The sequence below is a fragment of the Chlorocebus sabaeus genome, chromosome 13, assembly GCF_047675955.1.
Source record: "Chlorocebus sabaeus isolate Y175 chromosome 13, mChlSab1.0.hap1, whole genome shotgun sequence".
NCBI classification, from domain to species: domain Eukaryota; kingdom Metazoa; phylum Chordata; class Mammalia; order Primates; family Cercopithecidae; genus Chlorocebus; species Chlorocebus sabaeus.
This window is the reverse complement of record NC_132916.1, coordinates 63,665,999-63,738,087: the sequence shown is the minus strand read 5'-3', so window position 1 is coordinate 63,738,087 and position 72,089 is coordinate 63,665,999. Positions and strand designations below refer to the sequence as shown.

Genomic DNA, 72,089 nt, shown 5'->3' with positions numbered 1-72,089 from the left:
GCTCTGCCTCCCAGGTTCACGCCATTCTCCTGCCTCAGCCTCCTGAGTAGCTGGGACTACAGGCGTCCACCACCATGCCTGGCTAATTTTTTGTGTTTTTTAGTAGAGATGGGGTTTCACCGTGTTAGCTAGGGTGGTCTCGATCTCCTGACCTCGTGATCCACCCACCTCGGCCTCCCAAAGTGCTGGGATTATAGGTATGAGCCACCGCCCGGCCTGCTACTACTATTTTCTAAACTCTCATGTTCCAAGCACTCTTAGTTGCTGGAAATTTTGTTTCAAATACGTTTTAATGTATCTCTAATCCATGGAAGACTTATTATATGGCTTAATTGGAGCATTTAAGATTACTGCAGCCTATATGGTAGATTCCTTTCCTTTTTTTCTTATCTCAGCCTTTCCTCCCCAAAGAAAATATTTGCTGCTGACAACTATTACGTCTTACCTGTGCATTTTCAATGTTAGTTTTGAGGTCTGGTGTCATTCATAGTAGAGTGGTTAGAGACCATCAGCAATTTCCTAGAAGAGTATTCTTTCTGTTGGATTCTTTAGGAGATCCCATCTGATAGATTTTTAGAGAACATGATGGAAAAATGTCCTCTTTAGTTCATCTCAGCAGACATATTTGGGGAAAACAGGAAAACAAGCAGAAGAACAAAAGGAAAATTGACCAGTTCCTCAATATAACCATTATTGAAGGAAATAACTCGGGTTAGCATACAAAGTAATCATTGGGCTTTTAATATCCAATATTTTCTCAACCATACAACTACAATTATGGCATCAGCTTGAAGTTTATCATTTGTGATCGCTTTGTTTACATTAGGTTGTCTTCAGTTTTGTGGTTTAACTTTTTAATGTGATAGAATTATTTTTCAATACAATTTTGTAAAGATGGACCTCATGTAAATCTGTCACGGTTTTTCTGGTTCTTTTGAAATTTTTCACAATATTTGGATGAAGGTATCTCTTGAATTTTATTCAAATGTACTGCACATATTCTGGATAATTCCATGTTAGACACGCTAGCTATGCACAGGCTTCTCAGACTTCACATCGATGTCACATATAGAAAATGAAAATATGTGGCACACTGGGGTAAATTTTGAGGAATTTTAGGGATATCTTACATGGGCCTAGGTGAAAATAATCATTGTGTTTTCTTTACATTATGTAACTATCATAAAACTACCAAGTGAAAGGAATGATAATAAATGTTGTTTCTATAAAACTTGCAAAATAAAATGTTTTAAATTTTTTACAAAGTAGACATGGGAGACAGAAAATGAGGTTAGAGTGATGCAGTGTGAGAAGGACTCAGTCCACCCTTGCTGGCATTCAAGATGGGGGAAGGGGCCATGAACCAAGAAACATAGATGACCTCCAGGCATTGGAAAGGGCAAGGAAACAAATTCTCCCTGAAGGCCCTTGAGAAAGGAATGAAGCCCAGCGAACGCTGTGATTTTAGCACAGCAAGACCTGGCCTGTGTCAGCCTTCTGACTACAGAACTGTAAGATAATAAGTTTGTGTTGTTTTAAGCCACTGTGTTTGTGGTAATTTGTTACAGCAGTGAGAGAAAACAAATACAAGTGGCAACATGCCTGGTATGTTAGAAGAATAGCAGGGAGACCTCACTGAGACAGAGCAAGCAAGGGAAAGAGTAGTAACACTTCCCTAAGAGTTTACAGAAGTAATTGGGGACTGGAACATGTAGATTCTTGTTGGCCATTTCAAGGATTTTGACTTTTACTCTGAAAGGAAAACATTATGCAGTTTTGCAGACAGGGCTGTTGTGATGGAAATACATTGAGAGGCCAAGGCAGAAGCAGTTGGATCAAATGAAAGTCTATTGCAATAAGATAAGCAAGAGACAATGACTCGTATCAAGCAGTAGTGCTGAGTTGTGTGAGGTAGTTGAATTCTAAACATATTTTGGTGATTGAATTGTCAGGATTTTCTAAAAGTTTAGGTATGGAATACAAAAAAAGAAGAATTTAGGATGATTCCAAAAGTTCTGGTCTAAGCAATTGGAGTTGTCAGTAATTGAAATGGGGGAGAATGTAGAAGGAGCAAGTTTGGAGAGAAAGATCAAGAACTCAATGTTGGACATGCTAAGTCTGAAATGTCTAATAAATATTCTGTGAGACTGTATTGTTATTCAAAATCATTCACTCCCTTTCCAGTTGGTGGAGTATACTCCTGTCTCATTGACTTTGGTCTTGGCCATGTGACATGCTTTGACCAATAGAATGTGAGAAGATGGGCTAGGCACAGTGGCTCACACCTGTAATCCCAGCATTTTGGCAGGCTGAGGCGGGTGGGTGATGAGGACAAGAGATAAAGACCATCCTGGCCAACATGGTGAAACCCCGTCTCTACTAAAAATATAAAAATTAGCCAGGCGTGGTGGTGGGCACCTATAATCCCAGCTACTCAGGAGGCTGAGGCAGGAGAATTGCTTGAACCCAGGAGGCGGAGGTTGCAGTGAGCCGAGATCACACCGCTGTACTCCAGCCTGGTGACAGAGCAAAACTCCATCTTAAAAAAAAAAAAAAAAAGTGAGAAGATGTGACATATGCCATGTTTAGAAGCATCAAAAACTTCCACCTGCCCTCTCGTTCCTACTCTCTGGTGCAACAGAATAGCACAGACCAGATACAGATAGTGCCTTTGGCCTGGGATCCCAGAACAAGAAGATCGGCAAAGAGATCCACTTACGAAACGGAGAACATGTAAACCCAATCCACAGCCTGGAGCTGAGACGCAGCTGAGCTGAAAACCCATGAGCAAGAAATAGATGTTTGTTTCAGCCACTGACATTTGGAGGTTGTTTTCAAACTAATACAGTCTAGAGTTTAAAGGAGAACTCTAGGCTTAATGTATCAATTTAGGAGTCTTCACTATACGGTTGTGATTTAAGCTGTGAGACAGACTGAAATCACCAAGACAATGACAAAAAAAAGGAGAGGGTCAAAGACCGAGCACTGGAGTATTCCACTGTTGAGACTGGGAGAGGAAGAAGGACCACTTAAGGAGGAATTGAGAAGGAGCTAGCCAGTAAGTTAGGAGGAGCAACACATGGAGTCCTAAAGGAGGAAGTTATTGTATTAAAAGCTTTTAAGAATTTAAGTATGATGAGGACTGAGAAATGACCACAGGTTTTAACACATGGAGGTCACCAGTCATCTTCACAGCAGGTTTTTGGTTTTGTTTTGTTTTGTTTTGTTTTTTTGACACGGAGTCTCCCTCTGTTGCCCAGGCTGGAGTGCAGTGGCGCAATCTCGGCTCACTGCAACCTCCGCCTACCAGGTTCAAGTGATTCGCTTGCCTCAGCCTCCCAAGTAGCTGGGAATACTGGCGCCCGCCACCATGCCCAGCTAATTTTTTGTATTTTTTTTTCAGTAGAGGCGGATTTTCACCGTGTTAGCCAGGATGGTCTTAATCTCCTGACCTCGTGATCCGCCTGCCTTGGCCTCCCAAAGTGCTGGGATTACAGGCGTGAGGCACTGTGCCCGACCCACAACAGTAGTTTTAATGGAGTGATCAAGTAAAAACAATCACTCTTTGTGATCGTATTCACTCAATTCATGCATTCAATGACTATTTCTTGAGCATCTCCTACGTGACAAGCACTCTTCTAGATACTTGGTATCTATCAGTGAAATAGACTCCCCCAAATCAAACAAATACTCATGTCCTTAACAGGCTTAGATTTCAGTGGGAAGAGACACACAATAAACAATAAGCATGCTAAATGTGACAGAAGGTTATACGTGTCATTGAAAAGGAGCCCAAAGGGTTGCAATTTAAATAGTGTGGTCAGGGTAGGCTTCATAAGAAGGCGACATTTAATTAATAGCTTTAAAGAGCTGGCTTCTTGATCCAAAACTGTATTCAAGGATTTTATTTTCCTTGATGCGCTCAGTTTACAGTCTTCAGCTGGCATTAAGCCATCAAGTATGTCTGCAAGACTTGTGACTCCAGAGGGTTCCCAAATTGTTAACTTGTTGAATAAATAAATCAGAAGTAAAAAACCAAGATTCAGCCTCCACTTATTTCACTGTTATACTTAGAATAATCCAATTAGTACTGTGATCTATGAGAACCACTCAACAAAGAAAAATCATCTTGGATTAAGTCCAATGAAGGTTCATAAGGGATTATCAACTCAAAAATAGCCATTAATATTAGGTTATTAAAAAATGAATTAACTGTATGCTTAACTGCTCACAGAAGAGGATAAATTGAGCAGGGATGTTAGGAACTCTAGCTTTGGGAAGTTACTTTCGCTTGACACAGACCTGAAATTAGCGTTGTGTTTCTTAGGAGGCCAGGTGTGCCCTTTTCCATTCTGTCTCACGTCCCTGTGGTTGCTTATTTAAGGCCATTGATGTCTGAATGAACTCAACACAACTCCCGGAGTCTCCCAGGTACACCACCCCACACCCGGGGTAACCAAAAATGAATAAGTAACAGAAATATTCCATACATTGTTTCTAATTTTCATTCATTTATTGAAATCTGTGAAACAGTGTTAAGGGCTAATCATTCGGAGCCCACTCATTAAGGTTTTCACAGCAGAGAGGAAAGATTTTGGCGAAAAAAATCTAGCCCAGCACTGCCCAATAGAACTTTCTCCAGTAACTGAAACGTTGTATAATGGCTGCTGTCCAATATGGTAGCCACTAGCCACATGTGACTATGGAGAACTTGAAATATCATTAGTGCAATTGATAAACTGGATTTTTAATTTAAAAAAATTAAACTTCATTTGAATGGCAGTATGTGGCTAGGCGGCTGTACTGAATGACACAGCTCTAGAGGTCTTGATTCTAAGCAGTTCTTGTATCTGTCCCCCTTTCTATACAGTACAGGGATTGGGAAACAGGATTTTTAAGGTGCCTTCTTTTTCTGCCATTTTCTAACTTTTTAATCTTAACTACTTAAATAATCCCACACAGGAGCACTGCTATGGTCTGAATGTTTGTGCCTCCTCCTCCAAATTCATATGTTGAAACTCTAAGCCCCAAGGTGATGGCTTTAAGAGGTGGGACCTTCAACACCTGTGAAAAGAAGAGAAAAGCAAGCAAAAAACAACAGAAAGGGTGGGGCCTTTTGGGAGGCCATTAGATTATCAGGATTCTGATCTAATCAGAATGAGTTTGGTGCCCTTAGAAGTCCAAGTATGCTTTGTTCACACCTTTGCCATGTGAGGACACAGCTAGAAGACATCATCTATAAGAAACAGGCCCTTGGCCAGGTGTGGTGGCTCACTCCTGTAATCCCAGCACTTTGGGAGGCCAAGGTTAGCAGATCACAAGGTCAGGAGTTCCAGACCAGCCTAGCCAATATGGCGAAACCCTGTCTCTACTAAAGATACCAAAAATTAGCCCGGTGTGGTGATGGGCACCTGTAATCCCAGCTACTTGGGAGGCTGAGGCAGAAGCATGGCTTGAACCCCAGGAGGCGGAGGTTGCAGTGAGCCGAGATTGCACCACTGCACTCCAGCCTGGGCAACAGAGCAAGATTCATCTCAAAAAAAAAAAAAAAAGAAAGAAAAAAGAAACAGGCCCTCACCAGATACAAAATCTGTTGGTACCTTGATCTTAGACTCCCCAACCTCTATAACTGTAAATAAAACATTTCTGTTGTTTATAAGTTACCCAGTCTAAGGTATTGTTATAGCAGCCTGAACAGACTAAGAATCACTTTTATTCTAAATGTGTAAGATATGAAGTCAGTTCTTATGATCCAGGTATTTTCTTTACGGTTAATATTTTGACATTTGGTTTTCTGAAAGGAATCCCCAGGGTAGTAGCCACCAAAAACACAAAACTAGGAAAGAAAATTATCTGAATTCCCCACAGCTGCCAGCACATTTGTTTGACAGACAGCTAATGGGCACAGCCCTATAGTAAGCATTATGGATAGAAGTTGTCAAAGACATAGTCCCTGCCCTAGAGGAGGGCCTACTTGGAGTGATATTTACCTGGAATCCCATCACGTGATTTCCACAGTACAACAGCTAGCAATATCTCTGTATGCCCCATCTGAGTGACTTCATGCTAGCAATATCTCTGTATGCCCCATCTGAGTGACTTCATGCTCGACAAGATCAACCTTGCTAAATGCTGACATAGATCCTATAAAACTCTGTTTTCATCTGGCTCTGACCTCTCTCTCCACAAACCCCCACAGCTGCAAAGACAATATTGTCTTTGAAGAGGTGAAAGCTTACTTCCTTGACCCAAACTGGAAATCTGACCTGGAAGTTTATATTTTCAAAAAGAGCACATCTCTACAAGTTGAGAACTCCATTTATTTCATACCTTTCTTACATCCTTTCTTTTGGGTTTAATAATAAATTCTGAAATCCTCAGACTCATAATTAATATCTTGTTAATTAAAATTATATGTAAACCAAGAAAACTAAGTGCCAAATTACTTGCTCTAACCTCAATATAGAGGCAGTTCTAATAATAAAAAACATCAATTTGACTATTTTAAATGTTCTTCTTAGATAAAATCATCACTTTTGAATTTTAATGCTTAGCAGTTTTGAATAAAGCTTTCTCATGTAGCTTAATTAGCTAGATGTTTTCTTAAAATTTTCAATTAATGCAAATTCAAACATGCAACATGAAAAACATCAAAAGAGAAATCATAAACTTTCTGGCAACAGAATATGCCTGTCACCTCCTTTACAATGCTTTTACCCTAAAAGCTATAATAAAACATTAGTGCTTCTTACACTATACATCATATGATTGCTTACTGTTAAAACCCCAATTCTAAAGAACCACAGGTTATATCCCACCTACATAGAATACCAGGCTAAAGAAATCTGGACCGGGAGTGGTGGCTCACGCCTGTAATCCCAGCACTTTGGGAGGCTGAGGTGGGTGGGTCACTTGAGGTCAGGAGCTCCAGGCCAGCCTGGTCAACATGGTGAAACCCTGTCGCTACTAAAAATACAAAAAATTAGCCAGGCGTGGTGGCACACGCCTGTAATCCCAGCTACTCAGGAGGCCGAGACAGAAGAATCACTTGAACCCTAGAGGCGGAAGTTGCCGTGAGTCGAGATCGTGCCATTGCATTCTAGCCTGGCCAACAGAGCAAGACTTCGTCTCAAAAAAAAAAAAAAAAAAAAAATGAAATCTGGAAAACAATTGAGATTCCAACACAATTTTTCAAAAAACTCTTGCTTCCCTGCATACATACAAAGTGCTACATATGCATTAATAAATCTAACAAAAATGTAAATGAGGGACGTTAGGAGTGAAATTTCTCTTTCAGAAATTTTTCAGTTTCAATAAAATTCTTAATATAAAAATGCAAACCTTATAAGTCAAATGCTTTGTCAGAATTTCAATTAGATTTTTTAAAAATAATCTACATTTAAAATTTCATATTAGGGTAGATCACAGATGAACCAGCAATTCTCAGCAAGAACTATTTTAGGTGTCTATACCACCAGGAGTCTTGTCATCTCTCCTGGAACACCACCACCACTTCAAAATTAAAATCTGGGGCCCCGTGCGGTGGCTCACACCTGTAATCCCAGCACTTTGAGAAGCCAAGATGGGCAGATCACCTGAGGCCAGGAGTTAGAGACCAGCCTGGCCAACATGGTAAAACCTTTTCTCTACTAAAAATACAAAAACTAGCTGAGTGTGGTGGCACACGCCTGTAATCCCAGCTACTCAGGAGCCTGAGGCAGGGAGAATTGCTTGAAACCAGGAGGCAGAGCTTGCAGTGAGCTGAGATTGTGCCACTGCACTCCAGCCTGGGTGACAGAACTAGACTCCGTCTCAAAAAAAAAAAAAAAAAAAAAAAAATTGGCTCACGTTTTTTAAAGAGGTTCATAGGTATCGAAAATGATCAGATTTCTGAACAAATGATATGGTACCTTTTAGCCTCTGGACATAACATGTGTTCATGTGCTCAATAAATGCTGAATTGAATAGCATTTAGCATGTCACATGAAAAGACTAAATTTGGTAGGACAGCTTTTGTTGTTGTTGTTGTTGTTGAAATAGAGTCTTGCTCTGTTGCCCAGGCTGGAGTGCAGTGGCATGATCTTGGCTCACTGCAACCTCTACCTCCCAGGCTCAAGCGATTCTCCTACCTCAGCCTCCCGAGTAGCTGGGATTACAGGAGTATGCCACCACGCCCAGCTAATTTTTGTATTTTTAGTAGAGACAGGATTTCGCCATGGTGGCCAGGCTGGTCTTGAACTCCTGACCTTAGGTGGTCCGCCCACCTTGGCCTCCCAAAGTGCTGAGATTACAGGCGTGAGCCACCACATCCGGCCTGAGACAACTCTTTATCACTAAAGATCAAAGGTGTCTTAATCATTCCTCATGCCTATTTCTTAGTGAAAAGTTTATAAATTATTTTAGATGAATAATTCATTAGATTTCCCTATGAATATCAGAAATAAGGTATTTGCATTTTCATGCTGTAATAGAAAACATGATCCAAAGGCTAAGTGATTTGCTTGAGTATGTGAATCACAATTCAAACCCAGACTTCCTGTCTGAGTCCAGCACTGTTGCCATGCATCGCACTGGCCCTGGTTGGCTGAATGAGTTCAGATGCCTGTCAGGGTTTAGCAACCCTGCAGCATTTCAGCAGGTGTGTCTTGCAACTGAGAGCCCTTGTCTCAGTCCATTCAGACTGCTACAATAGGATACTTTTGAATGGATAACTTAAACACAGTAGAAATTTGTTGATCACAGTTCTGGAACCTGGGAAGTCCACGCTCAAGGTGCTGGCAGATTCGAGGTCTGCTGAGGTGCACCTTCCTCATAGGTGCACCTTCTAGCTGTGTCCTCACATGGTGGAAGGTGCAAACAAGCTCCTTTGGGTCTTTTTCAGAAGGGCATTAATTCCATTCATAAGGGTTTGGCCCTCATGATCTAATCACCTCCAAAAGGTCCCACCTCCTAACGTGACCACCTTTTGGGTATTTCAACATAAGAATTTGGGGGAGACAGAAACATCGAGACTCTAACACTGCCCAAGACACATAAGACCAGGATAATGCTAGAAGGCATTGATAATGCTAGAAGGCATGATCCTGGCCAGCACAGAATGACCATAATCTGCTTCCATCGCATTCCGTGCATTATTGTTGGTGACATTCACTGCACTAACTCAGGAGTTTGGATGCCATAGTTTACAGGCATACTTCAGATGAAAAAAACAAACAAACCAGTATAACTGATGGGCAGCTTAAATGGATCATTTTTCCAACCAAAGAAGAAATAGGTTTTTGAGCTCAGGTCTCAGTTTGAAGTTGACCCAAGTAGGGAAAAACAAATATGGCTTTCACAAAATTTCTATTCCTTATTAAGACAGATTTTATCTGCCTACCAGTTGCACAACCTTCTCAACCCTCTTCTCATCTCACTGCCTCACTGAGGCCTAGTTTTATCTCCCTTTTTGTCAACACACCCATCGATTTGAGAGACATAAAGCAAAGTAGCTCTCAGAACTGCTGTATCCGTGACACAGGGTCTGCAATTCCTCCACTGCTATTGGAGAACTCTTCAGGAGCCTCTTAGTAAGAAGGCCCCTGGGAAGCTTTCTTAGGGGTTACCAACTGGTTGGTGATGGAAAAGGCCATCTAACATTGAGCCATTTTCCTCATCCGTAAAATAAAAGTGTTGAGTCAGACAATCTTACCCTAACGTAAGTATGCTTCCAGAAATAACATAAATGATCCTAATATGGAACATCTTTGGCACTTCCTCCATGCCAGTGACTGCACTAAACACTTTATTTATATTATTTCATTTAACATCCCCAGGTAGGGACTCTCAATATTTACCGGTGAGGGAAGTAAGGATTTAAATGAGCTTGAGCAGTAGAATCTTCTCTCAATCAACCTTTCCTTAACCAATCCAGCAATTAACTGCCTCTAAATTGCTTTGTAAAGCCACATGGTGATGAATGACCTTGGCCAGATGAATGCTGGGAGCCGGGAGCCGGGATCCTCCTCGCTATCAGGCACCATCTCATATGGTTTCCCCCAGCAGAGTTGTGTACTTACCAAAAGTTACTCAGGTTTATTCCCAAACTTGCTTATGCCACAGTTATGTCTGCCATTGCAATGATGTAATTTAATAAAACAGAGCATAAACCAATGAAATATAATTATAAAAAGAAAATACTGTTTCAATAACTCAGTAGGATGCTTTGAGCAGATGAGGCAAATCATATACACAAAATACCGAATTAAACATGGGGGAAAAAAACAGCAAAAGATTATAAAAATGGAAATCCTACAAGTCAAGAGAGGTTCTGCATTTATAGTATTTCTCATGTATCATTAAGTTCTACTTCCACTTTAAAGAACCAAATGGGAAGCATTCTTAGAGTGCATCATAAACGAAGGTTTTGCAGGAAAGTGTAGTCCTACAACTAGAGGGTCTAGTTAAAGAACCAAATCTGTCAAATGAAAGTGTATTACTGATTTACATATAAATAAAATGTTTATGATATACAAGTTATCCTGGGTAGGGAGGTGCAGGGGGGAGAAGAGGGTATTTTTTTCTAGCTGCTGGAGGTATAATTGACAAAGAACAAACATATTTAAAATATACAATTTAATAAGTTTGACAGATGTCTACATCTGGGAAACCATCACTACAGTCAAGATAATGAAAACATCAGTCACCCCCAAATTCTCTCATGCCCTTTGCAATCGTTTTCTTTCCCTTCTCATTAATATTCCTCCACTCATCTCCAGGCAACCACCAATCTGTCACCAGATTCATTTGCATTTGCTAGAGCTTTACATAAATGGAATCATATAGGGTGTAGTCTTTTTCTCTGGCTTCTTTCACTTCAATGTAATTATTTTGAGGTCCATCCATGGTGATGCATGTATGAAGAATCTGTTCCTTTTTATTGCTGGGTAGTACTCTACAATTGCATATTGTACTTTTGTTCATTCTTCTGTTGATGGCTATTTGGATTGTTTCTGTTTGGGGCTATTATGAATAAAGCTGCTATAAACATTCATGAATGAGTCCTTGGGTAGACATATACTTTCATTTCTTGAATAAATGCACAGGAGTGGAATGGATGGAACATAGGATGGGCACACGTTTAACTTTTTAAGAAAACTGTGGAACTATCCCACCAGCAGTGTAAGAGTCCCAGTTACTTCATATCTTTGCCAGTACTTGATATTCTTTTTAATTTCAGTGATTAAAATGGGTGTGAAGTGGCACCTCATTGTGGTTTTAATTTGCATTTCCGTAATGACTAACAATACTGAGTACCTTATGTGTTCATCATTCCTTTTTCCGTTAACGTGTTTGTTCAAATGTTTTTTGGGGCAACTTTTTATGTATTCTGGATACAAGTCCTTTTCTTCCAGTCTGTGGCTTGTCTTTTTATTCTCCTAACAATATCTTTTGAGAAATTCTTAATTTTAATAACATCTAATCTACCCATTTTTGGATTTTACATTTATATCTGATCCATTTTGAGTTAGTTTTAAAAATATGGTGTAAATATGGATCCAGATTGTGTTATTTATATATCTTTGCATATGCATATCAAATTGTTCCAACTCCATTTGTTACATTATCCTTTATTCAATTATCTCTGCACCTTTGCCGAAAATCAACTGACTATAGGGTCAACTTGTTGATCTTCTTGCTGATTGTAGGTAATTATTTTCTCAACTAACTTCTTTTTTGATTTGCTGACTAACAAATGTCTGGGTTTGTCAAGGAGCTTTTACTATATCCTAATGGTTAAGAAACTTGTTGCAACAGGAAGGACATGAGAAAGGACAAAGCAGGAAACAGAGCGAGACAGGTAAGGATAAAATAAGATAGGCAAAACTATCACAACAGGTAGAAGAAAAAGGACTAGGAAAAAAGTGGAGGACATTTGTTTAAATGGCATTTTCCCATCACCAAAGACTACCCTTAACCCAATATGACTCTATCCTATGTTTTTGTGTGTCTTTTTGTTTGTTTGAGACGGAGTCTCGCTCTGTTGCCCAGGCTGGAATGCACTGGGGCGATCTCAGCTCACTGCAAGCTCCACCCCCGGGGTTCACGCCATTCTCCAGCCTCAGCCTCCCAAGTAGCTGGGGCTACAGGCGCCCGCCACCACGCCTGGCTAATTTTTCATATTTTTAGTAGAGATGGGTTTTCACCGTGTTAGCCAGGATGGTCTCCATCTCCTGACCTCGTGATCCGCCCACCTCGGCCTCCCAAAGTGCTGGGATTACAGGCTGAGTCACCATGCCTGGCTGCAACTCTATCCTATGTTTTGAAAACTTATGTCTTTAAAGTAAACTGCATTTATTAGGTAATTCATTTGCTTTCATATATTATTCATCAAAGGCATATGCTACTGCCAGTGTTTCTGAGCAGCTTGATAACCAAGATTGCTGTAACTCCTGCCAAAAGTAAACTGACCTTTTAGGTGTCCTGTGCAGTCTTGTGGTGGGTAACTTTGTGATCTCCATTAAGTTTTCTGAAATATTCACAGTAGCCCCAGGACTCCCACTATCCCACTCCTTTCCCAAATCATTCTCTTTTTAGAACCATGGGGTTCTGGAACCTCAGAGGAACACAAGCCTATATCCTTCACCCGGCTTTACTTCCCTCATCAATCACCTGCAGTGTCATCAGAGCTTCAGAAAAATATGCAGTTTGTTAATGTGATGAAAATAACAAAAAGACATAAAGCACTCATTCAACCAATGGTTTGGCAGTAACTCAGAACACTGCTAATTAGCAAGGGACAGCCCCTAAACCATAAAAAATGGTCATTCCTTAGGAGAAACATGTAACCAGCACTTTTTCCAAGACCTTATGGAATTGCAATAAACCCTAATCAAGTTAAGCAACCCTAAAAAGTCTGGGATACCAGGGCTTCTAACAAGATTGTGAGAAATTGAAAATTAAACACACCTAGAGGAACTGTTAGAAAAGTTAGTCAAAAAGGAAAAGCCTGCCCAAACTGGATAGATCAATGCTATCAAATCCGACAGCTTGACATGTTTGAATCCAAAAATAACTCAAAGCTAGATCCCCAAGTGAATAAAATGAATTCCTGGTGTAGATTGTGAAAATGTCACCTTAAGCAGTCATCTACCTTAACAAAAGAGAACAGATGTCAACAAATTAATGCATTAAAAGATGAGGTTAAAAGACACAACTATTGATTTCAAAATTTTTCCCTTTAGAAAGTACATCCCCCCTTTCTAAAACGGGATGCTTCCAATGTGCTCATCACCCCTATGCAGAGGGCCCAGCTAGGCCTCACAGAATTACTTCTATGTTGGCACCTGTGTTGCTGAAGCATGGGCTATAGCTTTTAAGTCTACTGCCTTGTCACAAGCCCAAATTATTTTTCAACTGAAAACAAGGTGCCCATCCAGATACAGATATTGACTATATCTGTAACTTCCACAGCCACAAGGCTCCTCTCACTTATTTCTGGGGACTCACTGCTCTGTACAATGTCCAGACACTTCTCCTTCCATGTTTGTGTATTACACCCAACCTCCTAGGAGACAAAAGTAGCAAACATAAGTAGCCATGTCTGCTCATTTCTGCTTGCTAACATAATTTCACAAAGCTGCTGACTCCACGACGATGTGCAGCTCTCCGAAAGGATACTTTGAGGACAATGCAGTACTAGTAGACGGTCCTCCATGTCTCTTGCCTGGTCACTATATTCTTCAAAAGATAAATGACCCTAGTCCTTGCCTTTTCTGACATACAATGTCTGACAGGCTTCGTGATTATACTTCTGTAATCTATAACCAGGTGTACTCTTACACCCAAACGTTGATGTGATTTTGCATGTACCGAACCTCCAGCATCTGTATATAAGCAGTGGGTTGAAGTATCTGTGCTGGAGCAGCCTGGCAGAACCTCTCTCAAAGGCTGCTCCTGGGCTACAGGCCTCAGCCTAGTCTTCAGTAAGACTTCTGAATAAAACTAACTTTAATTCTTTAAAAGGTTGATATTTTTTCTTTAGTCAACATCAGGTTAGATATCTTATTTACATATCTGGTAAAAGTGTACATGGCTGTAACTGACATTTTCTTTCCTTTATAGCAAGTCTAAGTGCCATTCATATAGGCCCCCCGATTTCTTACCCTTAGCATCAGAAAATGATATCAGTAAACACGAAATGAAAGCAACAACAAAAAAATTAACTTCAGGATCTAAAGTTCACATTTAAAACAGCTTCAAAAGTAACATGGACAACTGGCAACGATCTCTTCAGGCTACTAATGTCTAGATCTGACAATTAATATGCTAAAGGTGGCCAGTATGCAAATGGTAACAGAAAACAGAAGGGAAAACTGAAGAAAGCTCATGGATTCTCTACTTCTGAGCAAGAGTTAGCTACCTGAATATGTTACCGAATCTCACTTTGAGGACTAGGAGTGGGAATCCAGGTTGAATTCCTACTTAGTCATTAACTATGTGAATTTATTTAGATGTAACTTGTTTGGGCTTCAGTTCACCTCTAAAATGAGTAAAATTGTCAATGAAATTTAACAAACATTTACCGTGTGGGTAAAACAAAAAGCATAGCCCTTGCTCCAAATTCTGACACATCTAAATTCTATGACTGTTATGGCTATGACTTTCTCACTCTTAGAATAACTGGGTTTATTAGGAATTACAATTAGACAGTTCTATGCTTGATTTAGATATCTAAATTTTTAATCAAGTGTAACAGAACCGCTTAAGATGGTGCTTATCACCAAGAAATGGTGCTATGGTAGCCAATTCCATTTGAACACTGATGAATGTAACCAGTGTTTTACTGAACTTCATGAGACAAACTGCTTTATTTTTACTTTTGCTGTTTCTGAGGCTTAGCAATGCCAGGTAGAGCTAGTATAACTACCACAATGCTAAAAGTTTCCACTAAAGAAAAATATGCCTTAAAAATAATTACTATTTCAACTATTACATCTGTACAGCACTTTATTGTCCTCAAAGGTAGTTCACATTCAGCAGGTAAGGTTTACCTCACTGTAGACTTGAGAGAGCAGAAAAAAGAAGAAAAGCTCAAGAATTTTTCCCCCTTTGAAAATTTAACCCTTTAACAGCCTACATAATTAGCAATCTAATTGCTGCTGGATTTGCCAAATTTAACTCAAAACAATATAAGCGAGATCTAAAGTAACACAAAGCACCAAGAAGAAGAAAGAATTTTCTTCCATTAAACTTAATGCTTACCAACCACCATTTAACTTCATTTTTTTCTGCAACTTTTTTCCTTCTGCAGTAAGAACTATACTTTCCTTAAAATTTCAAAGGAATTTTGCTGACCATAAATTACATCAGTAGAAATCATATCCCAAGTCTTTTATAAGGCTTTAAATAAAATAAAATTTATGCCTCAGACATTTGCATTAGTAAGTAGCAACACAGGCTTTGAATCCACTGGCAGACTCAAGACTTTCTTTACCCAGTTTCCCCAACTTATCTTGTGTTCTAATGTTTGTGGATTTCAATCCGTTGGTCAAGAATGACATTTGAATTGAAGAGGACAAGGAGATTTAAGGATAAACTATTCTTGATCACAGTATATGAAGTCAGCAAGACGTCTGTTCAATGACTGTTTTCTCTTTGCTTACAATGAAGAAGCATACGATGAAGTCTTTTCATTATGAAAATCGTTACAGGCCTAGGAAACAAAAACATCTGTAGAATAATCTATTGTCAAAAATAAAATCAGATCAAATTTTAAAATTGTATGTTTATTGTGCATACAAAAGAACAGTTGGCAAACTTGGAGACCTCAAACCAAAATGGTTAGAAGTCTGCGCACGGCAGTTACAGCACCATTTATAAAACATAAGGGAGAAAGTATCTTCACCCTCTTTTATAACTGGCTATTACATGTTAACATTCTTTATAAGAAAAGCAGACCAGTTGTCGATTTGTCTACACAGTAGGCACACCCTTATCCTTAGGGGATCCTTTCTAAGACCTTTCCTATACATTCATACCTATGATAAAGTTCATAAATTAAGCACAGTAAAAGATTAACAACAATGACCAGTGATAACACAGAATAAGTGTATGAGTACACCAGCATTACTCTTGCGCTTTGGGGTCATTTTTAGGTAAAATAAAGGTGACCTGAATACAAGCACTGCAATACCAGGACTCATCTAGCAGCCTCTGAAGTGACTAATAGGCATGGGACATCTACAGCATGGATCCACTGGACAAAGGGATGATTCGCCTGATGGACAGGGTGGCACAGGACTTGAGATTTCATGATGCTACTCAGAATGGTGCACAATTTAAACCATGTGAATTGCTTCTGGAATTTTCCATTTAGGTTGACCATGGGTTACTGAAACTGCAGAAAGAAAATGGCAGATAAGGGGGGACTACTGTAGCTAGTAAGTTTGATTTCACCAAATCATGCCGACAAGGCCTTGCATTTTGTTTTGTTTGATTAGAACTAGCATTTCAGGGAAATCAGGATGACTTAAGTTTTGGTTATGTGGCTATGGGTGGTTGATCTTGGGGTATATCTCATCTTTAACACTATACCATCTATCCAATAGAATTCCCTAAAACCAGAACAACAATTTTGGACTATTCATATAGAATCAACTTTGTTATACAGAAAGCTTTTATTGCAAAGTGAGTTTACATGTGATACATGACTTGTAAGCAACATAAAAAGTTGGTAGTTTTTATTAGCTGCAGGAGTGACTTTGAAATGGTTATCTGAATAGCGATCAAAACCTCAGAAAGCTTTCTCTTCATCTTATTCTGACCAGACAATCCCACTGCTCAAAAATCCCAATGAAAAATAAAGTGACAAACTAAAGACAGAGTACAATGTTAAGTTTCTGGAATTTTATTATTTTTAATACATACATTTCACAAACAGAAACCCTCTAAAACCACACACAATTCCACAACCAAATGTTTCAATTTTATCCACATTCTTTAACTATTTACACTATCTTTCCTCAACAAAAGTGCAATCCAAGACATCTTGACAAGAAATCTTTACTGACAAGAATTTATTTTTGAGCTGGTTTTAATGGAGCCCATCCATTTTATTTTCTTTCAATTACCTGGAATATTTAGTGAACAGGACATAAAGATGAACTGGGTTAGGCAGCATCCTATTATAGGAAATAAAACACTAAACAAGAACACTTTCTCCTCACTTCCTTCCCAATCTTCAATGAAAGTCACTCAACAGCTGCTATCAGGATACAAAACAGAAAAGCAAACTGTAGTTCTTGACCTAGACACAGGAGAACAGACTGTGTATTAAGCATCAGTCTTGCAGGACTAAACAAAAGATTTTAGCAAATTAGTTTTGGTGCTCTAATAAGGTACATATAAGTCTTATCTGTTAGTTTCAGAGTTCAAATACCTAATAAGATTCTTTTTTGATGAGTTAATTTTCCCCCAACATATATGAAAATAACTTTTACTCAGAAAATGAACTTCTTGCACAAAACCTAGAAGTTAAAGGGCATTTGAGGAAAGCTCCTCTGTAACTAGAAGAGGAAAATCCACCCAACTCCCCAACTTCATGGCACTATATCTCTTTTAAAGTATAAACCCATTATATCAACTGCTTCAAATGTAACAAGAGAATGAAGAGGTGAGATGGCCTGAAGAGAAAACAATCAATCAGAAATTGTACTCTCACTAAACTAAAGCAGATCACTGTATTTGTTCAAGGTATAAAACTCTTAAAAATAAATAATTAAAAAATATTAAGAGTAGACGAAAAAACACTTTGAAATTATTAGTCACTCTTATGTGAAATGACTGCTTCATTTTACTGAACACTGTTCATCAGAAAAACAGAAATTGGATCTCTTGGGTAACTAATATTGTTTTAGTATCCTAACTACAACAAAAATAATAACCTTTTTTGATATATTCCAATTCCAATCAAAGTATTCAGGGCAAGCTTGGGGTATTAAGGTCAGTAGATTTCCAAAATAAGATTTATCTTCATGGTGTTGAATACTCAATTATACTTTATTCCCAAATCAACCAAATTTTCCCTCTAGACAAGAATGAATCGCCTTAAAGGCGAAAGATATTCTCAGATATGCTTCATGCTCTCATTATTTTCTCTTTAAGTAACTGAAGACATCCATAGTATCCTTAATTTAGCATTGAAATAATGTCCAAGAGTAAACTTTATCCAATTACAGTAAAACCTCATCCTATTTATTGTTCAGGGGCTAGAAAACCATCTAAAAAGGCAACATGGAACACAGCATACACTACACCGACAGTAGTTCTAAATTCAGGAGCTTGCTGAATGCAATGTATAGGTCAATTGTAAGCTTCAGAACAACAATATAAAGCAGGTTTCACTATAAAATTTTAGGTGCGTTAAAGATCAGCATCATCAATATTTTACTATTTAAATTCAGAAATAAAATCCAAATGGTATTACGAGGACAAGAGAAACTTAGCACTTTTTGCATCTGGGTACATGAGAGAATCAATAAGGAAATAGTTAATTCACCACTACAGCTTTGTGCATTAAAGACAAGTTTGCAGAAAGCTATGTCTTACAATCCTCCTCCTTTAGTTGCATCAAACACTGTCAGTTCAATGACTTTCTACCTCTTATAGGCATTTTATGCATTTCTTCCCACTGAAAAGTTTTTTCAGATGATCAAACACTAACCTAGATGCAGCAAACCAAATCATCCAAACTGAAAGATAAAAACTATTAGTCAATAACATTGGTTCTTTAATGCTGCGTTGTTTCAAACACAACATCAAATACTTCATATAGAACTGAAACTCGGCTGGGCGCGGTGGCTCACACCTGTAATCCCAGCACTTTGGGAGGCCGAGGCGGGTGGACCACAAGGTCAGGAGATCTAGACCATCCTAGCTAACATGGTGAAACCCTGTCTCTACTAAAAATACAAAAAATTAGCCGAGGGTGGTGGCATGTGCCTGTAGTCCCAGCTACTTGGGAGGCTGAGGCAGGAGAACTGCTTGAACCCGGAAGGCAGAGGTTGCAGTGAGCCAAGATCGCACTACCACACTCCAGCCTGGGTGACAGACCGAGACTCCATCTCAAAAAAAGAAAAAAGAAAAAAAGAACTGAAACTCACTTGCAGTATTGCCTAAATACTTCTGAAAAGAAAAAAACACACAGGGAAAAAAAAAAAAGGTATAAACCAAATGAATAATATAAAATGTTCACATCAACCCCAAATTTGGCTATTCATAAAATGATTTTCAGCATTTTTAGCATATATGCACATCATACATGAAATTATGAAATTAACTTTTGAGAAATCATATTCCAATTCTGTAAGGGTATGGGATGTCAGTCTATTTAAAGCATTAAAATCTACTGAACCAAAGGCTGTATTTTGGAATGCCCAATGCTCTGACTAATCAAGTTCTAGATATATGATCATCTTTTTTCATCAACAGTAAGGTATCATGGGCTTTTTAGAATGGTCTATTTTTCAAATGTACTGCTATGCATTACAATCATTGATTTTCCAAAACATACTTAAAAAAGAAATAGTAAAATTATTTTCTTCATCATCCTTTCATACTTTTTTTTCCCTTCCCTCTTAAGGTCAAATCTTTGATTTTGGAAACTCAGAATTAAATGGGTTAAACATGGCCATCAGTAATTTTGAGGACAATAAGTGTGGCACTTATTGGTTCTGAAGCTCACCAGTTAGATTCTGTGGCTGATTTACCTGTGAGAAGAATATGACACCAAATGACACTTCAACAGTGCAACCTGTAATAAATCATCACTGCCCAAATCATGTTATTCATGGGTTCTCCTTAAGAGCTATTTTACCAACTTCAAAGACACAATTCAAATGATTGAGTTCTGCCTTCTTGCATTATTTCCAAATTCATTTCACATATTCTGTTATAGGTCAGTTTACCTAAACATAATTTGCAACACTAGTATCATTCATATGTCTTACAATTTGGATATTATTTTCAGCATGAAAAATGAATTGGCAAATTACAATAGCCATAGAAACAGCACTTGTGCCACTTTCAGATCACCTGTCAGTGTGAGTAAACTGCCTGCCCATGTGTGCTGCAGAACACTAGGCTGGGATAGACTAATGCACTATTAGCTCTCCAGGCACAGACTTACATTCACTTGTCACATGTTTTTCCAAAGGCCCAAGGAAGATCTAAAAGAAGGTTTTTAGAAAGTTAACATTTTAGTAAGCGTTTCCTTCCAACTCCTATCAAGCTCTTAGTTTATAACCACAAATTCCTTTCCTAAATTCACCCCATCCTCCCCACCATCTTAAAGCTGCATCAAAGACTCTTGGTAAGAGTGAACCCCGACCCAAATGCACAGGATTACCCATCTGGGTTCTGGTCAAAACCACAGACTAACACTCGGGAATCAAGACAGGGCAAGGGCAGCCCCTATTTCAGTGGCACACATACAACAAAGTAACTCTCCTTTAAATTAGAAAAGAAATTAATGTCACAGAATGTTTCCCTATAAAAGATATGTAATAAAGTAATAATATCAATAAAATAGCTATTACTAAAACAAAGCTTTCATCAATAAGCTTCAAGAACTTTGAAGGAGGAAAATGGCTTCACGAAGTGGTAGTCCAGGTTCCCACAGTGTGGACACTGCTGGACGTTGCTATATTCTGAGAAGTACTGCATTCCGATCCTCACGTCGATCACTGGCTTCCCACAGTGCTTACAGTTCAGGCGGGCCTGGGGGAAACAGACACCATCAGCCACAACACCCCTCCGCTACCCAATACTTGTCAAAGCCACCCAAACCAAAATGCTGGGAAACTGATCAAGGGCTTCGTAAAGGATCCCGTTTATTACCAGAAACAGGGAAACAGGGTATGCCTGAAAGACTCCCAACTTCTCTCCTGATATGCAGCACTGCTAGTTGTTTCACCTACTTATGAGAAGAAAATTCTAAACTAGTACTGCCTAACTGAAGTTCCCTAACAATCAGAAACCCCTTCCCCTGGATTTTAAGAGAGTGGCTGAAGCTGACTTCCCTCACCCAAACCTCCACGAAACTTCTTCGAAATTTCATTTTTCATTCTACTCTATATAAAACTTGCATTTTCTTTGATGTAAAAATAAAATTTCCCAAGATACTCAAGTAAAATTAGCAATCCAGGAAGTGTGGTGCTGGTCTGAGGCTTCTGGAGTTCTCAGCACCCTGCATCTTCACTCATGCCTAGCCTCTCCTTAACAGCACAGTCCTGGAATCTTACAGCAATGGGTCCAGGACTTAAGTGAATAACCAGAAATTATAAATAAAACAGACTAAATTTAGACTCATTTAAAAAATGTACTTAAAAAGTATAATCTCAACTTGCTCTCAAAATACTCCTGGGAGGTAGGTAGTATTAGCTGACTTTTAGATAATGCAACTGAGGCACATGTGATAAAGCACCATGCCCAAGACCACGCTTAGAAAGCAGCAAGGCTGGAGTGAACCAAAGCAGCCTGCTGATCCTCAACCACTGCAGGAACTACTTTTCTGTAACCTGCGATAAACACTCTTTTAACTATGTAATATCTCTGATTAAAAGTGTGATTCTGAGCAAACCTGTCTTCACCCTGTAATGCCTTTCTAAGAATCAATTATTGCTTATTTTTGGCTACATCTTATTGATGACTTCTCTTGATTCATTAGTAGCGTCTAACACTTGTATCCTCACAGATTTTTTTTAAATTAATAGTAATCGAACATATTTTCCATTTCAGTAGGGTGCCAGAAAAGAAAGGTCTGGGCTTCAATTGTTTTAAGGAAGAAATACAGTGCATGGTGAATACCAAGAGGCTGGGTGTGGCAGGATGCTGTTCTGTTTTTCTTCCTAAAGACATGGAAATAATCTCATTGCCTTTCAATGGTGTATCAGAAAGAACATCAGAACAGGAGTCACACGGTGCGGTCATGGCTGTGACACAATGTACGTCGACCTGGGTAAAACATCCCAAGTTTGTAGGCCTCCATTGTATGAGGAAATAAGGAGGTTGGTCTAGATCCCAGGTCCTTTCCAGTGCTAATCTTCTGAGTTAACAGGCTCAAACGTTCTTTCACTTCCTTATTTCTTTAATTTAAAAGATAATCCTCCACGCTGTGTGTGCAGAGGGGAGCTACTTCCTCTGGTTTCTCTCATGAGCTGGCATTAAGGCATAATAACTATCATAAAATGCTACAGTGAATAACTACTGATAATAGTAAAGATATTCTCTTTAGAAAAATCAAGCCATAATGCTAAAGACATAAAACTGTACAGTAACTAATAAAGTATGTATCAGCTATTTGCACTACAAAACCAGGTTGGAACACTTTAGAGCAAAGAAAAATTTCTCTCCTGCCTATGACAGTATCAAGGAATTATGTAACAAGCTATTTTCTTTCCCAAGCACTTGGAAATAAAGCAAGATATTTCCAAGGATTTTGTCTCCTGTGATTCTATAGGTTATTTGTGTTTTCATATGTGAATACCTCCCTCTTTTTCTGTTAACAGCTAAATTTCAGATGTTCTCACAGCATGAGACAATGCCTCCTTTTAGTAGTGCTTTAAGGATTACAACCTCAAACACCTTACAAGACAGGCAATTCCTAGATAACTGTACTATCCCACAGAAAGAAAACAACAAGAAAATCCTATCTATTTAAGAAAGTGACTTTCTTCCTTTTGAGTAACTTTTTTTCTATTATAAATTTAGTATAAGCTAATCATACAGAATCTTAGAAAATATACTCAAGGAAAAAGAGAACTAAAGGCATCTTTCAGCCTCCCACCTCTGAGACCATCTGGTAACAGGTTAGCAATTCCCTTTTCATGCTCACTTACTTACAAATGCAAGCATATTATTATGCCATTTTATAACGTATTATTTTGACCTAATATACTGGAAATGCTTCCCACATAATTATATGTTATTCTACACTATCCCTTTTAATGACTGCATAGTATTCCACTAAATGACTACATTACAAGTAGTAACTCAGCCATCATTGCTAGACTGAATTTATTCTTTATTGCCAGAAGCATCTTCCCTACATTCACTTGGGGACAGAAGCCCAGTATCACCCACTGCTCCCTCAGTGTGTTCAATACCTACCTGACAACATGGAGAGGCAGCCAGGATGTCGTAGGTATACATAGTGCCCAGCTGGTGCCAGCTGCCATCCCACCGTGACTTACACTTGATGCAGATGATCTTGTGAACCCCTTCCAGGCAGTCCACGCACACCGCATACAGGTGCATGAGTCTCCCTGTGCACAGAAGACACAAGGCTCTGAGTGGCCATCATGGAAATCATGTTTCATCTCCAAGGGGATAAAAAATGTTTCATCTACCAATTATAAGCAAAGATTTTATCTTTTGGATAAATATAAAAAGAAAAAATCAATATTTAGTACATAAGCTGTCCTTTCAGGATAATGATGAACTACTAGTTATTGTCAATAAAACATGTATTTTAAGTTCAAGCATATTAAAAACTTGGCTTCAATTTGCTTTTCCAAAAAGTGCTGCTGGACTTACATAATGGGTCCATCCAAATTCAAGTAACAAAAGCCACATATACTCAAAACCAGCCTGTACTGTATTTACGCAGGACTTCCTGCTCAAAACTTTATGTTTAGCATATAGACTTAACCAATAGCATTGGTCTTGTCACAAGCTCTCACCCCCTGACAAGTCCCATCATAAAAATCAAGTCTGTCTTGGGGACTGATAACCCAAAATTACACCACAACCAAAATTACTATGTTAACTATCCTTGTTCTCAAAATGTTCAGCCATCACCACATCTAATTTAGGAACCAGAATTGTATCTTACTTGTAATTTTTTAAAAGAAGTTCAACATTTTATTCACTGAGCTCTTAAAAAGTTACAACATGATCCCCCTCCATTATTTGATAACATCTTAATGTTTATAAAGGAGAGATGTCATCCTAGTGTATATGGAAGCATCACAGTTTAAATAATTAGGGAAGAGTCAGAATGCCCAGAATCTGCCCAGGCAACATATAACAGCAACATTTCTGCTCTCTGTGTAGGACCCAGGGCGCTTCCCCATGTAAAAAACTACCATCAGGAGAACACATAATCCTAAGTGGCCTCATATTCAGAATGTGCTGCTCACTGCCATCAGTCAGACTATGGATCTTCAGCACTCAGTAGTAAGGACCAACCTGCTCCCTACCCGATGGAAAGGTATATATATTCCATCTACAGTACTTAGGGGGAGCCCTTCGTTCGCATTTGCTTGCATGACCCCATTCCTCCTTCAGTGCAAGAACCATGTCTTATTCATCCTTGTAGACTCAGTGACTATCACGATGTCTAGGATGTGGAAAGCACTTTGTAAGCGTATGTTGGGTAAATGGATGGGGCATGTTAACAGCCAAAGACAGCATAACCTTGGGGGCCTTTATGCCAAAAAGGGGAAGGATGACAAGAACTTCTTGAAATGCCGCCCACTTCTGCTCTATGGCATTGAAAATAAAAGGATCTCACTTGCCACATCTACTCTAGCCTTGGGGCATGTTAGGAAGTCCATTCAAGGATCCAGGAGCCACTGGAAACAACTTGATTTGCACTCTTCATCCTGCTTACTCAATGCAATTCCCAAACATTCACAGGTACAGAGGTCACAGCTAAGAAGGGTAAGGGCAGCCTTAGACACAGAAGTCAGGTGTTGCTAACAATGACCATAATGATGAAGACAGAGTAACTTTTACTAAGAGTTAACCGAGGGTATGGCACTATGCTACCAGCTCCATGTGAATCATTTCATTTAACCCTAACAGCAACATTACAAAATAGGCATTACTGTTGCTCCCACTTCTGAGAGTAGGAAGTGAGGCTTAGAAGCTGAGCAGCTTGCCCAAGTTCATGAGATAATTAAGTAGCAAGTCCAGACTGATTCATGTCTCTTGGATCCATAACCTACAGGTAAACTCACAGGAACACGTGGTCTGGACTCAGTCTAGATTTGTTTCAGTTCTACTAAACATTGTCCTGACCACAGAGAATTTTGAATTTCTAAACCCTTTGTGAATTTAAACAAAAAGCCGATTCTCTGGAGAACAATCACATGTGGTTCAAAGTGGTAAAGAAGCCCAATAAGAACTTCTTAATTAGATCAATCTTAATAAATTATTAAAGCTAAACAAAACCTATTTTCAGAGGAAAAGAGAGCAAACAAAGTCCAGAGACAGAGTCCGGGGAGGGCAGTGAGGGGTAAAGGGCAGGGCGAGGGAGTAATAATCCAGAGAGGGCCACTGGACACAGCAAGTACTGCAGCATTGTGTCAGCCCTGCACGCTATGCAATCCTGTGGCCTGCAGTGTAGTGTGGCCCTTCTACTGGAGTTGAAAATGCTTTTAAAAACACGTGGTCGGGCTAGGCACAGTGGCTCATGCCTGTAATCCCAGCACTTTGGGAGGCTGAAATGGGATGATCGTTTGAGGCCAGGAGTTCAAGACCAGCCTGGGCAATAATACAGTGAGACCCCATCTCTTAAAAAAGTTTAAGGCTGGGCACACTGGCTCACACCTGTAATCCCAGCACTTTGGGAGGCCAAGGCGGGTGGGTCACCAGAGGTCAGGAGTTTAGATCAGCCTGGCCAACATGGTGAAACCCCGTCTCTACTAAAAATACAAAAAAATTAGCTGGGCGCTGTGGCAGGCACCTGTAGTCTCAGCTACTCATGAGGCTGAGGCAGGAGAATCACTTGAACCCAGAGGCAGAGGTTGCAGTGAGCCGAGATCGCAGGATTGCACTCCAGCCTGGGCAACACAAGCGAAACTCCGTCACAAAACAAAACAACAACAACAACAACAAAGTTTTAAAACATTAAATAAGCCAAGTGTGGTGGCTTGAGCCTATAGTCCGAGCTACTGGAGAAGCTGGGCAGGAGCACTGCTTGAGCTGAGCAGTCCAAGGCTGCAGCAGCCATGATCACTCTGCTGCTTTCAAGCCAGGGTGACAGAGTGAGATAGAAAAGAAAAAAAAGAAAAGAAAAGAGAGGAGGGCAGGGGAGGGAAGGGCAGGGGAGGGGAGGGGAGGGGAGGGGAGGAGAGGAAAGGAAAGGAAAATGGAAGAATGCGTGGTCAGTAATTGGTGATTAAAGACATGATTTACATTTTCTTACTACAAATAAGATGGCATGGATTTCTCAAAGATGTGGCAATAAAAATGCCGACATGTGGTCAAGGACTCACTTGTGGCGATGATGACTTCTCTGGTAATAATTAAACACCCTGATCTTCAGGTTTTATATCAAACGTTCAACTTCTCAGTATCTTTGTGATGCACATCTAATGTGCGCATTATCTATTTATGTATGTCTATGTTTTGATGTGTATATATACACACACAAGTACTCAGGCCTAATTTTTACCTTTCTTCATCTGCTCCTTGCAAAGTACCCTCAAGATTTGGTCGTGGGTTTATCATATCCTCCTTCCTTTTCTTTCTCTTTTCTTCCTATGCAAGAGCTCTTCCACCCTTAGGATTTTAACCACCAGTGTTACAAACTCCCCAGTGTTCAACTCAAATGCTTATTTTTAACTGTGTCTGCTAGACATCTCCACACAAAAGTCCTAACATCCCTTCAAACCCAAGGCTCACAAACCTCATCTTCTGCCCCCAAAACTAGGCCCTTTCTCCACCTTTACCTACCCATCTCCTTTCTCTACTCTTCCACTATTTATCTGGTCTAGAAACAAAGTGAATTTTGTTTCTGAATTCACAAGCTATAATTTTTCTTTAAAATAACCTCTTGACAATATCCCCTCCCTTCCATTCTGTCCACACCTTAGCATTCTTTTATATCGTTGCATCTAGACTACAAAGTCTCAACTCTGTAGATCCCACCCCTTTCAAATCTCTTTCCTGTCCCTTTCCTCCACGTGACTGCCTGCTTTAAAAAAACATTGAAAATCTGTCCATTCACATTCATAAAGAACATATAGCAAAGCTCTTTATTATGGCTTGAAAGTACTTCTGCAATCTATTCTCTCCCTATCTTACTCCTTTCCCACTCTAGAACACCCTTGGCTCCAACCAGTTCTCTCCCTATCTCCTGATCACAACCTGCCCTTCTTCTTTTTAACCACCCTTCTTTTGCTTGCAGGCACTCCCTCCTCATCAACAAACACCTGACCTGGGTGGACCCTCTGCTTACCAAGATCCAGCCCACCTTTTGACATCAGCATTCATGCTGCCTCTTTTTATGAACCAAGCCAAAGTGGTCCCTTCCTCTGGAAATTAAAGGATACTTAATGTACATCATATCCAGGTGTGATACTAGAACTTGAAGCCTGGTAAGTTACATTTTATAAAAGCATCTTATCCTAAGATTATAAATTGATGACGAGCAAGAACTGATAGTACCCAGAATGTGTGAAATCCGTAAGTTTGATCAACAGATGAATGGATTACATGAAAATAATTTGTCCATTACAGATAGAAAAAGAACACTACTATTCTCATATATGCTGTACCCATATTCATCTTCATAAAAAATATTTCAAGTTTTATGATGGAGAAATAAAGGTGTTTCCATCCACTTCCCTCTAAAATTACCCCCAAACAGGATAAAAAAACAAAAACACAAACTCCATCATGAAACAATGAAGTTATTTCAACCCTGAATCAAACTATATGAAGTCAGAAAGTGGACTGAGGGATAGTAAATGGTTAAGCTCTGAAACTGGACAAGCACTGGGGAGTTTGTAGGGAGATCGTAGGGAGCAATAAATTACAACCAACCATAAATTCTATGCAGCACTTTCCATCAAAAAACAGAGTATTTCAGCATCATCTGAACCTGGGCTAGACTTAGGACTTATGCTGATGAACAAAATGTGACAGGAGTGATGTTACTCAGTTCTAAGCTTAAGCCTCTAGAGACAGACTCTGCAGCTTCCACTCATATCTCTTGAATGCTATCCTGAGAGCACCATGTGAAAAAGTCCAAGCTAGCCTATTGGAAGATGAAACTACATGGAACATAAGACAAGCCATTCCGGCTGAGACCCCCTAAGCCAACCTAACTGTCCTAATCAATCCACCCACAGAATTGTAAGAAGTCATTAAATTATCCTTTTAAACCACTAAGTTTTGGAATGTTCTGCTTTATAACAAATGCTAAAAGATATAGGGTAAAGTTAGTTACAATTCTCAAAATGAACGAGACTACTCTCTCTGCAATTTCAGCTCCCTTTCCTTGCTCAGAAAGGTAGCACAGGAAATTACATACATGAAACAAGAAGAGCATGCTATTAAAAGGAGCTCTTGGAAATTAAAAATGTAAGAACAGAAAATTTCAAACTCCGTAAAAACACCAGAATAAAAAGTCAAGGAAATTTTCCATAAAGCAGAAAAAAGAGATGAACAGGGCCATGTATATATTTATTATATATCCTTTATTATATATAAAATAAAGGAGTTCTCCACTCCAACAAAAGATAATCTAAGGGGTCTAATGTCTGATTAATACAGAGTTTCACAGAAATTTTTAAAAGTGAAAATATGGTAGAGGAAATTATCAAAGAAATAATACAAAAACAAATTTCTCCAAATGGAAGATGGTAAGGTTATAGAGCCAAAGGGCCAAGAGAGTGCAGAAAGCACAACAAACAGAGAAAACTGTGTAAAAGACCAGCATATGGTGAAATTTCAGAACATTAGGGATATATGAAGAAAATCTTAAAACCTTCATGGAGGGGTGGAGATGGAGGCAAAGACAGGAATAAGAGTAACATCAGACCTCTCAAAATAGCGACATTGTAAGATGGGAGACAGTCAAGAAATGTCTTCAAAATTCTGAGGGCAAAATATGTATAACTTAGAAGACCACAGCCAGCTAAATAGCAATGAAGAGTGAAGATAAAATCAAGATATTCTCAGATGTTCAAAGTCTCAAATCATCTATTCCCTTTCTCAAAAAGCTCCTGGGGGATGTTTCCTAAAAGCTGAGAGAACAAACTGAGAAAAAATAAAATACTGAGATCTAGGAAACAAGATTTTAAAAAATAGGACAGAAATGAAGGCATTCCTAGAAGGACAGCTATGTGGTACACCAGGTCCTGAGTGCACCAGGACAGGTAGAAGCAGGAGGGTAAGAGTCTCCATGAGGGGCATTTTCAGGGGCAAAATTTTTTTTTCCAAAAAAATCTGACAGGTATGTGGAAATGTTTTTGAAAGATGGTTTGTAAAGCTGCTGGAGAGTGAGAACTAGCCAAGGTTATTAAAAAAAAAAAACAAAAAACCTATGCAAATGAAAATAATCAATTAACCCTAATAAAAACAAAAGGAGTCCTAGAATATACAGTACTATATAATAAGAAAAAAACCCATACTTCTTGGATCAATATTAAATATATATTCACGTTAGTAAACATTAAGGATTTAACCAAGAATTGTGGTATCTCATCCTGAGAGGGAGGAGGAGGGGGATGCATAGTCATCCACCTTCAAAGCCAGTCAATAAACAGATAATATGTAAAACTGGAGAATGAAGACAGCAGTATTTACAATCATGATGTTAAAAACTGGAAGCATAAGCTAAGATTTGAAAATGTTTGTCTGGGTACTGACACAGCAGGGTTGGCGGGAAGGAGACACGTAGGGATATATCATTTTTACAACAAGCTTTTTAGCACACATTTAAAGTATAAACATATTATATGTGATGTGTCTCACCTTTATGGAAGTTCAGTAGTTGTGTATGAACTGACAGATTTCTTATACTAACCAACCTCATCTTATTCAATTTATGGCTGAAACATACTAAGTCCCTACATGTCATCCATAGGAATAATAAGCTTCTCCATCGCCCCTCCCTCCATCCACCACCACCACCAGGCTAATGCCTGGGCTTTCAATAATCCTGTTTACCTTTTGCTGCTATCAGGACAGTCTCATCTTTCATAAACTTCAAAATTAATTCAACTAATCTAAAAACACCTTGGCCATTTTCTGACCACTGCTTTTCCTCACTGTTATAAGGATCAAAGAGGATGCACGGCTAGTTGGACCCATTAAACAGGTTTACAGTAAGTGACAAATATGCAACAACTCCACTAACTTCTTTCCCCATTATGCAAAACCACATGCCAGCAATCCTCTCTTCAAATTACAGAACACACACACAAAATTATCCACTAGGACAACTGTACTTGGTACTGCGACATCAGAGTAAAAAATCACTGCGTCACTGGGCGAAGCTGAAATATTCAAATGTTACCTAGCACCTGACTAGAACAAAGAAACAACACTGGTGAAAACTAAGCCAAAATAGAGCAATCCGTCTTGTTTGCTGTTTGCTTTTTAACAAACAGAAAGCAGGCAAGGTGAATTAACACCTATACCTTGAAGGTGACAAGGAACATCATATTCGATCTCATCATGTCTGGACGGGCTTAGGAACAGAGTTCCATCCACCAGTGGGAATTGTTCGAACACCGGGAGTGCCCGGTGGCACAGGGCACAGTTTACTACGTTTCTGTGGCTGGCACTGAGCGCGGCCAGAATGAACTTCCGCAAGTCCTCCCCCTGGCCCACTTGGGCATCGTCTTCCATGCGCACGTGGAAAGTGTTCAGCTTATGCCTGGGGATGTGAGTGAGGAGCTCGGAGAGGTCCAGCCGCCGAAGGAACTGCACGGGGGTGTCGAAGTGTCCCCCCCTGTGAACTGACAACCCCGCAGGGCTGTAATCAAAGTGGGCATTTCTGAACACATGGCCCCCAGTCATGGCCTTCTTGTGAGGCTCCAGATGGATGGCGTTCTTTAAGAACTCCCCGAGGTATCTGGAGGAGCGGGGGCCGCTGAAGTGGGCGGGAGAGAGGATGGAGTAGCCCGTGGGTGGGGACTGGCCCGGGGAGCCGCCAGGGGAGCGGGCACCGTAGGCCGCGGCACCCACTGCCTTCTCCTGGGAGTTCTGCCGGTCCATGGAATGCCGGCGGGGGAGGTCGTGGCTCGGGCCTTTCTGGGGCTTATTTGGCGGCCTGCACTTTTTTGCCTCCTCCGCCGCCTCACCAGGGGGCCTCCCTGTGTTCTTCTCGGAGCCAGACTTCTTCTTTTTCTCGTCCTGCATCCGCTTCACCTGGTACCAGTCTGTGTCCTTCTTCAGGTGGCCCTGGCCACAGCGGCAGGAGCAGAAGCGGAAGGCCAGGTCGTAGCCCTTCTTTGTCCACATGTTCTGGCGGCACTGCTTCTCGTTCCAGCTGCGCGCACGGCCGATGCAGTTGAACTGGACGAGGATGCTGCTCTCCCACTCGTAGAAGCACTGCAGGTGCATCCAGGTGCTGCAGGGGCAGTGCTCGTTGTTGCACACCACCTTCTGGTAGTCGTCCTTCTCCAGGTCCACTGGCCTCCCGAAGCTGCAGATCAAGGGAGTGGCACATGGGGCTTCTGGGGGAGGAATAGAGAGAGAACAGATTTCAGGTTCTTGGATTAGGGATACTCAACCTGTACTTGCAACAGTATGGTGTAAGGTTTTTCTAATACATGAATATAATGAAAGGCAGTTCCAGGGTTCCTTTAAAGACGAATCACTCCAGTGAACCAGAGAATAATATGATGAAGCTACTTAACCAACCAGTCAGGTGGAATCTCTAAAAAGGGCCTTCAAAGCCCTTCATCCCGACCTTTAGGCTGTCCTGAATACCAGAAAGATGCTGAAACATAGACGAACTCATGCCCATTTCTCGTCTAAGGTGGTCTGACACCTAATGTCAGGGATAATGGATCAAACTAATTTGTTGGTCTACACAAAATTACAAAGACAGGCTGTGAAGGAAAAAACCAGAATTCTTCCAAAGCTATCAGGACAGGAAGTGGGAATAACATAGTTGTACTCTATCTTAAGTACATGTCCCACCCATGGTGCAAATAGCCAAGCCGGTTCCCAGAAAGGACAGAAAACGTGGTGACAGAAAGTAGAATCCACTAACCCAATTCTTAAGAAATAAACATGATTCATGGATATGGGAACTCCACTGATTCCTTATAGATATTCAATGATAACTGAACATCTGATCTTAGAATTTATTTGTAAAATGTCAAAAAGACATGATAGAGTCATGGGAAAAAAAAAAAAAAAAGTGGTTGCCACGGGGGGTGGGGGATGAGCAAGTGAAACGCAGAGGATTTTTAGGGCAGTGAATCTATTCCTATGATACTATAATGGCAGATACATGTCATTATACATTTGTCAAAATCCATAGGATGTACAACACCAAAAGGGAACCCTAATGTCAATTATGAAATTAAGTGACAATGATGTGTCAATGTAGGTTCATCGATTATAACATATGTACTATTCTGTGTTCATAGTGGGGGAGGCTGGAGGAGGGCAGGAGGTATATGGCAACACTCTATACTTCCAGTTTTTCTGTGAACTTAAATCTGCTCTAAAAAATAAAATCTGTTTTTTAAAATGAGAAATAAAAGGACATGCATGTGTAAGTCCCAGTTCCATGGGATACTAGCTATGTAAAAGTGAACTGGTTATTTCATCTGTTTAATCTTCAATTTCCTCAACCCTAAATGGGCATAATTACAGTAGCTACCTTATAGAGATTTTCTGAAGATTAAATAAGAAATGCTTATAGAGTTTAGCACAGTACCTGGCACATAAAGGATTATTAATGTAGTTGCTGCTGTTCTTGTCGTTGACTGTGACACAGCTTGGGATATTTTTATTTATAAAAGAAGCTGTGTAATGGGTGGCCAGAGGTGGAAAGGGGCTAAGGCAGAGACAGCAAAACTGACCAAATGTGGTGCCAAACAGGGAGACTGAGAGTCTCATAGTGCAGGACCAAGGAAGCATACTTGTTGCCACAGGCCCAAAAGAGTGGCTGCCGGTTGTATGAGCGGGGGCTGGTGCGGCTTACAGGCTGGGATGAGAAGGGTGCTTCAGGGAGTCACACAACTAACAGACTTCCCCACTTGTGTCTTGGCATTTCTACAATTTTCAATACAATTCATCACTCCCTTACACTCTTGCTTGCATTTCCATAGTGTTTTATATCATGCAGTTCTTTTGCCTCCTGATCCCCAAAGTAAGTACTCTCCAGGACCAGTGCTCAGCATTTCTCTCCTAATCCTCTAGGCAGAAGCTAAAAACTACATCACCACTTCTTAATGAGGGCACTATTATTAAGTGCCCTCTTCCTGTAATCTGGACAATTCTCTTCCTGTAATGCACTGGACTGCCCAGTCCAGCACACTGCAAGAAGCATCACTGGGCCTAAGCACTCAGTATCTGTAGCCCACCTACCCCACCTTCCCCATCATGATACCCCCAACGTTCGTAACACTTTCTTTCGAAGGGCCCCTTTGGGGGGCAATACTACTCTCCCAATTGGGAACCACTGGGCTTGGTCATGAAGCAGTTTAGATTATGTGTATAGATGACAGAAGCTAAAGTCAGACTCCCAGCCTCAGAGTTCTGCTCTAGAAAGCTTCCCCGGTGGCAGAGTGGGGCACAGGACTGCAAGTAGGGAGGCCAGAGGGAGGGTGCTGCAGGTTGAGAAATGATGAGTGCCTGTGCTTCAAGAGCAGCATGAGAAGGCACAGAGAGAGAGAGAGAATGCTGATGGACAGCAATGTGGGAGCAGGGCAGGGAGGATGAAGAAGCCTTAGGGCTGCCCTATTTAAGACCCACCGACTTGGAAGTGCCTGTGCACCACAGAGGTGGAGAAGACATGAATTTGACTGGAGTTCAAGACAGCTAGAGCTGTGAATACAGATGTGGAGTCACTCACCCACAGATGAAGGTCAAATCCCTAGGACTAATGAGATGCCCAAGAAAAATGTGAGGAGTGGGCAGAGACCAGAGGCTGGGAAAAGAATCCTGGGATGCAAGGACTGGAACCAAGGCTGGAGGAGAAGATTCTCCTGCAGAGATTGGTAAGAAATGAACTAAGAATTTACTGAAAAACAAGTCAGGAGAGATTTACGTCCAGGCAGTCAGGGCACAGCGCAGTGGCTCACACCTGTAATCCCAGCACTTTGGGAAGCCGAGGCGGGTGGATCACCTGAAGTCAGGAGCTCAATACCAACCTGGCCAACATGGTGAAACTCCACCTCTACTAAAAATACAAAAATTAGCTGGGTGTAGTGGCGCACACCTGCAATCCCAGCTACTTAGGAGGCTGCGGTGGGAGAATCGCTTGAATCGGGAGACGAAGGTTGTAGTGAGTAGAGACTGCGCCACTGCACTCCAGCCTGAGTGGCACAGTGAGACTCCCTTTCAAAAAAATAAAGAATGAAGAACTGCAAAATGTCCCAGAGCACCAGGTAACATCAGTGCTTCTCCACCTCTGCACTACAGACATTTGGGCTGGATCATTCTCTGTTGTGGGAGCCATCCTGTAAGATGCCTAGCAGCAACCTCACTGTCCATCTCACAAAAGCCAGCCCCACTCAGTGTCTCCAGGCACTGGCAGGTATCCCCTAGGGGGCAAAATCACCCCTGGTTGAGAACTCACAGAATGCAATAAGCCTGAAAAGTCCCAACCAAAATGAGCAGTGAGCCAGGGCACTGTCTCCTCAGGGATGATAGAGGGCAGGCAGAGGTGGACAGTGAGGTGAAAAGGCAGAAACAGGGAGACTCCAGGAAACTCTTTCCAAATGGTAACTGTAGGGCAGGGAAAGAGCATGGGCAGGGACAGAAGACAGCAGAGGCTTAACCATGTTCATGAGCTCAGGGAATGCAGGCCAAAACCTCAGGGCAGCTTAAAGACATACGAGAGGGAACAAACCATGTGACTCCTCTACTCAACAACCTTCCCAACCTTATCCCTGCACACTGAACCACAGACACAACATTCCACCAAATCAATCAGCAGAGGGTGGTGGCAATGTGGACCCATAAAGCCTGTACAAATATTAGTTCTGTCATATGTTACAATTATCCCCTTCAGGTGTGGGATTCCAGGGCCTTGGCAAAATGGCCCTAAACCAATTTGTCTACCTCTATGTATTAATATTTGATCACCGTGGCTTCCCCTTAATCTTCATTTGTCCAAATCCCATTCAGCCACTGACAGCAATTCACAGTTCAGACTCCGCAACCAGACTGCCTGAGTTGGAATCCAGGCAGGACCATTTATGAGCTGCATGCTCTTGGACAAGTTACTTCTCTTTGTGTCAGTTTCCTCTGTATAAAATATAGAAAACAACAGAATGTACCTTTAATGGTTCAGAAGAATGAAATGAAAAAAACTATACACATGAAGTACTGAGAAAGCACCTGGCATCTAGTAAACTTCCTCTCCACTCCTACTGCTTCAAGGCCCACCTCTCTACACACCAATTTTACCAGGATTGCCCCCTATCCTGAGTCCAACCCTTCCCCTCCCCTCCCCGATGGTCTGGCCCCAATCTTACTTGAGTCCCTCATCGTGGGGACCCTCTTCATAATCCTCACCAGCTGATGACTCAGGAAAGGAAGGCTTTTACTCATCTTAGTGTTCCTGGCACCACTGGGCCCAGGCTTTGTACAACTCCAGTGTTGAATGAAGTCACATTAAAGACACTGGCTCACCAAATCCGCACATGACAAGAGGAGCAGAAGGGAAAAAGAGAGCTGTAATCCTAGACAGACAGACCTGGATGTACTCAAGCACACCAAAAAGAAGTAGAAGAGTGGTAGAAACTGAGTAAATTCACCAGTCACCTGGGCTGTGACTTTTAGAGGCCTTTAAAATGTTAATTGGTCAATTATTAAGTGTAGTTTTTTTAATCTTGATCCTTCAGATGAAGAGCCTTGAAGTGAATGTCACTGAAATGTAACCACAATAACCAAATATTACTAACCCAAGACCAATAAAATCAAATTAGGTCAAAGGAAGATCTAACTAACATTTGCATTCACAATATTCCAAGTGTAAATGCTGAGACTGACTTGATATTTCTTTGAAAAGTATTTTCACATTAAAGAAAGGTGTATTAAGAGAGGAAAAATTCTGTATCTTTTCAAAAAGCAGCAAATATATCATTTAACCAATACTGAGCACTTCCTACATGCCAGGTCTTGAGCTAAGAGCCCTAATAGTCTAACAGAAGTGCACGCATGGAACACAGACGAGGTACCACAGCTGTGCCCGTCCCTGTCCCTTTAACAGTATTTGTCATGTTCACAGCCATGCTCCACTATTTCCTAACCAGCAAGCCTCTTCCTTGTATAAAGAGCTCCCACTCCAACTTGTCAGCCCTGCTTGTTTACAGTCAGCCACTTTGATGTGGCCTTGCGGGTAGGCTTCAAAAACAAATACAAGGCCAAGAGCATGTTAAATATGCCCAGTAATATGCACAACAGACACCTCACCCTATTACACACCAGCAGGGCGAGGCTCCTGGGGAGACAGGCAAAATGGGGTAACAGGGTGGGCCTCGGGAATAGTCAGAGGACATCTGACAATGCTTTTGCTGAGGTGTGTTGGCCTCTAAACTCGGACAGTATTTCCTTCAAGGCTCGGTTCAAACACACTTTCCTCCCTCATTAGCACCACCCCCCCCAACACACACAACACATACAACACACACACACACACACACACACACACTGTCCAAACTGGAAAAGCAGCAGGAAATAATAGAAGAGAGGTGTTTGGTGCCAGGTCTGCTCCTGATTAGTTGTTTGACATTGAGCAGTTTTGTTTCCTCATCTGTAAAGTGGGGATAAAATGCTTGCCCTATTCAGCTCATGTACATGGAAACACTATAAAGTTCCATAAAAATATTTACTTACATGCTACTTCTACCATAATTTTACACTGGTGTATTTCACTCCCCAGATAAATGCAAACTGCTCCAATGTTTTCTACTTTTTCTAATGTTTTAAACATGCCATACAGTAGGTGTTTAGAAAATAAGTAAGTATGGCCAGGCACAGTGGCTCATGCCTATAATTCCAGCACTTGGGAGGCTGAGGCCAGAGAAATCTCTTGAGGCCAGGAGTTACAGAACAACCTGGACAACATAGTGAGACCCCATTTCCACAAAAATTTTTAAAAATTAGTTGGGCTCAATGGCATGTGCCTATAGTCCCAGCTACTCAGGAGGCTGAGGCAGAAGGATCAAGCGAGTCCAGGAAATTGAGGCTGCAGTGAGCCTGGGCAAGAGCGCGAAACCTTGTCTCCAAAGAAAAAAGAGAATAGCAGTCCCACAAAGGCATAAATGGAATATAGATTGATCTGATACAACTAAATCTTCAACAGGAGAGATGGGAGAAGGATATCATACACTTGTGCTACCAACTTCCCTTGGGGCATTAATCTAAACTGTGATAACCTAACAAGCAAAACAGAAAAATGCTCCTTTACACAGAGCTGGCATTGTTTTTAAAAAGTATATGAACCTTCTAAGGCCTGTATTTTAGGTTCATCATCAAGTGTTCAGTACCCAGCTTCTGTTTCTCCTGCTCAAGTTAAAATAAACAGGGTTCATGTGATTCTGGGCAAAAATCTCAAGAGTTCAAGTCTGGACAACAGAGTAGCTAGGCTGAAGTCACCTGGGCCAAGCCTATCTTGTCTCTCCAGCTTTCTTATCCTGCATCCTGCCCTCAGCACTTCAGAACTCTGTGCTCCCCACCTATTGAAAGAGGAGGATCACACTGATTGCCCAATGAGCCCAAATCCCCTGACAACCTCATTCACTGAGGAGCCCCATAAACAGGACATTGCTATTTTCAGCTTTTTATAATATTTTTATCCTCCTTAAAATAGTTGCATCATAAGCAGGTGGGGAGTTGGGTGGAACGAAGGTAAGGAGGGTATTCTTAAGTCACACGAGGCTTTCTAGGCAAAATCTAAAGTAGGGACAACTTAGTCACATTCATCTATGTAAACCCACTACTGTGTAAATAAGTGTTTAATAAATCTTCTGACGAAGGAAAGAATGACCCAACCAGACTTAGTCCTCTGGTTGTGACCATAGTGCTAGAGAGAGGGTGAACCCATGGGGAGAACCAACCCAGCTGCTGGGGAGGCAGCTACAGAGCTCCAGCCAGGTCTCCCAGACTCAGTCCAGGCCTTCTCTGTCAGGACAGAGCTTGGCCCTCACCCTCACTTCCTCAAACTAACATCACCCAGGTACCTTTTTAAAAAAAAAAAACGAGAAAAAAAAGGACATGTATGTGTAAGTCCCGGTTCCTTGGGATACTAGCTGTGTAAAAGTGAACTGGTTATTACAAATGTAAGGTTTCAAAACTGTTTTATTAGATCACTAATTATTCCTCTTATGTGGGAACAAATCCCCTTGTTTGCAGAGAGCATGGTCCTCTTAGGGTATGAATTTCTGACCAGTGTCCTCCATCTCCAGCTTCCCGACTCCCGACTATGCGACATGACATACAGCCAGCCTGCCTGGATGTGACTCAGCTCTGCAACTTCTTAAAGACCTTTGGCAAATCACCTAACTTCCCTGTGCCTCTGTTTCCTTACCTGTAAAATCCTGTAAAATGGCAGAAATAATTTTTTTTTTCAATTTTTTTTTTTTCTGAGATGGATTTTCGCTCTTGTTGCCCAGGCTGGAATGCAATGGTGCTATCTCGGCTCACGGCAACCTCCGCCACCCAGGTTCAAGCAATTCTCCTGCCTCAGCCTCCTAAGTAGCTGGGATTACAGGTATGTGCCACCATGCCTGGCTAATTTTCTATGTTTAGTAGAGACAGGGCTTCTCTATGTTGGTCAGGTTGGTCTTGAACTCCCGACCTACCCACCTTGGCCTCCCAAAGTGCTGGGATTATAGTAGGCGTGGGCCACCGTGCCTGGTCCAGAAATAATATTATTAATACCCTAATAACTAACCCTAAAGGGTTGCCATGAGGAATAAAAAAGAACAGTGCTTGGCACGTACGCACAAATTTTTTTTTTTTTTGAGACAGGGTCTTGCTCTGTTGCTCACACTGAGTGCAGTGGCATGGTCATGGCTTACTGCAGCTTCAACCTGCCAGGCTTAAGCCATCCTCCCACCTCAGCATGGGACTACAGGTGCACACCACCACTCCCAGCTGATTTTTTTTTTTTTTTTTTGAGATGGAGTCTCGCTCTGTCGCCCAGGCTGCAGTGCAGTGACGTGATCTCCGCTCACTGCAAGCTCCACCTCCCGAGTTCACACCATTCTCTTGCCTCAGCCTCCCAAGTAGCTGGGACTACAGGCACCCACCACCACGCCCAGCTAATTCTTTGTATTTTTTAGTATAGACGGGATTTCACTGTGTTTGCCAAGATGGTCTCGATCTCCTGACCTCGTGATCCGCCTGCCTCAGCCTCCCAAAATGCTGGGATTACAGGCGTGAGCCACCGTGCCCAGCCCCAGCCAATTTTTTGTAAAAAAAATTTTGTAGAGATGGGGGTCTCACTCTGTTACCCAGGCTGGTCTTGAACTCCTGGGCTTAAGTGATCTTCCTGCCTTAGCCTCCCAAAGTGCTGGGATCACAGGTGTGAGCCACTGCACCTGGCCAAGCACTGTTTAACTATAAGCAATTGTTAATAAACACCATATCACTTTATATTACTTGTCATAAAAATCAAGGGATTTTGAACAAGTTCAGAGCAAAGTCACAACCAGGAAGTGGCCATCCATCCTCCTTTCTCCACGTTAAGTGCAAGGCTGGCTAAGTCCACCAGGAGTTGAGCACTTCAGTATATTCACCCCTTCTCATTTGCCCCCTTTTGCTACATGCAGGCACACACCTTCCTCCACCTGTGCCTCACCTCAATCCTGTCCCAATCCCAAATCCCTTCCACATCCTCCCAAGCCCAGGGAGGTGCCAGCCTCTCTTAGCTGGGAAAGTACCATCCCGCTCTCTGCTGCCCTCTATATTACTCTTGGGCCAAATGTTGCCACTTGCATGCTCTCCCAACTTACACTTTTGTCAATCATGACTTTCTATGTGTGCTTTAGGCTTATGAGAGGCAAGAAGTAGAGTGCTTCTTCACAACAAAGCAGTACAGCATGCATAAAGTAATTCACTCAATATTTACTAACTAGTTTCAAAGAAATAGAAGGAAAAGGAGACCTTCAAAATTATCTTCTTCTAACCCCGTGAAGATGTTCTTCCCAGTGTCAGACAAATAAGTACTCTGTTATATTGTCAAGAGACGTGTGAACCAGAGCAACTCTACCTTAAAAACGAGCTGGGTAAAGTAAGGCTGAAACCTACTGGGCTGCATTCCCAGATGGTTAAGGCATTCTAAGTCACATGATGAGACAGGAGGTCAGCACAAAATACATATCATAAAGACCTTGCTGACAGAAACAGATTGCAGTAAAGGAGCCGGTCAAAACCCACCAAACCCAAAATGGCGACGAGAGTGACCTCTGGTCATTCTCATTGCTATACTCTCACCAGCGCCATGACAGTTTACAAATGCCATGGCAACACAAGGAAGTTACCCTATATGGCCTAAAAAGGGGAGGCATGAATAATCCACTGCTTGTTCAGTATATCATCAAGAAATAACCATAAAGTGGGCAACCAGCAGCCCTTGGGGCTGCTCTGTCTATGGAGTAGCTATTCTTTTATTCCTTTACTTTCTTAACAAACTTGCTTTCACTTTGCACTGCGGACTCACCCTGAATTCTTTCTTGTGTGAGATCCAAGAACCCTCTCTTGGGGTCTGGATCAGGACCCCTGTCCTGTAACAATATGTTAAACCTAAGCCATCTTTCCTTAGCATGGGTAACAGCGATTCATGAAGCATGACTGCATTTTATTCATGGGACATGGTTCTGAAGAACTTACATAATTCAGAACAGATTATTCCATAGTCTAGAGTATGGGGAACGCACACTCAGAACACAGACACGTGTAGTTATTGTGCTGTATTTCTGCTTTACTCATACTTTTTAATTCTATCAGCATTGACTCTCATACTTCTGAGTTTATTTCATAAATTAACAGCGTGTCATGTCCTGGTATCTTTTATCACATCTAATTTCTGTTCCAAAGTTACTGATTTCCAGGATGTTTTTCAGCACCAGTATTAGCACACTTAGGTGATATTTTGAAAGCTACAGGCTGGACGCAATGGCTCACGCCTGTAATTCCAACATTTTAAGAGGCCAAGGCAGGAAGGTCACTTCAGCCCACGAGTTCAAAACCAGCCTGGGCAACATGGTGGGATCTCATTTCTATCAAAAAAAGAAAATACAAAAATTAGCCTGGTGTGGTGGCGCATGCCTGTAGTCCCAGCTACTCAGGAGGCTGAGGTGGAAGCACTGCTTGAGCCTGGGAGGCAGAAGGTGCAGTGAGCCAAGATCATGCTACTACACACCAGCCTGTACGACAGAGCCAGACCCTGTCAAAGAAAAAAAAGAAAAAGCTATAATAAAGATTATAAATTATAATGGTGAATGTAAAAAAAAAATAATAATATAAACGTCACCAAAATCCTTACAGAAGTTCTAGCAACGAGAAGAGTTCACATAATACTGCTACAAGTTACTATTTCTGTTTATAAGAAAATAAAAACATATAAACTATAAACATATTTATAAAATATAAACATATAAAATATAAAAACTATAAATGATGCCACTGGGTAAGAAAGCATTTTTATAATTCAGTTGACCTGACAGCTTTGAAAATATGAAATGGCTTCACACATAATTTGGGAAAACATGCTTATTGAAATTTTGCACACAATGTGAAACTTTTATTAATATTATTTGTATGTGATTAGTTGAAATTTGCATAATTCAATTTGTATATAATGGGATCACATTGTACTGGAAAACAAATTAGCAGGCTGCCTTTTCTCTTGTTTGGAGATTTAGATCTTGAGGGTACTAAATCATTGAAAACTACGCACCATCCTAGCATGAACATGCACTGCATAATGTGCTCTGAAGGAAATGTAGATTCAGGAGCTCTTGGAACCAAATCACACTATCATAAAATGGGAAGAAGACTCCAGACTAAGCATATGTGTTAAATGTATGTATGTATATGTGCATGTGCATATACAGTCATGTGCCATATAATAACGTTTGATTCAACAATGAACTCCATACACAACAGTGGTCACATAACAGTGTAACTAAACTGACAAATTCCTATTGCCTAGTGACGTCCTAGTATACCTACCTCATTTTTCCCTACATTTAGGGTAGCCTAAGTGTACAGTGTTTATCAAAGTCTACAGTAATGTAATGTCCTAGGCCTTCAGATTCACTTACTGACTCACCCAGAGTAACTTCCAGTCCTGCAAGCTCCTTTCATGTGTAAGTGCCCTACATGTGTGTACCACTGTTTATCTTTTGTACTGTATTTTACTGTGCATTTTCTGTTTCTGTATGTTTAGATGCATAAATACCATTGTGTTCCAATTGTCTACAGTATTCAACAAACCTGATGTACAGGTTTGTAGCATGGGAGCAACAGGGTATACCATCTGGCCTAGGTATGTAGTAGGCTATACTTTGTACAAGTACACTCTACGATGTATGCCTTTTGATGAAATCACCAAATGACACACTTGTTAGAATGTATCCCTGTCACTAAGCAATGCATGACTGTATATGTACAACTGTGGAGAAACTGTCCAACCAGTTGTTAAACAATCCTATTTTTAAAGACTTCTTGTCAGTCTTTAGTGCCGTATTCCAATATTATCCTTGCTTAGGAAAATAATCTTGATTTTTGATTATCCATATTAATGTCCTCCTTTGTCAGCACAAATATTCAAAATGTGGCAATACTCAATAATCTTGATTTTGATTATCCATATTAATGTCCTCCTTTGTTAGCACAAATATTCAAAATGTGGCAATACTCAAACCTCTTTATTCATAGTTTATCTATGTGATTTTCATTTACCATGTAAATTACAATGTAGTGTCCCAAATGTTGGACTTGCTTCTTCTCCCTTGATGAGCTCCAAAATGGTGCTTGGAGGCCAAAGGCCATGGCTGATTTGGCCCCTTCCCCTTACCTCTGAAATCCCAATTACTTCTGCTGAAAAGACTAATGACTTTATCCCTTCCCTAGTCTGCCCAACAGGTAAAGCATATGACTGCATGATTAAATGGCAACATGGGTCATCTGTAGACTGGTTAGGAAATACAACTCACAACTCCCTGCTGTTCAAAATCTTCTAAAAGCTCAACTGATAATAGGTGATATGATGTCTACATATCCCCTAGATCAGAGTTCCAATGGGCCAGTTTGGCCTGCATTGTGTCTTATTAAACCAGTCCAGAGTTTTTGTTATGGAATGTGAATCAGAATGCTGTTTTGGTACAGCACACATTCTCCAGGTAGCTAGGACTCCCGCTCTACCCCATTCAGATGCAGTCTGTCCTCCATATCTGTGGGTTACACATCCATGGATCTGACCAACTGTCAATGGAAAAAAAAAAAGGATGGTTGTGTCTGTACTGAATATACACAGGTTTATTTTTCTTGTCATTATTCCCTAAATTTACAGTATAACAACTATTTACATAGCATTTACATTGCTTTGATACCACAGAGCTAGGAAAAGCGGGTGGGACTAACACAAGTTAAAATGCCACAGCTCACTGGTTTTATTATGATTCAGTCCTTTCTCTTGAAAGAACGCTCTTAGAATTACTGTAAGCCTTTGGTTAATTTCCAGAGTTCTGAAAAAGTTAATTTTGGTAACTCTTGCCAGTGTTCTTATTGCTGTCATGGAGGAGCAAATTTCTGGAGGCCCTTACTCTGCCATCTCAGAAGTCCATCTTAATAAAAATTTAAGTTTATATATTTTGTTATAGGAAAATATGATAGGATGATCAATAAAATACTTTTAAGCAGGACAACACCCTGTCTTAGGATCAAATTCTGAGTATAAACTGAATGGAAATAAAGAAAAGAATGCAAAATTTCTATTTTTTTTTTAGGCCGGGTGCAGTGGCTCATGCCTGTAATCCCAGCACTTTGGGAGGCTGAGGCAGGAGGATCCACCTGAGGTCAGGAATGTCCAGCCTGACCAACATGGCGAAACCCCGTCTCTACTAAAATTACAAAAATTAGCTGGGCATGGTGGTACATGCCTGTAATCCCAGTTACTCGTGAGGTTGAGGCAGAAGAATCACTTGAACCTGGGAGGCGGAGACTGCAGTGAGCCAAGATCGTGTCACTGCACTCCAACCTGGGCAACAACAGAGCAAAACTCCATCTCAAAAAAAAAAAAAAAATATATATATATATATATATCATTTTTTAAATGGATGATAATGGTTACCAAGTTACTATGATAATTAGGATTCTGTTTGCATAAAAGTAAATGACAATGTTTATAATGAACTGGAAACTTTTCATTGATCCTCAGCATCTATTTAAGCCTTTAAAACACTGGGTGTGACAACTTAAAAATGTACAAGAACCCTGGGTTTTTTCTAATTCTCTTAGGAGATACACAGCAAAAAAAAAAAAGTTTGATTGATTAATACCTTCAGATCGGCATTCTGAAACCTTGACTATGATCATGTCATACACACATTCAGAAACCTCAGAAACTCGGACTAATGCTCCAAGTGCTTGGGTCATGTTCAAGGAGCTCCTGTAATTAGGCCCCAGCCTTGCTTTTCCATGTGATCACCAGCTATGGTAAAGTCTCTGCTTCAGCCTTGGCCCATCCCTGTGGCTGTAACATGGAAATTAGATGAGAAGAGATGGGAGTGGACAAAAAAGTTAACTGCAGCCCACTGATGCTCCACACTGTACCTCAAATTCATAGGGTGTTTAAGAATCATTTCCTATATACTACTAGGTACTCACAAAAATTAAAAATAAAAAAATTTTTAAAGAATCATTTCCTGATTAACTGGCAAGTATTATTTAAATGAAAACTCAAAAGGTTTTAATATAAATTTCCTCAAATATTTTTAAGATCTTTTTTTCTACTAAAAATAAAGACACTAAGCACTGCACATAAAGGAAGGCTAGTACTTACAAAAATATTTTGTCAACTTGTTTTAATTAGTATAGGAGCTACAATGAAATCACTTAAGCTTATCTGTCTTAACCTTTGATGTAATTTAACCTCCCCTTATGTTATTTCAGTGTGTGAACCTGCTCCAAAGTGAGTAGCAAATTGAACACAAGGCAATTACATTCAGTTAAACATGTTTTTCTTTGCTTAGAGTAGGATTTAAACACAAAGCTTTTACTCAGACAAACCACTCTGTCAAAATAAACACGGAAGCTACACATACACATACACACACACAAAACCAACTCTTCAATACAGTTAACAACTTGGGTTTTTAACATTCTCTTAATATATTTAGTCTGTTCTCCTAGACCCACCATTTTCTTACCTTGAAATTAAAACCCACAAGTCTACCCAGCCTCAAATTCAAACTAAATAAAAAACTACAGGCTTCTATTTTACCTGTTATTTCCATTCTGGCTCTGACACTCTGATCTCAGTAAGAAATCACATCAATAATGACTATAAAGTAGAAGATTCATATTTTCCTTTCTAATAGAAGCCACGTCTAGACCCAAAAGAATATGGACCCAGAATATGCCTGGTTTAGGCTGAACATTAGGATGAAGATAATAGTATCATAGTTTATCCTAAACGTGTCTTAAAAGTATCAAAGTTTCACAGAATAGATATAGGACAATCGCTTTGGTCCAGATTCCACAAACTTTTTCTGAGCACAGGAAGGCTCACCTTTGGTGATGTGCCCAAGGCCATTCCACTAGTAAGTGGCCTTCTCTCTTGTATTTCTACTCATACTGCACACAGGACAATCGAGAGCACAGAGCCAGCTTATATGGAGAGGCAGTGACCCCATAGCTTTGTGTAACCAGATAGTAGTATGTAGTTCTACAATTAAGAATAGGGTCTTATTCAAAATGTTCAATCCTCATATTAATCCTTAGAGTACTTAAAAAGTAGGTAAAAAAAGTAATGGCAAAAATCACAAATTACTTTTGCACCAACCTAAGTAGACCACGTTAAAAAAGTACTTAAACTCAATTACAGTATAAAGATTTCCTGACCCCAATCTTTGCACTCCTTAAAAATAACGACAGGCCAGGCGCGGTGGCTCAAGCCTGTAATCCCAGCACTTTGGGAGGCCGAGGCAGGCGGATCACGAGGTCAGGAGATCGAGACCATCCTGGCTAATACGGTGAAACCCCCGTCTCTACTAAAAAAAATACAAAAAACTAGCCGGGCGAGGTGGCGGGCACCTGTAATCCCAGCTACTCAGGAGGCTGAGGCATGAGAATGGCATGAACCCGGGAGGTGGAGCTTGCAGTGAGCTGAGATCCAGTCACTGCACTCCAGCCTGGGTGACAGAGCAAGACTCCATCTCAAAAAAATAAAAAATAAAAAATAAAATAACGACAATCTGCTCTAGTTAATAGAATTGCTAAACTCAAAAGAGGAGGATTTTCCTTCGAAAGAATGTAAAAAAACATCATTCTCTCAGTATGGAGAATATCAAATTAAGTAGCAGAAAAAGCACTGCCGGGAGAAACAGAAGTTCAGCCTGCCTTGCCTGCATTCTGTTTGGATCAATGGATTGAGTTAACACACCAACTCCCAAGATGATTTTAAGACTACTGTATTTAAATCAATAAAATCTCAGCACAATGTAGCTAAATTCATTTCTTTACCCTACGCATACCCTAAAATAAATGAAATCCTTACACTCCTTTGTTTTCTACAGGCCTTTTCTGCCCTGCTGAACTTCCTGAATACACTCTTTCTGCTCCCTGCATCCCTTCAAAATAACCTGGTAAAATGCTTTATAGTGATCACTCTGGCAGTCATTTCGCTAGGTTCTGGGGAGAAAAGACAAAGCTTTTGCCTGGGGCCACACTGCACAGCCTATTTCTGAAAAGCTGCATCAGCAACCAACCGGCAAGTTATAGAATCTGTTGCAACAAGGAAAAACTTGTCAAAGAAGAGGGCATGTCTAAGTCTTATCCATACCTCAGTAAAAATGAAAATTAGACTCAACAATCAGTCATGACTATGTCTTAGCCTAGCAGTTCACATATACTAACTTGAAGCAACTTGCTATAATATGATTTGATTTCAAGGGAGTATTTCATAAAATTTTCTAAGGAAAACTAAGTAAACTTAGAGTTACAGACTCCTATTGATAGTTTAAGCTAGTGATATTTTAACTAAATGTTCATTCCTTTTCCAATTACTAACTTTTGTGGAACACAGATACAATTTTATGGTATGACCATTCTCAAAGACCCAAAACTATTCATTTCAAAACCAGAGGGGAGAAATAATATAACATTTGTGAAAAGAGTTACCAAAAAAAATCTAAAACTTACTTTCTACCATTAGAGAATTTGTTATATAACTATGATTATACTCAATATGTATTCCAAATGAATTCTAATTCATATGTCCAAAATTAATCAAGAAAAAAATATTTTAAATTATTTAAAAATTATTCAAAGTCCTATTTTTTATCATCTATTTCTTTTTTTCTTAGCCCCACTCCCACCCCCAAAGTCATCTTTAGATCACATATATCACAGAACATTAAAATATAAGTTGAGGAAAACTGATTAATTCCAAAGTCAAAAATTTCAAATCTGAATACCTCTCATGGATGAAGCTAACAAATTGTTTTTTGTCAGCCTAACCCCAAGAAGTATAATGATTCCATATAAAATACTGATACATACACATGACCAGTATTTCATACCCACAGAAACTGTTTGGATAAAATCCACAATATAGTTTGGTAAATTCACAATTCTATAACCTAATTTAAAATGCAAAACCTAAAAGGGAAGTAAGGAAACCACGAAAGTCTGGTGAACATTTCAAAATGCTTTTACAACAACATGCAAACTTCCACTCCATATGGTCCTAGAGGCAAGTAAAGAGGAGAAAGCGGAAAAGCGAATCAAAATATAAACTATGTGAGGCATAATTACAAATCCAGATGCACACTGTAAATCATGCAGCACAACAGGCCAAAAACAAGGCTCTGCTGATCAAATGGTTAAAATCTAAGTGGTCTCTGCTGTTATAACAAAATTCAGGAGAGCTCGGGAACAGAATTGATCCACAGATCACAACAAAAGAATTCCAAAGTCAGCTATGTTCACACTAGTGAAAGAACCCTCCTCAAGACTTCAGTTACCTCAGTTTCTCCCCACTGTGGGATCAGAAAGGCCACTTGCAGTAGCTCCAGAAGGTCTCGTTCAAAAAACTGGACTTGCCCTGAGACCAGCAGGAGAATGAATACTACAGATTCTCTAGGCAAAATTTGCACAGCAAGAGCTCCCAGATCCAAACTTGCAGAGAAACGAAAGGCTACCCCAGGCAGCAGAATACAGATTTGGAAGACCAGCATTCACTGCAAACTCCCTGGGGGAAAGCCAAGGTCAGCACTGGTTCTTCCAACAAATCAGTGTGTGCATTCATCTCTGGTTGGGAAGCAGCCACCCAACACCACATTACAAACAGAGAACCAAAAACTCACCTAGAAAAAACTAAAATTCCCAAATCATGGCACAACAATTTGCTTTCCCAAACAGCTCTATGGTTTGAAAAAAAAGCTCGTCACAAACAGTATCATGTTATGCTCACTTTTGCAGATAAAACTTGGACTTGGCAAGGTTCGGCAGTCTTGCAAAATGGCAGAGCCAGATCTTCACCTATAACCTGTGTCTCCCAAATCTCACACTCTTTAGAACAGGAATGAGTTTGGAAACCTCTTCCAAATCACAGACATCTGAGAAGGCACAAAGGCTGCCTGCATCAGCATGATGCATGGTGTGTGAATAAACTCTTGGTTCAGTCGAGTGCTATGTTCTCATTTTATTAACATACACATGTAATTTCAGGTCAAGTGCCAGAAGGAGAAAAACGAGAACTTTCTTATGATTCAGCATTTAAGTCTGTTATCAGGAGCAACTTATGGGCAATTTAGCCTTAAGAGGCCTCAGTTTGCAGCCTGGTTCTTGAGAAGAGGCAATTACAAGTAAATAATGAGTCTTTATCTACAAGTGTCAAAGTCCTACATAGCTGGAAAAAAACTACAAGGGATTTTAGAAATGTGCAAGAAGAGACGGGTATTGAGCACTGGAGCTCAGCTGTTGACTTGACAGCAGTGAGTGGCCAGAGACTCGGAGAGGAGGTAAGGGAGGGCAGCAGGAGTTGCAACCAATTTTTTTTTTTTTTTTTTTTTTGAGACAGAGTCTCGCTCTAATGCCCAAGCTGGAGTTCAGAGGCATGATCTCAGCTCACTGCAACCTCCGCCTCCTGGGTTCAAGCGATTCTCCTGTCTCAGCCTCATGAGTAGCTGGGGATTACAGGCATGCACCACCATGCCCAGCTAATTTTTGCATTTTTAGTAGAGACATGGGGTTTCACCATGTTGGCCAAGTTGGTCTCGAACTCTTGACCTCAAGCGATCTGCCTGCCTCACAGTCTCCCAAAGTGCTGAGACTACAGGCGTGAGCCACCACACCTGGCGGGTTGCAACCAATTCTGAGAAACAGAGCCTTCCAAATTAAAAAGTAAACACAATCTCATAAATGTAACAGCATTACTGTACACTGGTATACAAATGAACTCAAAGTTGCTAACTTTATGCCATGCCCAAACTGCTTTGCCTACAAGTAATTTCACAACTTTCCTCACGCTCCCTTACCTTTATCTTTATTTCTATATGGATGTTAACATAATCATACAAAACTGTAAAATTTCTAACCAGCAAAGACAACCATAAACAAGTCTGAAAAACAAATAAACTAGGGAAAGCGTATGTCAAAAAGTACCCTGAATATACAAACACTTTGTGAAAATCAGTAAGAACACAAATACCCTATTAGTAAAGTGGACAAAAATCACAAACAAGAAAAAAAATACAAATGATCAATATAAATATAAAAAGATATTCACTGACAATCCAACAAATGCAAATATTATCACAATGAGATGTGATTTTTCATCCATCTGATTGGCAAAGATGAAAATGATGATCGGAATTTACATTACAGAGTGTGAAGAAACTATCGCCACTGATGGTGTAAACTGGCAAACCTCGTCTGTAGGAGCAGTTTGGCAATATGTATCAAACCAGTGATCCTACTGCTAGGACTTTACCCTAAAGATAATCACATGCTAGTTATGAACTCTGGTCCATTAAGTACAGGAAGTGCCAGTTCAAATGTTCACAATCTCCCAAGCCAAGACCAGGAAGACCTTCTGTGATGGAAGGATCAGATCAACATACGTGTACAATGTGTGAATAAAGTGCTCCCTTGGTCAAGTATTTTGTTTTACAAATGTAATTTCAGTTAAAGTACCAGAATGACAAGCATAAGGCTTTTTTCTTTTTTGAGACAGTATCTCGCTCTGTCACCCAGGCCAGACACAGCTCACTGCAACCCCTTCCTCCTAGGCTCAAGCAATCTTCCCACCTCAGCCTCCCGAGTAGCTGGGACTACAGGCACGCACCACCACATCTGGCTAATTTTTGTATTTTTGCAGAGGCGGGGTTTTGTCATGTTGCCCAAGCTGGTTTCGAACTCCTGGACTCAAGTGTTTCGCCCACCTCAGCCTCCTATAGTGCTGGGATTACAGGCATGAGCCACTATGCCCAACCCACAAGACCTTTTAAAAGTAATGTAAATGTCCCTATTCAGTATAAAAACCATATTGGTGTTTTTATACTGAATTTCAGTCCTGTCGTCTAAAAACCTGCATATAGTTTTTCATTATTTCTGTACGTATGTGTGTGAGTCAAGACGGACCCAACATCAAGATTCCAACTATACAGCATGGGGGTCAGGCACACTTCCCTACAGCCAAGCCTATTCTCAGAGCAAGAAGGGAAGGCCATCTCAGAAGCTTACTGTCCTCATACTCAAATGTAGACTGCGGACTACAGGGATCACACCTGACTCCTATTAAACGCTAAAAAAGGGGAGCTGTGGCATCTTCACTGTTCCTGTCACTAGGAATGGCTGCTTCTCCTTTCTGTGAGTTCTAAAGCCCCAACACACCAATCACCCAGGAATCTTCTCTAATTTGCTTCTGCACTACAGCATATCACCTTCACTACTAAAACTATATGCCTAACATAGTGGAACTGTATCATTACTGAAGTAAAGAAAGTCACTGACACATAGGCACTGCCCAGTAAGAACGGATCCAAGGAGCTGGAAACCATTTAGAAGAATCCTTTGAGCTTCCCTGTGTTTTTAGGTATGTATACTTCTGCCTCCACCACTGCAGGCACTTCTTATTTTTAATGCCAGGCCGTCTTCATGGCTTCTGGCAGCACTGTTCTGGGCTCTCCGTGTCTGTTCATTGACACCTATCACCAGCCATCTCGGGCTCCCGCTCTCAGATTACAGACTGTACCTGCTGCCAATCAAAAATAGCCAGAACTTGATTCTGTACATTTCTGTTTCGACTTCTGCCCACTGAGCTGTGTTAAGCATAACTACTAGTGTGTTACCTTAGTAAGTTGTGTTATACTAAATATTATACTGAATAAGCATCACACTCAGGAGTGCTCATTTATAAAATGAAAACAAAACTTGTGATTCAGTTTCAACATTAGTGTCAAAAGACTCTCCTGAGATGACTTTATAACTTGAAGGAACATGATCTAAAGTATAATCAAACCTATGCTTACCTCTAGGGAAAAACATACATTTTCAATGTGGCAAGTAGCTGCTTAACTTACCTGAGCAATTTGATACCTTACTAACTTTTGTCTGAATTCATCCTCTTGATCAGCGTTAGGAAGGAACAGACCTTAAGGCATTCTATTTTTAATGAATTTCCAATAAAATGAAATAAAGAGAAATGTGAATTACGACACCTGGACCATCTTTTCCTATCTGACTATCTGTAATTGTTCTTGGTGGGAAGGGGGGTAATACGATTTGAGTGGCAATATATTTTGAAGGGGTCCAGAATATGCCACTGTGGCATAAAAATTAAAAAGCTGAAAGTGATTAAGTTCCTGAAATCTCTTACTGGCCTAAAAGCAGAAGCTCTCAAAAGAATTCGATTAACATAAATCCCCTCCCCAAGAGCAACCAAGGAAGAGTGACTCATCACCAGAGAAGAGAAGTCTTCACACCACACCAAGTTGATATTACCACAAAACGATCGTATCTTCCATGTATTCTCCAAAAGGCCCACTTATCTTTCCAAAAAGTCCTCTGTTTTCCCATAAGTTCTCTTTCCTCCCCTCCCCCTTCCCCTATTAAAATAACATACAAGCCCCTACTTCTAACCACTCCTTTGAGTCACATTTTTCTATGATTAAATATCTTTTATCTTGCAATCTGTCTCTTGCCAATTTAACTTGCAGACCCTCAATCACTAAGCCTAAGAGAGTAGAGAAAGTTTCTCCTCCTTGACAATTTAAATCTACGGAATACACTATGAGTATATATGAGAACAATGCTAACTTTCTCATTAAAGGCCATCTAAGCAATTATGTGACTACATTCAACACTTGGTCTTCCTCTTTCCTCACTTTTTTTTAAGCTTCCTCTTAATATCTTTCTTGTTTCTCACTCTTAGACTTTTCAAGTATTACCCTTATCTGTATAATTTAGCCAAAATAATTTGTCTGAAAAATCGTAACGTTTTAAAGTATTAGAAATGCTACTGACTTTTTGCTAGTTTATAAAAAGCTCTCAAGTACAATTAAGCTAAAACATCCTGTTGATTAAATAAAGCAAGTTGCTATTTCACTAACCACTGAAAACTGGAAGCTTTCTGAAATATACAAAATTAAAACACACACAGTCACACTGTACAAAATAGCATCTCCCCTCACTAGAGTTTATTGTTTTAAAAACTGGTAAGATGTTGGCAAAAATAAAATGACAAACCAAGATAATTAGTACAACTTGGCACAGAGAAATACACTTTCTACCTAGGTATGAAAAATAAACCATAGAGACAAGCCCCTGCCTCTAGAGAAAATCTTATCAGCTCAGATGGTCCCAATCCCTCCCCCTGGCATCTAGTTCTCTGATGTTAACCTCAATTAGTAACCTCACATGGCTCAGAAAGCATGGGGCTGCTGCTGCCCACAATTAAGACAGGCTTTCCATACAGCAGTCTTGGATCCTGCAACACTGTCATCCTGATGGGCAGAAAAGCAGCAAGGGCCATGTGCCCTCTGCTTCATTGATCAGCGGACCCACAATTGAGGGTCCATGGCAGGCACCACCTCCAATCCTTTATTATCTGTATTAAAAGATACTCAATCTGTTAAAATATATAATTTTACAAACTTGTGAACAACCTATGATTACCCCCTCTTCAAATTCAGCTGACCATGTCCTTGCTTATAAACCTAGGGGGGCGGTTCTCCACTGGCTACAAAACATCCAGATTTGACTGACCCAGCCCCATTTCCAGCCTCCAGTCCTACCACAGCGCCTGACACGAGCCACATCAAACTCCTGGAGCAACCAGAACTCAAGGCCCTTTCTCACCTCCCTCTGTTTAGAACATCCTTTCTCTATCTTTAGAATTCACTGTCTCTCTTCCTGTAAGACTCAGCTCAAATGTCCCCTCCTCCAGGAAACATCATTTTCCTCACTGGGTACCCACAGTATATTATCATGGCTCTTGTTTCCATGTCTCTCTGCCAGCTTCACAGTGAGCCCTTGAGGGTGTGGATTCTGATGCCCCCAAGTATAATTTAACATTGTACTTCTCAGTCATAGGAGACAGTAGGTGCATAATAAATATGTAGTAAATGGATGAGCGCATAAACAATGAATGAGGACCTAATGAATCCAGTAGTTGCCTAGAGAGAGGGAAGGGTCTTGTGTTTAATGCTCAGTAACACTAAGCCCTGGCTGATCCCTCAAAGTACAACCTGTGCTCCTCACCTCCTTCAGCTACACAACTCCACATACTCACGTGACTTCTCCATCTTCAAATCCAGTACTTAGATTTAACCCAATATTCTGCCATTCATATGTTCCTGCTCTTTCACAGCTGCCCCTGTTTAATACATATAATAAATTACTTGCATTTCTTTCTTTTTTTTTTTTGAGACAGAGTCTCGCTCTGTCGCCAGACTAGAGTGCAATGGCGCAATCTCGCTCACTGCAATCTCCACCTCCCGGGTTCAAGCGATTCTCCTGCCTCAGCCTCCTGAGTAGCTGGGATTACAGGCACGTGCCACCACATCTAGCTAATTTTTGTATTTTTAGTAGAGATGGGGTTTCACCATGTTGGCCAAGATGGTCTCAATCTCCTGACCTCGTGATCTGCCTGCCTCAGCCTCCTGAAGTGCTGGGATTATAGGCATGAGCCACCACGCCCAGCAGCATTTATTTCTATATAAGGAAGATGTACCCATTTTTACATGTTGCTTTTTGCTTGCTTATTTTTAGCTAAATCATCTGATTTTTTTCCCAGTAAACTATAAGGAAGAGAAGATGGAGGAAGAGTAGATAATCATTTTGAATCAAAGCAGTGCTTGAATAAAAACATGCATGGTACTATAGTCTTTTTCCACATTAACGTCTTAGTGTCTGTTCTTAACAGCACAATGGCTTAACAAGTTTTTTAGTTGGATAAGGTTGAACAAACCACAAAATTTACAAAGTTGTTGTTGACAAGGCTCATATCTGCCAGGCCCTGTGCCAAAGTCTTTCACATATATTGTTTTCCTTCAAAAAAAAAACACCCCAAAGGATTGCATTTAGAAAACAGAGGCTGAGAAAGGTTCGATAGCTTGCCCCAAAGCCATTGTGCTAGTAAGTTATGGCACCTAGCTTTACATCCAGGCCTGAAGTACCCAGTCTTTTTTCACTAAAACTTTAAAAACTCCAGACCTTACTTTATAAGATTAGAATCATGATGCAGACAGAATTTCAAAGGTCTATGCTTTCATCTTCACTAACTCTATCATCAGTTACTAAAATATCATCTACACATTATTACTATTTTTTTGAGACGAAGTCTCACTGTCGCCAGGCTGGAGTGCAATGGCGCGGTATCGGCTCACTGCAACCTCCACCTCATGGGTTCAAGCGATTCTCCTGCCTCAGCCTCCTGAGTAGCTAAGATTGCAGGAGCCCGCTACCATGCCCGGCTAATTTTTGTATTTTTAGTAGAGAGAGAGAGTTTCACCATGTTGGTCAGACTGGTCTCAAACTCCTGACCTTGTGATCCACCCGCCTCGGCCTCCAAAAGTGCTGGGATTACAGTCATGAGCCACCATGGCCCAGCCACCATTAATACTTTTTAAAATCTCTGTTTGCTACTAAATCACTAAAGACTACAGAAGTCTCCAACAGAAATACATCCAGCCTTGGAAAGTACCCCTATGTATGATAGCATCTGCTCCAAATTCCGGATGCAAATGCAGCCCTCCAGTTGCTAAGACATTTTGGAGAATTTGCTGAGCAATTCTCCAGCATCCCTTTAAAACAACCACGGAATGATGAGACCATGGGGAAAAGTACCCTGATCACAGCAATGTCGAACTGGTACAACCTTTCAACAGGGCAATGTGTCAGCATGTATTAAAAGTCATGAAAATATGCATATCCTTTGACATAGCAAGTCCATAGGAAGAATTTTTCCTCAGTACATGCTATGGTTGGAATGTTTGTGTCCCTCCAAGATTCATGCTGAAACTTAATCCCCAGTGCAACAGTATTATGAGGTGGAGCCTTTAGAAGGTGTTTAGGCCACAGCCGGGCGTGGCGGCTCATGCGTGTAATCTCAGCACTTTGGGAGGCCAAGGCAAGCGGATCATGAGGTCAAGAGATGGAGACCATCCTGACCACCATAGTGAAACCCTGTCTCTACTAAAAATACTAAAATTAGCTAGGCATGGTGGCACGTGCCTGTAGTCCCGGCTACTAGGGAGACTGAGGCAGGAGAATCGCTTGAACGTGGGAGGTGGAGGGTGCAGTGAGTGGAGATCACGCCACTGCACTCCAGCCTGGCGACATAGGGAGACTCCGTCTCAAAAAAAAAAAAAAAAGAAGGTGTTTAGGCCATGAGGGCTCTCATAAATGGGATTAGAACCCTCATAAAAGTGCTTGAAGGAACAAGTTCATCCCTTTCACCTTTTCTGCCATGTGAGGATGCTGTGATTCTCACCAGCTACAGAATCTGCTGGCTGTGACCTTGGACTTCCCAGCTTCTAGAACTGTGAGAAATAAACTTCTATTGTTATAAATTATCCAGACTGAGGTATTTTGCTGTGGCAGCAGAAACAAACTAAAACATGAAGTAATTAAGTGGACAAATGCCCAGAAATATATGAATAAGAACCTAAAGGTAAACAATAGTGGAATGATCAAATTTCCAAGGTGCAGACATATGACGATGCACCGGTATATTTACTGCTTTGCTAAAATGTCCACAAACGATTCTATGTGTAAAAATCAGATTATAATATATATGACTTTCTTTTTACAGAAACTGTATATGTACTTTTAAAAGTTTTGTGAGAAAAAAAAATTTAAGGCTGCAAGAACATATATCAAAATACTAATAATGTTGATCTCTTAAGTGATGGAATTATGTGTTTAACCGGAAAGGCAAGGAAAGCTTTTTTCTACAATGCTTATTTTATTACTGGTAAAATAATAAAATTACACAATATTTTCAAATAAATAAAGCCCTTAAAATGCCAAAGAGTTGGTGATCAAAATCAGTCAGGACAGATTTTTTTTTTTCCCTGTAAAGAATCTCTTCTGATACCTTCAAGTTCTTTAAATTATTCATAGCTAAAAGCCTGAAGTAAACTCATAGGAGGATTAAGCTGCAAGAGATTTTCCCATTTTATCTCCTGTTTTCAATTCTCCATAGAATGAAATATATTTTTGGACTTACAGGAAAATTGACATTGAAGGTTTAGTTTCTAGAACTTAAGGACAGATCACAGGTCCTGTAACAAGTAAAGAATGAGAGAAAGACGAGACTGTGCATAGAGTGCCATGAACGGCGCACAGAAGAGCTCTTCACTTTAATACACAAAGTGTACAGGAAGAATCTTTGATGCATGAGGCAATATTTTCTGCCAATCTCCATTAAAAAGGTGAATTTCAAAAGACAACATCCAAAGGCAAATACTTCTTGAGACCCAAAAAACTGACTTCTAGATAAGGCAAGAAAATGTTTTCTAAGATTATAATGGTAGTCTATATACCTTAAATCCTCAACAGATACTCCTTGATTTGAAAACAAACAGCAAGCAAACATTTTTCATTTTCCTTCTGATGGATATAGGTAATTTAAATGTAGTAAGAATTAAAGTAAACATCTAAAAAGAAACTACTTAAAATATACTACAAACCTGGGTTATAAAAAGTGTCTTTAGTGGGCCGGGCGCGGTGGCTCAAGCCTGTAATCCCAGCACTTTGGGAGACCGAGACGGGCGGATCACGAGGTCAGGAGATCGAGACCATCCTGGCTAACACGGTGAAACCCCGTCTCTACTAAAAAATACAAAAAACTAGCCGGGCGCGGTGGCAGGCGCCTGTAGTCCCAGCTACTCGGGAGGCTGAGGCAGAAGAATGGCATGAACCCGGGAGGCGGAGCTTGCAGTGAGCTGAGATCCGGCCACTGCACTCCAGCCTGGGCGGCAGAGTGAGACTCCGTCTCAAAAAAAAAAAAAAAAAAAAGTGTCTTTAGTGACCTAAATATGCAGCAAAATACAAATCCTGTGCATAGTGAGCAGGTGGTACTCCAAAAAAATCTACTTGTAAACAGATATATGGAATTCAGAACGCATTTTCCCATGGAAATACTGTTATAAAGGTGGTTAATTCCCAGTCTCCTCCACAAAGTCTATTTAGTTGTTAGTGAGAAATATTTATCCCACACCTGTATTATGTGAATGGTACTGGTGGTCTAAATGAAGACACCCATAATGCTAGGGGAATAAGAATGGCTCTCCTTTCACTCAGAGCTGAAGCTTCTCAGTCGAGTCCCTCTCCACAAAGGGTTTCCAGGTAAAGAGATGCCACCCTCAAGGTCATACTCTCTTCCTGTAGGGAGCCCAAGTTGAAATGATCAGTCAACTGGGAGTCAGGGGAGTGTGTGGAAGAAGGCCCTGCCCCTATTATTTAAGGTGAGATAATTCTGAAAGGCCATCCCACCTCCAGAGCTCCCCAAGAGAGGGTCAACTGGGGTCTCTGTTACAGATGCAACACAGTTCAACTCCTGCTTCTGCCCAATTCTGCTTCCTTCCCTCCTCCACTAGGAATGATGCCAAGAGCACTCCCAGTAAACCTCCAGCACGTGTATCTCTGCTCAGACTATTTCCAGGATCTAAGACAAACAGCTAACACTTCATAAGCTGGTACTGTAAGTCAGACATTGTTCTAATCTATCTAGTGTATGTAATCTATTTACTTTAAATATATTATATAGATATTTTACAACATCTGTATGGGAGGTACTACAATCCCATTTTACAAAGCAGAAACCAAGGCTCAGAGAAGTTAAATGACTTGCCCAAGGTCATTTGACAGGCAATTTGAAGAGCCAGAATCTGAATTTAGGTCCACCAAATGGAAAGCCAATCTCTATGCAAACGAACTCCATCTGCTAGAAACAGTTCCATGAATTAAGGCAGACTCTGCTGCCCACGGGTTCTGGTGTCAGTCAGGAATGAGTGGAGTGATGAACCATGGTCATCCAATAACAGGAATTTATAAAAGTACTTAAAAGCCAGGCCCATTGAAAACTAGATATACCATGATCAAGGTTTCAAATACTTTTAGTCCTGAAGCAAAATTGCAGAGGCCTAATGGAACGAGACTGAAACTACATATCTACCTTTTGATAACTAGATTCTAAATATAACCATTGGTAATCTTGTGTACCTACAATGAAAATGCAAACAGTATGTGCAGACAGATTACTATGTAGGAAGAGGATGGGGTGGTCTTTTACTCCAATCCCTGAAAAATAAGCCTCATAAACTAGTATCTTAAAATTAGTATCCAATAAATTTATTATTAGAGGCATGATATCCTAAGAATATTAAACTTACTCAAGATGCACAACTGCAGCCAGTTCAACTTCTCCAACCACAACTATACCACAGCTTCCCCAAGCTCTCCCTAGCTAGTAATCTTCCTTTATAGAATAAGTATTTATGCCCACTTGACAAACTGAACAAAATAAAAGCTAATATTGCCCTGCCCTGGTGGCCACACTGCCCAAGAGCTACAAGACACAAAACCACTCTATAAACTCCAAACAACTACAAATAAACACTATTAATTTTAAGTGAAGTCATTAAGTTGGCATGTTTGCAGACTTGAACAGTGAAAACAAACTATTTACAATTTTCAACAAATATCAAGTACTCCTTTCTTGTAATAATTACTTGATTTGTAATATTCGTAATTAAAAATGTCACGGTTAAGTAAAAAATTGAAATACACTTAAAACTAGTACCAATAATAATTTTAACATTAAAAATCCAAATATTGGTCCTTAGTTGATTTTGAGAATTGACATGTCTCTTGCCCCTTCGTTTAAAAATTCACCAGTAACACCTCTCCCAAACCTAAAGTATAGCTGTAAATAGCAAAGAAAAAAAGAAAGAAAGAAAGCAAAGCAAAAAAAAAAAAGGCATTTGTAATTTCCGTATTCATTGATTTTGCACACAGGAGTCCTCAGCATACAAGTTCAGTTATCATCAACTGCAAAATTGAGGGGGGGGGGGGTTCTTCAAATTAAGGTGAATCATTCACGTAGACTTCACACCAAGTCAGAACCAAGAACTGGGCATCATAAAATCTGGCTCACTCCTCTAATATAAGTTACATTCTCTGCCCCTGACTATGGGAATGTTGGCCCATTCCTTTTTCTCTCCGACTTTCACTTAAGCTCCTAATCAGAAACGAAGCTCTTCACATACACTGTGCTGCTAAATATACTTGAGTTTGCCACTTCAGAGAATAATAGGGGTCCCTTGTACATATCAAACCAGTTTGATATGTACAAACTAGGAGGTACAAGTAGCCTAAGAAAAAAATTTTCTCTCACCACCTTAAAGTGGACTAATCTTTTGGAGTAAGAAAAAAACAAGGAAACTGAGAACTTGAGGCTTCCACATAGGGCAAAAAAAAAAGGAGGCGGTGGGGGAGGGGGGTAGCAGCGCAAACCAAAACCACCAGCAGAACAGGAATGCAAGCTCCCTGAGGACCAGGATGCTTCCTCTTAATTACCGCTGGATCCCTTAGTATTGAACACGGTACTTGGAACACTGCAGGTAGTTAATCTTTTTTGAATGAATAAACTAAAGCTGTCATCATTGTTCATGCACTCTTTGTGAGAAACTTTAAGCTCATTATATATGTAACCTTTAAAATAACAAGAACTGGGAGCATAATAGGGAAGGGGCACTCCGAGCCTCTCAATAACACTAGGAGGGAGCCAGGGTAATTTTTTTTTTCAAGTTTACACATGAGGAAATTGAGGCTCAGGAAGACTGACCTTTCCAAGATGACGAAGCTCTAAATGGCTGAGCTAGGAGTCTGTCCTACCCAGAGTCTGAGCACCTTTCTCTCTGCCACATCAATACCAAAATGAAGGTTAAAGCCAGGAGAAAAAAGAACATGAAGAACACAGGCTACCCAAAACTAGTATTGAGACATTCACAAACGGGGTAAGTTTGTTTCTGAAAATAAATAAATAAATCTTCCTATTTCAATATTGCAGAGACACAGCCAACGGGGCCTACAGTTCTGTTTCTAAAAGGCGACATTCAGCCGCTTATGTTCAGAGCGCTATAGGTTGCTTGTAAGTGCAGGTGCCCTGTTTAAAAAGTGCCTGATCTGGCCGGGCGTGGCGACTCACGCCTGTAATCCCAGCACTTTGGGAGGCCGAGGTGGGCGGATCACGAGGTCAGGAATTCGAGACCAGCCTGGCCAACATGGTGAAACCCTGTCTCTACTAAAAATAACAAAAATTAGCCCGGCGTGGTGGTGGGGGCCTGTAATCCCAGCTACTCGGGAGGCTGAAGCAGGAGAATCGCTTCAAACCGGAAGGCGGAGGTTGCAGTGAGCCGAGATCGCGCCACTACACTCTAGCCTGGGCGAAATTGCTAAACTCCGTCTAAAAAAAAAAAAAGTGCCTGATCTACATAAAGAATGGTTTAAAAACCTGAAAACCTGAAGCTGTAAATTAAAAGCCAGATATAACAATTCAAGTCTCCCTTCATTAAAATACCTACGTTGTCTTCCTGGAAAAAGTGCCTGACTAGAGGAATTCAAAGAACTGTACAAATGAGTAAAAGTGTTTGCCCAGCACCTTCTAACGAAAACCACGGCTCTGTAATGAGAACAGAAATCCTGTCACATCTTGGCCAGTTCCTAAGTGTCCCCTCAAAAAGAGCATTCAGGCACTACCTAAGATTATAAAGCTTCCTTCTGACAATGTTAAGCAGAATGGCATAGAGAATGATTTTTTTTTTTTTTAACTACGGGCTGAGAACGGAAGTCAAGTTCAGATTCTCTTCCTTCCTCAAGCAAGCCAAAAAATTAAGAGCAAACACAGAGGCCCTAAATGTCTCGAGGCCTCTTCACCTGTGGCGATCGACGCAGCAAGCCTGGGTGTGCTGAGAATTGAGGCTCTCCCTTACTCCGGGGGTTACGGGTGGCCTGGGAGCACCGAGAAGAATGAACCGGTGCCTAAGTTTTCAGTCGGATCATTCTTCTCAACTTGGGCGGCTCTTTCCTCCCTTCCTTCCTCCCTGCGGCCCGGCACACACGGCGGGGCAGTGCCAGCGCGGGCAGCAGGCTGGGCCCGAGGGCAGCGCTGCCGCAGCCTGGAGTCCCTCAGAGTGTGGGGCGCCGGCTGCCCCCCGTGCGGACACCTGGCAGGGGCCGCAGATCCGTCCCCGCCGCCAGGCGTGGGGACCGCGAAGGGGCAGCCGCGGCGGGGCGGAGGGGCGGGGTGAGCACTTCCTGACTCTCGCATTGTCCACGCACCGCCCGCGCCACCCAGGGCCCCGCCACCGCGCCGTCCCCGTCGGGGAGGAAGTTGGCGCTCTCCCCGCCAGCCCCGTCTTACCGTTTTTGGCATCGCCCGCGGCTGCAGCCCCCGCGGCGGCCGCGGCGTTCGCGGCGCCAGTCCCCGCGCCTCCGGCGCCCGCCGCGCCTCCGGTGCCCGGCGCACCCGCCGCCGCCGCCCCGCAGCCGGCAGCCGCCGCCAGGGCCCCCCCGGCCGCCGCTCCTGCCGCGCCCGCCGCTGCCAGGGCCCCGGCTCCATTTTCCTGCTCGTCGCCGCTGCTGTTGGCGCGCTTGTTTTTGCGGCCGCCTTTGCTGTTTTTGGGGTTGGGCATCTCGCTCGCAAGCGTCCAGGTAGGTGCCCGGCGTCAGCGAAGGCGGATCCCAGCTGCACGGCCGCTCCCGGCCCTGCGCGAAGCTGGCTCCGGGAAAGAACGGAGGGCGCGAGCCGGCGATTCCCTCGGCACCCGTCTAGCCGCACGGCCCGTGCCGCGCCATCCCGGCCGCCGCGCCCTCTCCGGCTTCCTGGAGCCGGCACGCGGCTACCCGAGGCTCGCAGCCGCGCGGGCGCCGCGGGCCCGGGGCGCGAGCGAGACTCTCCCGAGCCGGAGGGAAAAGGCGGGTCTCCGGCTTGTTTTGATTCGGCTGCGCTGACACGCTCTGGGCCCGCCCCCTCCCGTGACGACACTGGGGATTCGGCCTGGCCGCGCCCACCAGGTGACCTCACGGCTGACTGGACCGCCCGCGTGACGTCACGCCGCGCGCGGGGCCGGGCCACCTCCAGTGACGTCATCCAGGCGTCCCCACCCCGGCCTCCTGGACTCCCGGGTGTTCGTGAGCCGCCCTGTTTGACTTGCTCCACCCGCCAGCGCGGTGGCATGTGGAGTTCTTTGGTGGCCTCCTGACCTTAATGTAATTGAGGCTTAGAACAATATGGTCTGGAAAAATAAGCTGTGACTAGAGCAAGAATGGAAAACAAAGGATTTTGGATTAATAACTCATTCAAAGGCTATGCCCGTCAGTAACAGTAATGAAAGAAATAGGGGACCGGGCGCGGTGACTCATGACTGTAATCCCAGCACTTTGGAAGGCCGAGGCAGATGGATCACGAGTTCAAGAGATCGAGACCATCCTGGTCAACGTGGTGAAACCCTGTCTCTACTAAAAATACAAAAAAATTAGCTGGGCGTGGTGGCGTGCACCTGTAGTCCCAGCTACTCGGGAGGCTGAAGCAGGAGAATCACTTGAACCTGGAAGCCGAGATCGCGCCACTGCACTCCAGCTTGGGCAACACAGCAAGACTTTGTCTCACAAAAAAAAGAAAGAAACAGGATAGAGTTCCCAGACAATGGGGATGAACACCAGGGTCTTGAATGGGAAGCCTTCACAGTCTGGTGGTGAAAACAATTCATTGAAACAAGACCCATCATCCAAGGATGTAACTAGATGTTGCCTGGACTCTGAAGCAGTCCCTGCTTGGGGGAAACCCATCCCTATGCGTAGGGCTCAGTTGTCCTGAAAGATAGGCAGCCAGGTTGTGAGCAGTAGGAGATTAGGTGATACCTGTGAAGACAGGCAACATGAGGGCAGGGGACCCCTGGGAAGAGCTCCCTTTGATCTCTTTCTGCAATAATGTTCTGCCTTTTCAGCCAACTCCTTCACTTCCTTCAGGTCTCAGCTCAAATACATCACTTCCACAGAGACCTTCCCAGGAGAGCTGTCAGAAGTTCCACCCTGTTATTTTCCTCCTCCATCTCTAATTATGTTGGCAATGTACGTGTTTACTTATTTCTTGCATATCTCCCTCTCACTCAAATGAAACCTCCATGGATAGATTTTATCTGCCTTGGGCACATCAGAGAACAGCTAGCATAAATTTCTTGAATGTATAAATTAGGTTCTTTCCTCACGAACTGTGGAGGAAAGACTAGTTTAGCTGACAGCTTTACAGTGTTCCCCTTTTATAGTGTAATCTTTAATTTAGCTCTTGGGTAAAAGCTCTGTCACGGTGTTGTTGTTACCATTAGAGGGTCCTGACTGCAAGTGGTCCAGGTTCTTGGCATTTTGAACAAACAATTGGACCAAACGCCCAGCAAAGCAAGGAAAGAGGGAAGCAAGGAAAGAAGAAAGCAGGGATTTATTGAGAGTGAAAGTACACTCCACAGTGTGGAAGCGGCCCCAGTGGTGGCTCAAGGTTCCGGATACAGAATCTTCTCAGGTCCAAATACCCCCTGGAGGTTTCCTACTGGCCACTTCATCCTCACACCATGTAAATGAAGTGGTGGCCCACAATTGGTCTGGTTGCTTGCGGCAACCAATCAGAGGCTGAAGTGGAGTTATAAAGGTCACACTTCTGTTCAAACACACTTTTTGCACACTTCTGTTCAAAAAGCAACCGGAGGCTAAGGTGAAGTTATAAAGTTGCACTTCTATGCAAAGACTCCACCCGCAATCAGTCTGATGGGTTGCCGACAGCCAATTTCCCATCTGCCACGCAGAAAAGGTGAGGGTTTGCAAAGAGAGCAGCTTCTGGTTCTTTTGTTACTTAGGTGTGGAAAGTTAGGGTTTTCCTTTCAATTTAGTTTAGGAAGTCGGGGTGAAACGCCCTTAGGTTCCCTGCCTCCAGACTCTATTCTCTGCCTCATTGTGAACTATAGAGATACAGACAGGAAAGTACAGGAAACAATACCCTCCCCCACATTCAGGTAATGGAGAGAGGATTCTGATTGGGAGCTCTGGGCAACCACAGCAGAGTGCATAACAGATCCTGGAGCAGCAAGGAGGAGCAAGCACTGGATACTCAGGGGAAATTGCTGGTTGGACTGTTTAGCAGAAAAAAGAAGATGAAACTTTTAATTCCCTAATGTGTATTAGAGGATAGTGACCCGTTAGATATTTTGTGCTTATATTTTCATGTCTATTTCTCCCCTACCTTGAAATCCCCTAAGTGCTAAGAGAGCAGGGATTGTGCCTAGCTTTCTAACGCTACAGAGTCAAGCATAAACCTTGACACACGGTAAGTATTCAATAAAAATTTGCTGCATGAAAGATACCTAAAGCACTCTTCTTCTGGCTGTATTTTTCCAAACCTTAAAATCTCAGCTAAATCATCAATTCTCTAGGAAATCTCTGACAACCCAAAACTAGACTTGTCCCCATATACTCCCTGCACCTCCCTCACCACAGCAGCTTACACACTGGGATATTGCTTTGGTGGCCACCTGGACACCAAAAATGAAAGATAAAGGAGCAAGTGAAGTCAAGAAATTCTGAAAATCAGAGGAAATGATGATGGTGGTTAAAGGGAGACTTCCGGGGGAAGACAGTGGAGCTGTGGAGGAAGATAGTGAATTAGTGTTGCCCATTCAGACTTAGCTTAGTATCATTATTGATACCACTAGAGGTCTCAAAATATGTTGGTGATGTTAGCTTTGGCGTTTCTTTTTTCTGTTTTTTTTGTTTTGTTTTTTTAAGTCGTGAAGGTGAAGACATTTTAGGTTAGAGTACAAGAAAATTGAGAGAATTATTTTCTTGAATAAGCACATTGCTGTCATGCCATATTGGATCAGAGTTAGTATGCATGTACCCTGCAGACAGACAGTCACACCAGCTGCCTCCCACCTCTACATAACTGAGAATTAAGAATTGGAAACTTTCCACAAAAATATCCTAATTGGCTCAAAGCACCCAGACATGCAGCCAGTTGCTGTTCTAGTTAATTGTGTGAGCTACCTCCTTCTATTCAAACTGAAACAAAATGAAAAGGAGGAAGGAGAAGCTTGCCACTTCTTCCATGCTCAACTTTGCTAATCTGTTTTTAGCCTTAGTCAAATTTGATGCAGAGGCAATAGTTACGATTTTATTGCTACAAAGACAATATACTAAAATCAAGATGTTAGGAACAACATTTAGGTGAAGTTAAAGGACTCCATTTCCTATGTTCTATCCTGCTGTCCTAGCCCTTTTCCCACCATTTCTCAAGGTGAGAGAGAGAGAGGCAGCATACCAAAAGACAAAAGGTGGCAGATGGTACAATGGAACATGCCCCTTAGAAACTTCCAGAAGTATAAAGAACTCCAAGGAACTGAGGAAGCCACTCTGTTCTGTACATCTACACTTGCCTTCTCATTCTTCAATTTCCCTGATCAACTCATGCTCTGAAATAAACTTAAAAAAAAATTATACCTCTATCCTAGGTTTCCTTCCCCGAAACCTCACCCACCCTATCGCTCACTTCTCTGCAAAAACAAAATAAAGCACAGCAACAAATCAAGGGCATCAAAACCAAACAATTTACACCCTTGAGAAAGGGGTGGGCTAATCTTCAGGCTGAACTGGAATAAGCAGTCATTGTTTCAGTGCCCTAGTTTTGTTCATTTGACATTTTGTGCCTGTCTTCTGAGCTCTTGGGGTCAGCTAAGTTTGGATTAGGTTTAAAGTACAAAATATATGTGTTAAGGATAATTGAAGACATAGAATATGGGTAAGAAGCCAAATATCCAAATATACCTTGATCCAAAAGATCATATAGGAACTCAGAAGGAATTCTGCAGATAACACAGTAATGCACACAAGAATATGTCCACAATGGAAACATAAGTTAAAAGGTACTAAAGCCTGATCTGCTAAAAAGGTCACTTCAAATAAATATACCTGGAGCAATGTATTGTCTTTATGCATCAGTTTTTTCTTCTGGAAATAGCCTCTCCTATGGCCACAGGTTTTCTTTGAGGAATAATGACAATTGTGATGATAAAAACTTTGAAAAAATGGAATATTAAAGCAAATAAGAATATTGATTAATAAATTCCATAGATCTACTGTCCCTTTAGGCTGTTCCTGATTACCAATATTAATATTTTTCTCAAATATTTGCCCTTAAAATCTCTTTTCCATCCTTTAGTTGTGACTTTTAGATTATTTTCATAATCTATAAAAGCAGTCACAAAAAACGGTCAGAATTTTGTTGAGTGATCCCTGAACTTGCTGCTTACTCCAACCTCTGTGCCTTCCTTGCTCATACTATTGTCCCAGTTCAACATCAGTACTATCTTAGGCCCCAGTAATCCCAAAAGGACATTTCCTTCAAGAGATTTATTTATTTACTTTTTTTTTTTTTTTGAGATGGAGTCTCGCTCTATTGCTGAGGCTGAAGTGCAGTGGCGTGATCTCTGCTCTCTGCAAACTCCGCCTCCCGGGTTCAAGTGATTCTCCTGCCGCAGCCTGCTGAATAGCTGGAACACCATGCCCAGCTAATTTTTGTATTTTTAGTAGAGACAGGGTTTCACCATATTGGCCAGGCTGGTCTTGAACTCCTGACCTCACGATCTGCCCGCCTCAGCCTTCCAAAGTGCTGAGATTACAGGCGTGAGCCACCTAAGAGGTCGCGCCTGGCCTAAGAGATTTATTTTTGTGTTTATTAATTTTGTTTACTGTCTGTCCTTCCACACTAGAACGTAAGTTTCAAGAGGGTGAGGATTTCTCTGTTAATCTGCTATACATAAAACAGGGCCTGGCATATAGTAACTGTTTAATACATATTCATTCAATAACAGAGAATGGAGAGGAGCACCTGAAAGAATAATTTGAGCCAGACCTAATGAAGAAAAAAAAGAATTCTTCTAAAACCACATTTTTATGTTCAGCTAGCATAATATTTAAACCAAAAAGGAATGACTCAGTTTGGTCTCGATTTGTATAACAAGAACCCATATAATAGCAATACCTTCATCAGCAATTGCAGTGGCCAAGGCATTATCCATTTCTACACTTTGTATTTCTGATATCTCCTCTGGAGTGTCACTGAAATCTCAAAGATTTTTGTCACCTAGTTTTTATCAATATCCCCTATGTTTCTTCCCAATTAAAATCAGCACTTTTCTATTCTGCCATTCTAAAGCTTGACTTAACCACAGTGCTTCTGTAGGCTGTCTGCAAGATTTGACTTAGATAATACAACACTGGCCCTCTCTAAATGCCTCTTTTAATACGGTGCTAGTTATCTATTGCTGCCTAAGAAATGACCCCACAATTTAACAGCTTAAAACAACAAACATTTATTATCTCACAGTTTCTGTGAATCAGTAATCTAGGGATGGCTTAGCTGAGTCCTCACAAGGCTATAGTCAGCCAACTGGGGAAGGATCCATTTCCAAACTCACTCAGGGTTGTCAGCAGGATTCAGTATTCCTCGTGGGTTGCTGGCCCCAGACCTCCCCTCAGTTCTTTACCACAGGAGCCTCAGCCTGGGGCAGCTCACAACAGGGCAGCTGGCTTCATCCAAGGGAGCAAGACAGGGAGCATGAGAGAGTAAATAAGACAGATGCCAATCTTTTTTGTAATCTAATCTCAGAAGTAACATCCATCATTTTGCTGTACTCTGTTTCTTGGAAGCAAGTCACCAGGTTTAGCCCAAGCTTGGGTGGAGGAGATTACACAAGGGCATGAACACGAAGGGGTGGGGATCATTAAAATCCATCTTAGGGCCAGGTGCAGTAGCTCACGCCTGTAATCCCAGCACTTTGGGAAGCTGAGGCGGGTGGATCATGAGGTCAGGAGTTTGAGACCAGCCTGGCCAAGATGGTGAAACCCTATCTCTACTAAAAATACAAAAATTAGCTGGGCGTGGTGGCACGCACCTGTAATCCCAGCTAATTGGGAGGCCGAGGCAGGAGAATCTCTTGAACCTGGGAGGCAGAGGTTGCAGTGAGCCAAGACTGCACCACTGAGCTCCAGCCTGGGCGACAGAGCAAGACTCTGTTTCAACAACAATAACAACAACAACAAAACCATCTTAGAAGCTACTTACCACAAATATATTAATATACTGCTTGCACTCTAAGTTCTCATTTTCAAGGACTTCAAGTGTAGTTTATGAGATAAAAAGCATGGAAAAAGGTAAGACCTTATTCCAGTTCTTCCTTTCCACACTGCTGTTTCAACTAATGAATCTTTGATGATCTTGGATGATAAAATTTCATTAATTTACAATAACTTTTGCAAAAGATCTTTGGCTTAAGTGTTTCAGGCCCCTGCAGTTAAAGAACTGTTGACTTTTAGAACAAACACAATCAGTGTAGTTAGTTCATTGTTGGATCTGAGGATCTACTTCAAGAACACCTATTTTTTTCTAAGTCCTAAGGCTACTGCTCTGCTTGTTTCTGGAGTTTATTTTGATTGATCTTGGCTAGAATATTCTCTCAAGATTCTGCTTCCTCCTTTATTTCTACTTGGAATGATTTCTACCAAGAATATTCTAAGGAACACTAGTTATATAAGATGTGCCTCTATTTCTGTGGTAAAATAAGTCTAGGAAACACTGTATATTGTATGAGTCACAATATATATTAGCATAGTAAAGATCCTAAAAGTCCAGCAGTAAAGAAACCTGTTTACTCTCAACTTAGAATTTCCCAAATGTATATAACCTATAAATCCTTTTACATGCAATGCCCATTAACATTCTGTGGAAGTAGAGTCCTGTTGTATATTTTTAGGGGAAATAATGCCTTGGAACAACAACAACAAAAATCTACTTCTAACTGGGCACAGTGGCTCACACCTGTAATCTCAGCACTTTGGGAGGCTGAGACAGGTGGATCACTTAAGGTCAGGAGTTTGAGACCAGCCTGGCCAACATGGTGAAACCCCCACCCATCTCTACCAAAAATATAACAATTGACTGGGTGTGGTGGTACATGCCTGTAATCCCAGCTACTCGGGAGACTGAGGCAAGAGAATTGCTTGAACCTGAGAGGCAGAGGTTGTGGTGAGCCCAGATGGTGCCACTGCACTCCAGCCTGGGCAACAGAGTGAGACTCCATCTCAAAAAAAAAAAAAGAAAAGAAAAGAAAAGAAAAGAATCTACTTCTGGCACTAGCCATCAGGTGAGTATTGATACAATGGTGAAAAGACAGATATTGGATCCCTCTTGTAAACAACCAGTTCTTTAGAAGACTTCTTGGGAAATATCTTCAAAACTATAAAACTGAAACTGTCAGAAGATATAATACATTAACTACTAATTCTAAATTATGTAAGCAGTTGAATATTCATGGTATTGCTTCCATGTTAAGCAATTTCAAATATGCTATAATTGTTACATGGAACAAAAATTTACCATCATATGAACAATCAGTTTCACTGTTAGTCCAGTAATAAGGACTGCTATGTATGGTTCTGGAGTTAATTTCAATCAATCTTGAATAGAATTATGTCTTAAGATTTCCTTTCCTCCTGCAGAATATTTGCTCTAAGTCCTTAAATGCAAACATGGTACTGCATGGATTAAAGATGAACACAAATGTGCTACTCCTGTCTTCAAAAGGTGAAGTCTATTTGCCTTCTACTTAAATCTAACGTGGCCTTGTGACTTGCTTTGACCGATTAGAAATGCATCAAAAGTGCAATTGCTCTAGTCTGGACCCTAAATTTGCTTTTGCTCTCCCAAAAGCCAGCCACCATGCTGCAAAGAAACTTGAGCCAGACTGTGGAATGATGAGAGGCCACATGGAGAAGGTGACAAAGACTCTGTCCTTGACCAAACTTGAGTCAGGTCCCTCTGATTCGTCTTTTTGATGAGGCCCCAACCTTGCCTTGTCCTTAGCCTGCTTAGTTCTCTTTTAGCAAGAATCTTGCTGGGTCAATTTCATAAAAATCCCCAACTTTCCATATGAAATCAGCGTGGACTGCCTTCGGCAAGAATCCTCTCAAGTCAGTTTGGCCACAATCCCCCTAACCTTGATGTTTCGTCTTAGTAATTGTCCATCCACTGACTCCCATCCCTGCTTCTTGGCTACAAATCCCCGCTTTTTCTTGTTGTATTTGGAGTTTAGTCCAATCTCTCTCTCTTAATACAAAACTCCACGGTAGTAGTCCCCTTGAAAAGTTTGCCTTCCCATCTCTAACAAATGTCATGAATAACATTTTTCTTTAATAAAAGATCATGGACATGTGGAAGATGAGAAGGGATATTCTTGTTCCAGCCCCAGCCAAGGTCTTAGCTCCGTGCTTCTCAACCCCTGGCAATTTTGCCTTTAGGGACATTTAGCAGTGTCCAGGGATATTTTTGGTTGTCGCTTCTAGCATCTAGTAGGTTGAGGCCAGAGATGCTGCTAAACAGCCTACAATGCACAGGAGACAACAACAAACAATCATCCAGCCCCAAATCTAGTGCCAAGCTTGAGAAATCCTATCTTAGCTGAATATAGCCGTATGAGTCACCACAGCTTTACCACATGGAACAGATTGCCCGGATGAGCCTAGTCAACCCACAGAATTGTGAGAAATAATAAATAGTTGCTGTTTTAAGCAACTCTTGGGGTAGTTTTAGTGCTGTGCTGTTGCTAAACTGGCTGGGAAGGGAGGTGGGAGGGAACCCTGATTTGTAGCATTTCTAGTTGCCCATGGTATAAATACTCCTACTGTGGCCAATTTTAGGTTATCAGCACAAGCCACTGAACTCAAGGTTGGGAAGAGATGTGCACAACCAGCTCTTATGAGCCAATGGGAAATGATTAAATTGTGATATTATAGTAGGCAATGGAGGCAACATCCCATGTACAAGATCTTCTTATGCCTGAAAGTCTAGGTATGGCCACTTCCTAAATGCTGTTGATCTCCTAGTCATAGGAGATATACAAACACTATTTGTATATTGTGTTAACATTTTTATTAGAAAATTCTGTTTGAAATGCTGAGACACTGATTCTGCAGCCTTCCTGGCTTGGGCCATTTTTTTGCACCATTAAATTTGCCAAGTTGGGTTTAGTCAAGAGTCTCCCACAGAGGATCACAGCATGGACTCTACTCTGAACCAATCCTACCACACTCTCCAATTTGTCATACTGTGGCCTATGGTCTGGTTTGGGTTAAAACATTGTCCTCGGTAATCTGTGGGGTTTCTTTGTAAAATGAAACTTTCTGCTCGAAAGTGGAAGCAAGGGTGATAAGAGTACCACTGTGCCTTGTTTGGACCCACCCTACAGTGTGCTTTCGTTTAAAAAAAAAAAAAAAAACAACTTTCCCTTCAAGATAGAGGAAATTCCTTCTATCTACCATGTAAGCAGAAAACATTTGTT

The 72,089-nt window shown here is 41.2% G+C and overlaps 1 protein-coding gene across 1 annotated transcript; it reads right to left on the bottom strand.

The window, feature by feature from the left end:
• Window positions 1-16,865: 16,865 nt before the first annotated feature.
• Window positions 16,866-62,666, bottom strand: HECA (hdc homolog, cell cycle regulator). The gene is made up of 4 exons (XM_008006847.3): window positions 62,075-62,666; window positions 30,417-31,457; window positions 23,149-23,303; window positions 16,866-20,757 (listed from the first exon to the last, which is right to left on the bottom strand). Exons 1-4 carry the CDS (start codon window positions 62,343-62,345, stop codon window positions 20,593-20,595), a joined length of 1,632 nt encoding a protein of 543 aa, XP_008005038.2. The 5' UTR covers window positions 62,346-62,666; the 3' UTR covers window positions 16,866-20,592.
• Window positions 62,667-72,089: the final 9,423 nt, after the last annotated feature.

What these genes read in the sequence shown, in the direction of transcription:
- HECA (XM_008006847.3), bottom strand. Translation starts at nt 62,345, where the DNA reads ATGCCCAACCCCAAAAACAGCAAAGGCGGCCGCAAAAACAAGCGCGCC. An exon ending in CGCGGGCGATGCCAAAAACG is followed by an intron (nt 31,458 to 62,074) that starts GTAAGACGGGGC and finishes TTCCTCCCCCAG; the next exon opens with AAGCCCCATGTGCCACTCCC. An exon ending in TGTTCCTTGTCACCTTCAAG is followed by an intron (nt 23,304 to 30,416) that starts GTATAGGTGTTA and finishes TTCTGTGCACAG; the next exon opens with GGAGACTCATGCACCTGTAT.